Source organism: Phaenicophaeus curvirostris, chromosome 1 (assembly GCF_032191515.1).
Source record: "Phaenicophaeus curvirostris isolate KB17595 chromosome 1, BPBGC_Pcur_1.0, whole genome shotgun sequence".
Lineage (NCBI taxonomy): Eukaryota > Metazoa > Chordata > Aves > Cuculiformes > Cuculidae > Phaenicophaeus > Phaenicophaeus curvirostris.
This window is the reverse complement of record NC_091392.1, coordinates 33122969-33195057: the sequence shown is the minus strand read 5'-3', so window position 1 is coordinate 33195057 and position 72089 is coordinate 33122969. Positions and strand designations below refer to the sequence as shown.

At 39.1% G+C, this 72089-nt stretch overlaps 1 protein-coding gene across 1 annotated transcript; it reads left to right on the top strand.

The window, feature by feature from the left end:
• The first annotated feature begins 12889 nt into the window (after window positions 1-12889).
• Window positions 12890-53295, top strand: LRIG3 (leucine rich repeats and immunoglobulin like domains 3). Its single transcript, XM_069852172.1, has 19 exons — window positions 12890-13068; window positions 20428-20499; window positions 20781-20855; window positions 32290-32424; window positions 33067-33210; window positions 35779-35922; window positions 36216-36359; window positions 36775-36918; window positions 38258-38338; window positions 38993-39064; window positions 39443-39514; window positions 42072-42235; window positions 45700-46020; window positions 46563-46844; window positions 47367-47819; window positions 48030-48188; window positions 48983-49126; window positions 49207-49482; window positions 52230-53295. The coding sequence occupies exons 1-19, from the start codon at window positions 12890-12892 to the stop codon at window positions 52472-52474; spliced, it is 3306 nt and encodes a 1101-aa protein (XP_069708273.1). The 3' UTR covers window positions 52475-53295.
• The last annotated feature ends 18794 nt before the right edge of the window (window positions 53296-72089 follow it).

Below are 72089 nucleotides of genomic sequence, written 5' to 3'. Positions count from 1 at the left end.
CCCTTTAAACCTACCAGGGTCAAGTCCTTGTAGTCCTCAAGTCCAATAGGTTTTAACACGCCTCTGTTCAGTCTGTAAATGCAGTTAGTTTTATTCCATTTTGCTCTATTCCTTAAGAAGAAAAAAGGTTTTTACAAGTTTACAGTTTGTAAGAATCCTAACAGTGACAATCATCCCATTGGCTTCACCATTTTTCTTGGTGTAATTTCCTCATTCTATTTCCTTTTAATACTTTGCAATGATCCTAAATTAATGTAAACTTGAAACAGCACCTAAAGAGGATTGTTAAGAGATGTTTTTTTTCTTTCTTAGGCAATAAATTTCTTGAGGCTTTACAACAAGACTCTCATTTGTTTAGTTAAATCACATCTTTATTACCTCTTCCAGCTCCCACAAAAAGGGTGCAAAAATTTCGCCAAACTAAAAGCTTTTGGCTGCCAAGCTCAGAGGAATAAACAGACTTGAAGCTGCCAGTGATGGCCTGAAAAAGTAATTACCAAGGGGCATTCTAGAAGGATTAGTGTCCTTTAATATGCTGATTAATCAGCTTCTAAGTAGTGAAGGTCTTTGAGTAGGCCTTTCCAAGTAAAGGGAATGTCTTTCCTTGCTGGTATATTACAATGGTATTTGAGAAATCAGAAGTACTTAATCCCTGAAGTGTGTTCAATTGTACTGCTCTAATTATTTTCGGAATCGAAAAAATGCTTAGTAACACTTTCATAGTTCACTCGTACTGTCTGGCTGAACACTTTATTTAGCAGTTTTCTTAATCTCCCAAGAGCAGGCACCAAACATCCCACTGGCTCCAAGAAGAATGTGGCCGGGAGCTTGTCGCTGCCGACATCCCCCACGGATCCGCTTCGGACTCGCAATCCCTCTGCTCCAGAAAGCCCCAAGTTAGTGAGAGCGTTCAGGATGTCAAACTGCCCTGCACTTTGCAAAAATAAGTGCTAACAGGGGCGCTTTTCCCAGCTATAATTAGTGCTGTGCGTTGGAAATGGCTCCTGAAAGCTTCTTGGTGATCTTTCACTCGAAGGCAACCTCAAAGAGCAAATAAATAGCAGATAAAAACCTTTTCTAAAAGCCCAGTTATAATTATTACTCAATATAACATAGGAATGGTCTGCCTCTCTTACAAGTAAACATAATTATTGGCAGAGGCTTCTTAACTTTTAAGTGGCTTGCTACACCCACGCTTTTATAGGAATTTAATGAAAGGAAAATGTCAGATGTCCCGTTGGGTGAAACAGGATTGAGTCTTTTGTCTTTGCTGCACAGTAAACTCAAGAGTGTATTTCCCTGATCTTCCACTTATACGCCCACTTTGTGTTAATTTTCTTACCTGCTAAGTTTTCTCCTCTACTGCAGATTAAATTCCATATAGCAAATCACTATATATATTGATTTAACTTTTTATACAGTTACTCTCCTTCAGAAAACATACCCACAGCTGAGTCTTTATGTGATTTTACATACGGGAGTTGTCTGCTTGAATTAAAAGACCACTCACTTTTAAAGTTGAGCACTTGTTCACCTGTTTGCAGAACAGAGGCCTCAGTTACCTCTTGTCTCTATTTCTAGTATCTCCAGGTTACATTTATTATTTGCTGTCCTTTGATGTGTTTATATTATCTACTAAGTACAAATACACAAGCCCCCCACTTTTTGCCCATTCCCTGAGACCATGAATGAAAAAGAATACAAGCCTTGAGATCCCGCAGGACATTTCTCTTCAGTGTCTCTCCAGATCCCTTGTTGGTCTTCCCTGAAGTTTCCAGCTGACGTGACACATCAACTAATAAATAGATAAATTAGATTTCATGATGCAGCGTATTGAGTGCTCTACTTCAGTTCTGAGAATTGGACCAAATACATGCCCAAAATAATTCACCAAACCCATGGCAGCTCCAGGATTGTGTTTAAGGTTACTGTCAGACACTATAAGATAGCACTGCACTGTTAACTATAGGACAGCCAGTATCCTTCTGACCAGGTGAAGTGCCAAGCCTTTTCTTCTATGGGGAGAAATGCCAGCCTCTTCAAAGTCTTGCAATAAATCTCCCATTAGCTCCATTGTTATTCCCCTTGCTTGATGCTAATTTATTGTATGTGTGGCAATAACACATATTCCAAATTTAGCATCAAAGATACTTAAAACTGCAGTTTTATAACGCTTTGGTGAGTGCGAAAGAGTGAAGCAAAGGTTCTTTACTTGGGAACATATAACGCCTCAGCAGACTATTTCTATCAGCACTGCAAGTCACAGAATCCTGTGGGGTGCAGCAGGATTTGCAGGTTTTCCTGCCAGGCCATTGAGCCTCAGGCTGCCATAGACAAGTCTCAGTTGAAGGCTGCGCTAGCTGGAACCTACTGTACTCCCCCTGACAAAAATGCATGCAGTACATGAAATTAAATATCACTTATGCAGAAAGTTCAAGTGTATATAAAATATATTTGTTTGTATGTATGTGTGTGTGTGTATAAAATTACATGCACAATAAAAAACAAGAGGGTCTGAGCACAAACTGCACAAAATTCAAACTCAGGAAGCAGGGTAAAAAATGTGCATTAAAGAACTGTAGCACACATGCAAACTTTGTGGCTTTAGACAAGCTTCTACAGCACTGGAAATGGAAGAAGAATGTACATGCACTGATGCATGCTGTGTGGTTTGCTTTCAACTCTTCAGTTTTTGAGACACTATACATTTTTTACTGACAATATGTATGTCTATCAGGCTCATGAAAATGAGCTTGTTTTTCTCGTACTGCAGGTCCCATGAACGTTAACACCAGACCTGCACATTTACTGCAATAAATGGAAGCAGAGCCAGATCAGGTACGACTATGCAATTACATCCTGATAAAGTGGACAGTATGATGTTAAATGCTATCTTTAGTACCTTATACTAGTTTTGTTTGAGCTACAGATAGGTCAGATCTGATCCAGCATAAAGTGAAACCAGTGGAGAGAGGCAACATTTGAGCCAGCACACCTTGAAAGACAAAGATAGCCACAGGGGAAAAAAAAATAGTTAATTTGAAGAGAAGAGTGAGGTTTTCTAAATTCAAGGGACTGTGTTGTTCCTAATCTCAGACTCAGTGCTCAGACACTGCATTTACCTCCACATTAAATGACATACTTCAAGACACATTTCTTTAATGAAGTTTTCATTGGTACCAACAGCTTAAGGTGCACCCAGGACCCCTAATCTCTGACCACTTGTTCCCTGGTCCATATCAGGGCATCTGGTATAATTTGTAGAGGCAGATGACAAACCAAACAAACGAAAAAAGCCAGGGTAAAAAGAAACAAATAATCATGGTCTGTCTTCCTGCAAGGCACCACAAGCAGCTGTGTTCACACCTTGGAAAGGGTGGAAGAGGCAGGTCTGAGCAGGCAGCGCGCTGGATGGGAAAATCTGCAGCCACCACTGCTTGAGAAAATGGTGTGAGGAACCATTCACAGGGATGCTCTGTCTGCACTGCACTCCCTCACCCTCCCCACTTGAAAAGTTGTCCATAGGTATGTTAATGTACTCAGGCCACAGGGTAAAGGCTATTCAGGCACATCTGATCTGCTAAAGGTTTAGTGCTAGAGACGGCTATGGGCTGCTCTCGCGGTTACCAAACACTTGCAGCTTATGAAGGGATCCTGGTCAGGAAGGGTTCTCACCATCCACCCCACCAGGCTTTCCCTTTTGTGTCCAAACATTCTTCTTAAGACACGCTGAGTGCTCTTCTGAATCAGGGCTTTTTACAATGGTCTATAACAGCTCTGGAGACCGGTGGATGCCACTAAATGAGGACGGAAACAAAGGGTTGTTTGCACTTGCAAAGCAGTCAGTAAGTGGCTTCTTTGGTAGAATTATTCCTTTGTGTGAACTGCTCTAATATTTTATAATTAAATACATACTTAATTTAAGAAAATAAATTAGAGAATGAAGTATTGGAAAGCATTAGAGTAAGTTTAAGAGACTTAAAATGCAAAATAAGTCATGCTGCTATACTTAAAATTTAAAAAAAAAAATCCTACCACTTCATATTTAACTGTTACCATTTTTTAGACAATGACATACGTTCAAAACGCATGTCAAAGTTTATGGTTCCAGCTTTAACTCTGAATGCCCTTTTCTTGTTGATCTTATTTCAACATACTTTATGATTTATTTTTTATGACACACAACCATGTATATGTGTAAAAAGCACATTTATTTATAATTTAAGATATTAATTTATATGCTAACTGAAGTACACACAAGACTAAGTTTCTTGGCTAGATCTCTTTTGATACTATTTTTAAATTGTATGATTTCTTACAAGATGCAAATCCAAGGTTTTAACATTGCCCTGGGAGAATTACAGTCTCTGAGGAACACATTGCTCACAGCTGCAGTGAAATATCCATCACTGAAAATTTCAGCACTTTTAATTCCATCTCAGTGACATCAGTGGGATAACTGAAATGTTACTCACATGTGGGAATTGGTGAGTGTTTATATGATTTTATCAAAGTTCTAGGAAAGCAATTTTGTGTTTATAATTAGCAGGTTTTGTTCTAACAAAAATTAAAATGAAAAGTATTAGTCTGGACAATGAGGTGTATTAGTGGTGGATGTTTTTCTCACTGTGATTAAAATAAGATGCACGTTTAAAATGATCAGCATACTTCTTCCTGTTTACTTTAGTTTTCAGCTTTTTTTGTCCATTCCCCATCCCCCCCCCCCAAAAAAAAAGGAAATTTATAGTGTAGAAGAAGCTTAGCCAACGATATGGAAACTTTTCTTATTATAAATCACTTTAAAGGATAACTTAGTTACTGAGTGTCTGCAATTTCACGAAAGCCATGGTTCCTTAATCACAGTTGCCAGACTTGTGCCTGGCCCAAACAGGACTGCTTCGATTTTGACACTGTACAGGTGGGACAAGGTATCAAACAACTCACATTGTGGTCTTATGTCTTCTTATCCACCTAGGATGTGATGGGATGCTGACAACGTTGCTGGTGTCTCTCTAGAATATTGCATTTTCTACTAAAGTCAGTACAGTCCAGAGCTATTTGCCATGTAGCATTGCAACATTTTAAACTGTTTATTTCCTCTCCATAAGTTGCAACAGCTATAGAAAACACAAGTGTAAGGAGAGTCCCTGAACCAGAAGTTTCTGGTTTAGAGATGATAGCACACAACCAGAAAAGTATTTCATGATTAGACATGTCTAAATCTCCACGCTGCTAAATATTTCCTTTGATAGACTGGAGACTGTAGGGAGGCCTGTGAGAGACAGCAGTGACGGAGAGGAGATGACTAGGCTGCCAACCTGGGAGGTAAAACAAATACGTAAAAACTTCACAACAAAACATTCATGGAAATGTGTACTGATGGTTGTCTTAGCTTACCCTTGCAGAAAACCCACTTGAGAAAGTCACTGAGGGCCAAGAGAAGTGTCATGACCATTAAGAAATGGATAAATCTTAGTCTCTAAGTGTTAGCGGGCAGCTAGCAAAACTATTTGGAAGGTGACATCTGCATTTCAGAGGCTTCCCAAACCACGTGTCCTGAATGTGAGAGATGTAAAAGAGGCCATAGAAAGGTTTGCTTGTATAAGATTTCCCCAAAGTGTCAGAGCTATGAACGGGATTCATACCTGTACCCCTTGCAGTTTCTCCTATTCCGTATTAACCAGATCAATACAAAGAGAATGTTGCAAACCATTGTTCATGGGTCTGGCCAGCTGGCGCCCAGTGCTAGTGCTTGCTGCAGCTCCTGCTGGGCCATAGCTGGTGCTCAGCCCATCCAGACCAGGAGGCTGCTTGCTGCCCTCTGATCCAGTGTGTTCTTTGATGCCATAGCTCAGAAAGCCAGACTTCATTGGCAAACATGGCTATTGCAAGCAACCAGTTGAGCAGCTGTGGAGTGGTGCAATGTGTGTTTGGCCAACTCTTTACTGGGACAGTGAGTACTTATTTTGTTTTATATAATAATTTGGTAAGCAACAGGCAGCAGAAAGAGGGGAGCAAGTCCAGACGACACTGCAGTCTGCTATGACTCACTGGTTTCCCAGCGATGGCAATGGGACAGCTTTCTGCAAAATCTTCAGTGCTGCTTGCTGCACTGTGACACTTAGTATTCATTCTGTGAGAGCTGTAAACTGTCCTCCTGAGCCTGTTACCAGTTTTCTGTAGATCTCATCACTCCATTTCTCTCCATTCCTCATCTGTTATACCTGACCTCCAAATGTGATGTAAACCTTCATCTCAGTGCTCAAGAGAACATTATTTCTTTCTCTCACATATAAAACTCTGATACACCCCAAAACGCTTTATTTGATATTTCATTATTGACACAGACTTATTTAGTTTGTGATACGCTACTAGGTCATTTACCATAGGGTCCTCATTTTGTGTTTGTACATGATATTTCACTTAAGCCTAGCACTTCCCTTTTGTTTTACTAAATCTTATAAGATTTAATCTGTTAATAAATCTCTAATACAATTTGTTACATCAGCAGACAATAAAGCAAGCTATTACAGGGATACAATAAAATTTAAAACTACAATTCACATTTGTGGGAAATTTTGCTTATTTCTATTACAACAACATTTATGGTACTGGTCATTGAAAAAGTTTGAGAAATATGTATATGAATTAGTCTGTTTGGCGACTTTATGTGTATTTGAAGGCACAGGGTGGGAATCATCTAAAAATCCAGGGTCTAGTCTAAACTCGTTATAAGGTTCTTTCTGGTCAATGGAAAAGAAGAAAAACCTCTAGAAGCTTATTCATTCCAAATGCCTTATTTTAGAAAGGTAATAATCACTGTCTGAACGTATCTCTCTCCTCTGACTACATGAGAATCCAAGAACACCGCTTTTGAATAGATACCAAACTTCCAAATTGCTAAAATTATACAAGATGAGTCCTAGCTGCAGCTCATTCGCCCCTTGGAACAGACAATTTGACCTAAATTCTTCAAAGATTTAGGCCCTAACTCCCATCGATTTCTTACTGTGAAATTCTTTTAGCCATTGACTTAAATGAGAGTTAAACACCTAAACATGATGAATATTTGGGGGGGGTGGGAAGACTCAAAACACTGATAAAAATCTTATCAAGTCCGCCTGTGAAGATTTAAGCAAATACAGCCATCACGCACCCACGCTTCTCCTCTGGCAGCAGTTTCTATCCCTGTTGCAGAAGGGAACATATATTTGTGCTTCAGGTGCAGTAACCCTACAACGCAAGAAAGGGGAGGCTGGAAGAAGCCTCTGTTAGATTTGACACAGCAATTCTTTTGTATTGCCTTTTTAGCCCCTTCTTGATCTTTCTCACCAAAAAACGTTTACCTATTTTAAAACATTATTGAAAAAAAAAAAGCCCAACAAACTAAAACAATGAGTAGAACCGACCTGGAAGGTGTTTTATTAGCACCATCCTGAAATTACATCTACTTATTTTTATTCAAATTTCCAACATTTCAGCTTGAGTGTTCGCTAATGACATAAAACTAACTCTTCTTTTTTCCTCTTTGAAGTTACCTCATTGTGGATGTTGATTGTTTAATTGTCCTTCCAATCATGCACTTGACTTCCCACTTAGCCCCATGCAGGACATGACTTGAAGACATTAAAAGTCGTCACTAATGTGGATTGCCTTGGGATGTTTATTTGTGGTGGAGGCAAACACTCAGTGTTTGGATGAATTCTATAAAAGCTGAACATTTTATGCTCTAGGCAAAGTGTTCAGAAAGAGTACATATGGTTTTTCTGGTTGTAATCAGTGCATTCAAATTATGCGTAATTTGGTTTTCATGGTTTCACTGTTGGATCACATGAAGTCAAGTATAATTACTACAAAATATAAATTTCTGTATGTGCATTGTGATGTTCACCATGGACTTATGACACACTAGTAGGAGATACACAATTATTAGGACATTATTAAGAACATTTTCCTCAAATGCAAGCGAAATTGCAATGGTTAATCACAGGAATTGAAATAAATAGTCATTAAGTCTTAGTGTTATTATAAAATTAGAAGTATTGCTATACCAAATGGGCAGAACAAAAGGAGGGTGGGAAACCTTTGCATTTAGAGTAATTTCCATGAAAAATGTTCTATGATATTGGATGAGATTCTTGTTTAAACTCACAAAGCAAAGAAACAGCAACAGTTTTCTGCCTCCAATAGGGAAGTTTTCATGGAACTCTCTATTTCCAGATAGATGCCTAAGGCAAAACCTTGCCTATTGCAAGCTATTTTGTGTACACAAGCAGTCTCCAAAAAAAATGCACATTCAGTTCCACTTTTGTTTTTTAAGCAGGATGGGTCTCACTGGTTCATCTCTCTCTCCCCAGCTGTGGCTTTAGAAAAAGTTTTGCTAGCCTTAAGAATTCTTTACTGGATTAAATTGAGTAACCTGCAATAGTTACGATCTTGAGTGGATGAACTCTTCATTTCCTTCTTCAAAACAGTCTTAAACATCTCTTTGAACTAGAAATAAAAAGGAATTGGGAGGTCTTAAGAATAGATAAACAGGACATTAATTCTGCTAATACTCCAACAGGACCATTTACTGATAGGAAGGTGGATAGATGGGCAGGTGATTTCTATCTCGCTTTATCAGAACTGAGATATGTCAGAGCATAAGCAATGTTGTTCTGCTTTGCTTCTGCTTTTTGCTGCCAAGCACTACCTAAATCATTTTATTCATCCATGAAAAGTAGAAAATTTGAAATGAGTACTTGACACAGATTTGGATTACCTGGCAATCCAGGAGTGCATGAGGAGACTCTTAATTCCCAGGATGGCCTTAATGGACATAATAATTTAGCAGATGTAACTGTTCACTCCTTTATGCTTTCTGACATGAATCCTGCAAATTTAACTATACAGAACTACATACAATGATATGGAATTGCCTCTTGTAGTGGCTGGAGACTCATTTGAAAACTATCAAAACCACCTGAATTTAGGTTACTCAAGCTGTTGAAATTACTAAAGTTATAAAAAAAGTTCTAAATGTAACTCAGAACAGAAAATGTACAGTGTCTTAATTTGGTTTTGCTTAACTTAGCAATAGGTAAATTACTTTTAGTAATCTGCTAAAACCAGCCTGATTTGAGGTTGACCTTTCCTGAAGGTAGTTTACTTGAAAGCAGTGCCTGATTTCAATGCCTTAATGATATGTAAAAAAATCATACTTAGACAGCTTCTGGGTGTGTCTTTTGCCTGAAGTGAATGCATATTTTAAACATGTTTAGACTTGAATCTGTAAACTCGTGTTTGATTTAAAATAATCTGGGACTGAAAAAGACACCATTACAATCAACACATAACATCCCAATGAAGGGGCTACGGTTCACTATGCAACCTCTTTTCCTCCATTCCTGACTCAGACTACTGTGTTTGGGAGTCTTGTGGAGGAAACTATATTTACTAGCCAAAGAGAGAGCTTGAGGGTGTAGTTTTACAAGAATTTTTGTCTGCAGCTTGCTTTCCTCTCCTCAACATCATCCCCTCAGGCTGACCTATATTCAGGCTTCCATTGAAAGGGCCTGTCTTTGCGCAACCACGAATAAGCCCTCTTCCTTGTGCAGCTACATGGAAAACGGGACGGGGGAATTATCCCAACTCAGAACTAAAGCAGGAGGGAGTGGTGTTATTATTTTTGATGGGGTTTCAGTCAAATCAGTCCCTCACTTCTGTTGAATATCCATTTACACTGATGCCAAACAAGGGTCTCCAGAAATCTCTTGCTACATGTGGAGATAAAGGAGAGAGGAATGTGAGACCCCACATTTTGCTATAAGCTTACGTAGGGTACTTACTATAGTCCAGCCAGACATGTGAAGGAGATATTTGCATTCGCTATATACAGTCATGACGCGCTCTCAGCCTAAAACCCATGATGAAGAGTCCCTGGAGGGGCTTGGAGGTTGCCAGCACTTGCAGCATTCATTTCAGGTGCAGAATTGGTCCCCGAAACTTCTGAAGAGAGCAAATATCCCTCTGGCAAGAAAGGCTTTCTGTCCTGGGCTCAGAAGTACCACATATAAGCATTTTAGAATTCATAATACAATCAGTTCTAAAGTGTTTTATTGAGTATTTTGAGAAAAGAAGCTGCAAAGACAAATGGATTAATTTTCTGAATTGATTTACCTTGCTTAATTTAAAACAGCTTCATGTATTATTGCCACTAAATATTCATTAGTTTTTTCTAAGGGCACAGTATTCCATGACTGCATGAGTGGTTTTCAAAATTACAAAACCAGAAGGTTCTTGCCCTTTTCAACACTTTCTTTTTTTTTTCTGCTTTCTTTTCTCAAATTCTCTCTTATTCCATAATTCACATACGTACTGTATATATTATTGACTGTTACGATAAAAGAAGTTCAAAATGCTTTGTTTCTATTTTTCCTTTCCCGTGGATGTTAAAACTGACAGCTTCATGACTCTGTTGCTACTTAACCAGTAAATCACTGCCCTTGCAAACACTCAAGATAAGACAAGCTCACTTTTCCTAAATAAGAGGGCCTTTTCTGTGCACTCTGGGAACTGTAGTACAAGGCATAATTATTTTAAATCTATTTCAATTTTAGTGAGTTGCTCAATAATTCTCTGGGGCAGCATAAACATGAAGGTCTTCCTCTTGAATTTTTGATTACTTTGCCAAAGTAGCAAGCATTTTACCTAAATATGAACGTAACACATACAAGTGCCCCTGAATCTTAAGATAATGGTGTGAAACAACTGGCCAGCTCAAACAAATGCTGGTGCTTTTGAAACAGAAGGAAGGTTTCTGGTGGCTTCAATGGGAACAGGTTACAGGCTAATGACAGATGGCTTTGAAAATCTGAATTTGGCATGGTGTCCCACTGGCTACCTAAAACACCTCAGTGTTTCACGAGGTTTGTTGATCTAATGCCATCCTAAGGTTTCGGAAAGAGGGCTGCAAAGAGGCTGAACAGCGACAACATGTCAACGCTGCCAAGGCATTTACAACAAATAAATGCAAGCAACTTGTAAACACATACGTATTAACTTATATACTGTATTTTTTTTCTTCACTTGCTTGCACCTCTGCGTAGAACTAACGCGTATTCCTGTAGCATTCGTTTTCCTACAGTCATTTCCTTAAGGAATACTGGCAGTCAACAGAGCAGGAGCTGATGACATTCCGCACCGGAGCACAGACCCTGTGCACTCAAAACTGTCGGGTTGACAGTGGCACATGGACATTTGTAGTTCCTTGGGACTTGCCTGCTTGGCTTGCAAATTTGTGATTCCCAACTAAAAATAAAATGCAGTTTCATTTCATTAACATCACCAGTGTCCTGAGATACACGTGGCAACAATAAAGACAGGGACAATAAAGACGGGTCCTGCACTTGGGGCACAACAACCCTGTGCAGTGCTACAGACTAGGAGAAGTCTGTCTAGAAAGCTGCCTGGAGGAGAGGGACCTGGGGGTGTTGGTTGACAGCGACTGAACATGAGCCAGCAGTGTGCCCAGGTGGCCAAGAAGGCCAATGGCATCTTGGCTTGGATCAGAAATGGCGTGACCAGCAGGTCCAGGGAGGTTATTCTCCCTCTGTACTCGGCACTGGTGAGATCGCTCCTTGAATCCTGTGTTCAGTTCTGGGCCCCTCACCACAAGAAGGATGTTGAGGCTCTGGAGTGAGTCCAGAGAAGAGCAACAAAGCTGGTGAGGGGGCTGGAAAGCAGGTCTTATGAGGAACAGCTGAGAGAGCTGGGGGTGTTTAGCCTGGAGAAGAGGAGGCTGAGGGGAGACCTCATTGCTCTCTACAGAAGGTAGAAGATGCCAGCACCCTCCTCTCTACAACTACCTGAAAGGAGGTTGTAGAGAGGAGGGTGCTGGCATCTTCTCCCAAGTGACAGGGGACAGGACAAGAGGGAATGGTCTCAAGCTCCACCAGGGGAGGTTTAGGCTGGACATTAGGAAAAAAATCTTCACAGAAAGGGTCATTGGGCACTGGAACAGGCTGCCCAGGGAGGTGGTTGAGTCACCTTCCCTGGAGGTGTTTAAGGCACGGGTGGACGAGGTGCTAAGGGGCATGGTTTAGTGTTTGATAGGAACGGTTGGACTCGATGATCCGGTGGGTCTCTTCCAACCTGGTTATTCTATGATTCTATGATTCTATGACAAAGTTTCAACCTTCCAAATCTTGATATCGGAGCCGTCAGGCTTTTGAGGGTCCCAGCGCCCGAGATGTCTAGACTTTCAGGTGACACGTATGGATTTAGAGGTGGGAGAGAAGGAACGGCGTGTGTGAGCGGTTCGACGTCTGCTGCCGCGGTAATTGAATCCATCGCAGGGTCTGGGCTCACATATGGAACTCGAACAATAGGTATTTACTTAAATTACACCGATTACCTCAGAGATGTGGAATCCGTACGCCCTGCCCACATCCCTGAACCTCTGGAGCTGGGATCCTGCGGGGAACATAATGGGCTTAATTACGGCGTCTGGAGCAGCCGCGCAGGACCCGGAAGGCAGGAGTTAACCTCACCTCACCTTTTACATGCGAGTGACCCCCAGCTCGGCCGGGAACCCGTCGGGGCGACTGGGATGGGAAGGGAGCGGCGCGGGACGGGACGGGGGGCGCTCGGCTCACCCCGCGGCGGCAGCAGCGCCCGGGGCCGCCCCCGCGGCAGGGGGAGGGGGCAGCGAGGGGCGGAGGAATGCGGCCGCAGGACCCTCCCCTCCCGCTCTCTCCCATTACTTTTTTTTTATTTGATTTTTTTTTTTTTTTCCCCTCCTATCCGCCCTCCCCGTACTCCCCGCCGCCTTCCCCCCTCGGCGGCGGCTCCGGGGCACCCGCGCTGCGAAGGCGGGAGGCGGCGGTGCGGGCAGCCTGGAGCCGCCATGCCCCGCGCGGCGCCCGCCGCCCTCCTGGCGCTGCTGCTGCTGCTACCGCCGCTGCTCGGCGCGGCCGCTGGAACCCGCTGCCCCGCGCCCTGTCGCTGCCACGGCCGCCTCGTCGCCTGCCGCCGCCTGGAGCCCGGCCGCCTGCCCGAGCGGCTGCCGCCGGGGGCGGCGCAGCTGTGAGTAACCGGCCCGGGACGCCGAGCCGGCGGGGACCCGCGGAGCCGGCACCGGGGGTGCTGCTGTGGGGGGGATGGGGAGGGGTCAGGGTCCCGGTGTCTGGCCTGGGGACCGTGCGCTCATCAGCGGGTTAATGGGAGTTTGCGTGGCGGGGAAACTGGCCTCGGGTTTGTTTGTGCAGCGCACGGTGAGCGTGGTGAGGCGCAGGTTGCCCAGGGAAGCTGTGGCTGCCCCGTCCCTGGAGGTGTTCGAGGCCAGGTTGGATGGGATCTTGGGCAGCCTGACCTGGTGGGATGTCCCTGCTCACCGCAGGGGGTTGGAACTGGGTGATCCTTAAAAATCCCGTCCAACCCCAGTTATTCTATGGATGCCGCATCCCTGGAGGTGTTCGAGGCCAGGTTGGATGGGGCCTTGGGCAGCCTGGGCTGGTGGGAGGTGTCTCTGCCCATTGCAGGGGCTGGAACTGCGTGATCCTTAAGATCCCGTCCAACCTCAACTATTCGCTGATTCTATGGATGCCCGCTCCGTGGAGGTGTTCAAAGCCAGGTTGGATGGGGCCTTGGGCAGCCTGATCTGGTGGGATGTCCCTGCCCATGGCAGGGGGTTGGAACTCGATGGTTGGTCCCTTCCAACCCAAACTATTCTATGATTCTTCATTCCCCGGTAGTTTTGGGTTTAATGGTGAACACCAGAGCTTGCCCCTCTTGGGCCGGTGTCACCAAGTCTCCGAGCCCGCAGTAACACGTCCCGAAATGCCACCTGGAGAAAATTTACTTCCAGTGACAAACTTTTTATAGGCAAAGCGTAAATTATGGGAGCTTTCTAAAATCCTGAAAATACCTGAGGGACTGTTCACGGTTGTCTTTAATCTCTTGTCACTCAAAGATTCTCTATTAGTCGTATTAATTTTCTATTACATTTCCAAAGCAGATTGAGATAAGGACTTTAAAGTAAACAGGAAGACTTTCAATTAGTTGTGGCTAATTCCGTTCAATTGCCTCGTCTGGAGGTCATGCTGCTTTACTTATGAAATGTGGATGGCTGTATTGACACCATATGGAACTGAACACAGGAATGGCTCTGGGAGGTGAATATTTCCAGGAGAGGCATAGGAAAGTGTAAGGGGAATGAAACTTTTTTTTTTTTTCCGCTTTTGGATTACGTGATTGAGGCCTAGGAATCAAATGCTGGATCTGCTTTACATTCAATAAATGGCTTTGCCTCCAATTAAATTTCATCCCGCCTGTTCTTTTTAACTGTTTCAGTGAGCTAACGTAAGTTTTCTTGTGAAACTTTTTTGATACTAAGCTAGGCTTCATAGCTTAGTTTCTTAGCTTACCTTTCTTTAGCGTTTTTAAGTTAAAAGTCAGGTACGACAGCACGCTAAACCAAAGAACAAGGGGGGGGAATCGCATAAATCTGTTTTTTGGAGTTGCTTTAAAAAACGGTTTGCATTAGCAGCAGTAATCCAAATTTGTCTTTTCCACTTATGTTACTGAGGGACAATGAAACACATTGTAGGGCTTTTTTTTGGTAGCCCAAGAGAGGCTTTTCTAATTAGAATTCCCTTGGTAGTGTAAATTGTCCTTATGTAAGTTCACATTCCTTTAAAAGTGTGAGAAAATAAGTTCCACTTGAATAAATAAGCTTTGGTATGTTGTAAGAAACCCTGCTGTGATTACTCATTGGACAGCTGTGTCACTCGCCCTTAAACTCACAGGAGTACATCTTTGTAGGTGTCACCAAACCATGTGGTCTGGTCGCTTTGTGTAAATATTTCTTTTGTTTGTGTCAAATGCCTTAGAAGTGCCCTGCTCTTTCTTCCTTCCCCTCTTCTTTAGTCAGAGAGCAAGGAAGAGTGTAGTGTTGTCTGTTACCTCCCCGTGCTCCAGTACTTGGAGCTGGGATTGTGTAATGTTTAAGATTATAAGGCATTTCAGTTTTACACGCACGAGAAAGTTTTGAATAGTCTGGATTATTGTTGCAACAAACTTTGCATTTACAAATTGTAAAAGACTGTTTATGAATTTTATTGGTATATGTTTACTGTGTTTTCCATGGAAGTCCATGGTGGATGTAGCTATAGGCTAGTAGTTTAATTGCAGGCTTTCCAGTCCTCTTTTGGAAAACAACAGCTATTACACCACATTCTCAACATATGCAGGCGAGATCTCCCAAGCAGGAGAGGGAAAGCTCTTGTGCCTAAGAATGTCTAGGCTTTACACCTTCCTCTGCCAGTCTGTGTACTCTCCCAGGTGGAGGGTGGGTTGGATGATGTTGGCTTTCTGAAGCACCATTGGACTCTTTCATTCCTTTTGTGTTCACATACCCCGGTGAAGTAAAATGAGAGTGTCTAATGTGGGAAGGCGGTGTGAGCTCAGAGTGGACAAGGAGGGAAATAAGAAAATGATCTTAAATATGGAGTTGTTGCCGTTTTCGTGGTGGCAAGTGTGAGGCTCCTGCTTTGTACGGAAATGGCTTCACAAAATGAGGTGTAAGTAGTGTATACAGAGTATACAGTCCACTGAGGACTGATAAACATCTGTTATGGTTTTGGGTACAAATAATTCTGAAGTTAGATTTTGATTTGCTTCCAGGATTTGTGTTCTGAGATTGCAAGAATGTGGCTTTGTTAAAGCTGGTATGGCAGAACCAGAGGCGGAGGGAGGAAAGGAGAGTGGTAAAGTGTTGAGCATTGGCCAGTGTCCTCCTCCATGTGTGCAGACTCCCGGTGGCATTGCTGTACCCCTCACCAGGTTCACTGAGGAATGCTAAAACTGTCGGTGGAGCAGGAGGGAAGGTCTGAAAGGTGGCTTTCACTTGTGTTTGTGTTACATCTTTAATACTTACATTTTAAAAATCCTCTAGTTCTCTACTAGAATTGGCAGAAAAAAAGGGCCGTATGGTTTTCACAGCTGTTTTTCAATATTTTCCAGACTAAAACTTGAACATAGCAAGCTGATTTATGAGTCACTTTGGATCAGTGTCTTAAAACAGCTACAGCCTGGCTTTTTGTTTTTCAGCTCTCCTGATTTCTGCTGAATTAGCAGCTCTATAGGCCCCAGTGGGACTGATTAAGAAGCTGTTGCTGGATTTGCATTTTAAAATTTGACTTGGGGCTCAGGTTTCAGAGTTCTCTAAGGAAGAAGATTATAATTGTGACTAAGTGTTGTAAATTAAGTTAGAGTTTAAAAGTTACATTTATGAAATGCGTGAAGAAATGCTCGCTGTCTATGCATTTGCCCTTTGTATAAATTTTTTTATCACATGCACACTGATGTTCAGAGTTACGTTTCAGCTTCCTAATGCAGGGACTTGTGAGTTAAAAAAGATGGCCATACAAACATAATGGAACATAGAAGGTAGTTTTTTTCATAAAGTAGGTTCTTAAAGGGCCTTGAAACCAATGGCATGCTTTTTCAAGGGGAGGCAGTTCTACTGAAACGTTCAATCACTTCTATTAGAAATCTGAGGTGAAGAACAGTTATATATTTATTGTTATAAAGTATTTCTTAATATAAAAATGATTTCTAAAATTTCTGAGTGCATTCACTGTTCTATCTTTCACAGCTTTTGAAATTCCAGTAGCAAAATGGGAGATTTTATCCCCACTTGTAATGTAGTTTTGACAAGGAAAATTCAGAAATGGAAAATGCATAGTAATGGTCTTAGTGTTTTAATGTTGTTGATTCCATTTCTGTGAAGGAAAAATACTGATTAATTTTTAAACCTTTCCTTACTTGTTTTAAGATACATTTAGAAGTGTATTGGACTGAAGTGTATTGGACTGAAGTGTATTGGACTGAAGTGTATGTGTAGCTTTGTGACAGGGATGATAGATTTTTGTAGGTAACAAATGCCCCTGATCCAGTGATTCCAAGTTTCAGAAACTTCTGTAGGCTTAAGTTTCACTTAGAATATTAGTAAGAGAAATATTTTAACTCTTGGTTCACTTCCAGCCACTCTGATTTAACTTAAAAATGTAACTTGCCAGCCTTTTTTTGTGAAGCTTCTCGTGACAGTAGCACCGAAGTAGTGTTTAATAAAATATTTATCATGCATATTTTATCCAGAAGTAGACAAGCATGCATATATTCACGTGAAACAGGCAATTCAGTAGTGTCTGGGAAGGGTGTGGTTGTTGGTTTGCTTTGGGTATCTTGCAGCTTGTGTTTGACAACCTGCTGTAAGTAAAGCAGGAATGAGGATTTTTGTATGCATATGTATTTTTAAAGTAGGTGCTACGTGGGAAATCTGAGGGTATCTTTAGCGTTAAAAAACAAACACCAAAAAAATAGTTTGAAACGGAGTGTAAGTTGTTACGCTCACGGTTGCCTTGATAGACTCCAGATGGATGTGAGCTTGAGCTATGAGTGAAAGTGTCTGGCTCCAGTGTGGTGATCATGCACAGCAGTGGTTGTAATTGCAGGATTTTTATAGTTTAAGCACTCTGCCAGACTTTTTTTTTTTTTTTCCTAACATGTTATAACTCCAGCAGAACAAATCTGCTCTCGTCTGTTACTGTCTGGTAGGTCCTTTAGGCAAACATATTTTAAATAAACCTCTTGCAGGGTTTTTAGATGAAATGAAGAAATGCAGGTTTTTAGCACTAATGTTGAAAGCTCTTTGTTGAAATAATTACTGATTCCCAAGTCTTGTCTGAAGCATGAAGTACAGTAACATATTAGGCGCTAACAGCCATAACTTCACTGAATTTTGGCTGTTTATTTGCATAGTTCTTATAATCCCTACAGGCTAAAGCCAAATATTGAATTAAGTTTAAGGGTAAAAACTGTCTCTGCTGTCTGCTTTAGAGGACCAAGGTTGATTCCCATCAAGTTCTTTGTAACAGCATACTTTTTCAGTCTTTACATTTAAGAATGCAGTATGAGAATTTCAAATCTATGTAGCTAATGGGTCCAGGTGTTAAACAAAGGGATTTCTCTCTAGTCTGTGGCCAGACAAATGTTTGCACTAGATTTTTAAGCAGTGAGTGATGTAGTCTACTAACTCATCTAGTTAACCTCATTTACAGGAGAACTCAAAATCATAATGGCAAAACTTAAAATTTATGGGTTTTTGAAAATGTCAACACTGTATTGTTTTTTTTATCTTTAAGAGGAAAATCAGTAGGGGTTTAGACACCTGGAAGAAGGCGTGGATATGTATTAGGTGCTTGAGTCCAGAGCTGAGTCTTGGAAAACATCCTCTCTGTGGCCAACTGAAGATGGTGGAAGGCATCCTGTACCTTCTTTTCTAAGTGGCTCCCTACCACCCCCACAGCACTTGCCTCCTTTTTTTTTGGGTTTTTTTTTCTTTGTACTGGCAAATACCTTTCACACTTGCAGGTCTGTCCTGTGCATACTCCTGTGCAGCCCTGGCTTGGGAAATGTAACACGCATCTCTTAGCTGCCTGTGGCCCTGAACCAGGTGCCAGTGCCACTGCTCTGCAGCCTGTTGGGCCTGATGCAGTTGGTGTCCAGAGCATGACTCATAAACTCCTAGCTGTGGTACCCTCCATAATGTCTGTATGCGCCTGAGATTATTTTTAATGTTTGGTTTTTTGGTTGTTTTTGGTTTTTTTTTTAACCACTATGGGGGAGGTCAAAAGGGATGGAGGAATTGTCGTGGCAATGTTGAACAAGTACTGCATAAAGCAGCAAACAGTTGGGGGAGCCTAAAATGTAGTTTCACCATCTGCTGTTGAAGGAGCCTGGGTGCCTGGCTGGGTTGCAGCATTACACTTGTGTCTGAGGATGTGCAACAGTAGGTGCAGAGAAACCGGAGTTCTCTGGATTCACAGTTGTTCACAGCTTAGTCACAGAGAACACCAAGCACAGCCCCTGACCTTGGCTTGATTAAAACCAGTTCTGATCTGTGTGCAGCAAGGATCATCGAGTTTCTTCACTTCTGGAACTGTAGATGGAGAGTCAGGCCTGTGTTTGGCATGCTCAGTATATGTGACTATACTATCTCAAGAGTTTCCTCAGGTTCAATTTGAAATACACTTGATGCCCACATGGCTTGATGAGAATCCCAGGCGTGCTGGATGATTGTTCAGTGCTTAATTAGCACAGGGAAAAGTGTCATGACAGGTGAGAAATTTCTTTGCCTTTGCCAGATCTTATAACAGCTCACTATTGAAGAGTGCTGATGCCGTTCTTTGTGTCTGCATTGCAAAGTATCACTGGAGTGAGTTTAAGAACTTTAAAATACTGCAGTTTATGTTTGCTGACTTGGATAAACCAAATAATGTCTGGCAAGCACTTTGCAGGTGGCTGAATTGATGCCGGTGAGGTAGCACCAGGCTGTAGTTTGGGAGCAGGAGGGTGCACCTTGTGAATGAGTGACTAAGAAGGGGAGGTCTTGAACAAGGCCGGCTAGGATTTCAAAATCAGTTGTGAATCTGTTCCACTTATGTAGATCCCTATAGATGTGCAAGTTTGAGTTTCTTTAATTAGCTTCTCTGCTTTCTGTTATGTGGGCCCTCTTCAATTTCTGTGGTGTTTCCAGTACTTCTGAGTCTGGAAAAAGTTTCTTAGGACTGTGTTTTATAGTGGTGTTAAGTCTTGAAGAGGAGGACATATGGTAAAGGCCTGCTCTCTCTAGGGAAAATAATTTCTCAACACTGGTCAAGAAAAGGTGTTGCATTCTTAGTACCCTGGCTTGTTTTGTAGCCAGCGCTGCAAAGACATTAGCAAGGTTTCTTATAAACTGCATCAATATATATTTGCAATCTTTGGTACAGAGTAGCACATACCAAGTGCTCTAGCTGCTCCTTCAAGTGTGATTAAATGCAATATTGATGTATGTAGATGTCTTAAAACTCAGAATAGAATTAGGCCTTCATATGTCTGTTTTCTTCTGATATCACTTGTTTAAGATCCCCACGAATTTTCATTGTGAAGGAGTGGAGTTGTGATTTAGAGTGAAATCATGAAAATACAATTCAGATTTATGGGCAGCCCTTATTGTGTACTTGAGATCTGTGTATTGCTTTAGAGAAGCAATGAATGATACAAAAGCTACAATTGAGTGAAGGAATGAGAATGCTGTGGGTCTTGGCTTATGAATTTTCTTTCATGGGCTAAAGCAGAGGTTGCTTCCCAATGAACAGTTGTAAATTGTTCAGAGGTATAGAAAATTCTTTGACATTTCTGGCAGTGATCAAGGTACTTACACTTACTTATACCCTGAATACTCAAATTATTTTCTATTCTAAGTTTACCAATATTAAAGAAAACCCCTTTTTATGTAGTTGGAAACAAACGATAGCATGGTTTGGACTGAAATTCTATTGCTTTACCCTGTATTTCATGGCAAAGCTGACAGGCTGTTTATTTTTTGTAACTTTATAGGGACTTAAGTCACAACAAATTGTCTTCAATCAAGGCCAGTCTCTTGGATCACCTTCATAATCTTCGGGAAGTGTAAGTTAATTTGTCTTAATTTAAAAAAAAAAAAAAATTCCACCCTAAAAAAACCTAACTAAACCCCACCAGCCGATGTTTGCGTGTGCTAAATGTATAGTTGTTTCTCTAGGGGTAATTTGTTGAACAACAAAGATGTTTGCTGTTCTAATATTTCACATTAAGTGAGGCTGGAATTATTTTTTTAGTTTTGGGGTGACCCTGTTGAACAACTTGGCAAATCCAGTGTATGTACTTCTGATTAACATCAAAGTTGACTTTTGGTTTTCTAACGTTAATAGGAAATTGAACAACAACGAGCTGGAGATCATTCCAGATCTGGGGCCAGTCTCTGCAAATCTAACTCTTCTGTCTTTGTAAGTAGATCTTACTCTTTTCCTTAGTTAGTGGAACTAACTCAACAGGGTGCATGGAAAAACGTGCATTACAGAGATTAAAGTGAAATAATTGGAAATAGAGCAGCTTGTGGTTAGGAAGTTGATTATGTCATATTATTTAGTAGGTTGTTTAAAATGTCTATAATTGAGCTTAATCCATGTAGTTTTTATGCTTCCCTTGGATACAAAGACTGCATTAAGATTAATTTATGTTGTGGTAGTGCCCAGGAGCCTCAGCCCAGTTGTGCTAGGCACTGCACAAACATTAGTTAACGTTATACAAACTTGTACGGTGCATACTTTAAAGCAAGAGTTATACTCTATCGTTACGCATCTTGGCTGAAGTCACACTTGTGTTAATTAATGGAATTCTGCCATGATTTTCAGTGGGCAACATGGGGAAGTCCATTCAAGACACAGTTTCAGGACAAGTATTTAAGTTAGATCATAGATCCTTGGAATATTTTAATGTGTGGCACAATTTTTTTTTATGATTGCAGTTAATATATATAATTGTGACACACAATTATGTCTGCGTTTGCTGTTTTGTTTGAAAGAAATAAGTAGTTTACTTGATGTGGCATCTGTTATATGGGTACAAAGTTGTAAAGGGCAAATAGGGCCTATAACCAAAACAGTTGATTTTAAAGGCAATTTTATTCCTGAGGGTTTCACTTCAAATTGATTTGATTTTTTTTCCTGTGATGTAGTTTCTTGAAAATACTCAAGGAGCTACTAACTAAAATAATTACTATCATACTATTAATTGGAAAAGAAGAAAAGACACATTTTTTATTTGTGGGATTTAGTTTTATCAATGGGAATCTATAAAGTGTCTAAAGCGGGTAGCACATAGCCCTCTGGCCAATTCCTGCCCTTGAATATGAACTGCAAGTTACCTTTCTTGAAGAAGCCTGAAGGGTTAAAACAATACAGTAAACTTTGGAAAGCTGTTCAGTTAATTAAATTGATCACTATTCAATTGCTTACATCTGGTGATTTATAGAGGTTTGTTTTTACTCTAGGCCCAGGTCAGCTAAGTCAGCTGGTGCAGCCGCTGTGTCTGGACTGCTCTGTTTGAATAAGAACTAAGTGACATTTGATACTGATGTGGTTTCTTACAGGTCAGAATCAGAAAAGAATGAAAGAAAAAGCAGATGTTGTATGGTGAATAATTGTTAAATTTAAGCAAATTTTCTATTTTGCATTAGTGTTGATGTTATTTCTACACTGGTACAGCTTTCTGTAGTTTAAGCATTTAATTGATCTAAAGAATGTGCAAAGGTTCTTTTTAACACAGGGTTGGAAGTACTGACCTTACTTTTGATTAATATAAATTTGAGAATTTGTCTTATATCTCCTCTAGTCCTTCTCACGGAAACGTAACAAGTTTAGAAAAACCTAAAATTACCCTTCTGCAGCTGTGTAAAGATTTTTGCATTCCTTTGAGAGAATACATGGAAAGCGGTCACTGCTGGATTGGTTGTTCCGTATCCTTAGGTCACTAGCTTGGTTCGTTTACTCAGGTGGTCAAACATGGAAAAACCTTTGTTGAATTGGTGCTCTGCACTATATATACTGATGCTTAAAAGGGAAAAAAATATATCTAGAAGCTGTTTTCATAGTATCAATGAATTTAAAGTTGGTCTGGTCGGGTGCTGGCGTGTTCTTGTTCTAATTTCCATTACTTCTGTGTGGTGTTGGGAGTTTACTGACTGTAAGTGTGCTCCACCTGAGATTTAATACCTACTCTATGACCACAGCGGAGATTTCTTGAGATTAGTATGGTAGAAATAGTTCATTAAGTAATTTAAAGGTTTTATGTTATCTTACGAATGTCAATGTGTAATAGTTAAGACAATTTTCTTCCGTATCAATATGGATGTACACAGAACGTAGAGAGTGGTATTGCATTATTCAGAAAAAAAAACCAAAAACGAACATCTAGTCTGTTTTACAAAGGCTTATCTTTAAAGTATCTCACAAATTGGAAGGTATTTATGTAAAGATATTGAATCTCATTTTACACAGAAGAATATAAATAAAAAGGAATAAACGTACAGCAGTTGTCTAGCATAAAATAAGTGTAATAGAATGATATTGTAGGTAGACAAATACTCTAATGATACTTTTTTAGAAGTGAAAAAAATTTCACTTTTTTCCCCTGTTTGATGTCACTTGGAGGGATTGAATTAAGCCGAGTTAATATGATACCTAAATCATGTAAGGAGATCACATATGGCACAGTTATTCTCAATTTTAGAACCACTCTTCAAAGAAAAGCTGTACTTAAAACATCTGATTACTTTCTTCAGGATTTAAAACTTTTATGTGAAAGGAGTTTGTAGAGCCTTTCCAAATAAACCACTGTTTCCTTGTTGAGTCTTTGTTCTGAATTTCAAATAACAGCAGAAGAGGGTGCTAGTCTTCTGAAGTTTGATTTGATTTCTTAAGAGATACTTAAGTTTTGGTTCATTACTGTCAGTTGAAAAGCCAGTTGTGTTTTCCAAGGAGTCTTAAAGTAATACTGCACAAATGGTGTCTTCCTTTCTTGCCAAAATCTTCATTGTTGTCTCCCAACACTTTTTGCAAGACTTTTTTTTTTTTTTCCCCTCTTAGTACTTGTCACTCAGCTGTAGAACCTTAGAATTCTACCTGTTCTGCCAGAATTTTCTTTCTCTGCAAAGGAAATTACACTGTTGGTACATATACAGTGAATAACAGAGCTGGTAGCTCTGTACAGCACTGCATGTCTGAATTCTTCAAGCAGTATAAACAAACTTGGATGGATTATCATGTTAGTGGAGTTTCCATTTCTGGAGCTACCTCATTTCTAGCTATCTAATTGATATTTATCTAGCTTAGTTGTTTGCATACTGTTAAATAATGCAGGGTAAACATACCCAGAGCAGTAGATGTTCCCAGTCTCACGGTCATGGTCTGTCTGTAACATGGAACAACAATGCCAATATTTTGGTTTTACGGATGTCAGTTGAGAGTTAAACGCTGTGGGGGGAAAATTATGAGACAGGCACTCGCCCCCTATACCCCTTGAAAGTCTTTATGTCTGTGTGAAGGAGTATGCAAATACAAGCAGGAACAATCTCATTTCATGGCTGGAGATGCATCTATGATTTTAATCATGTAATGAGTATGTATCTTCTCACATGGCATAGGAGAGCTTCTGAGTCTCCTGGGAATCTGGAAACTGCTGTGAACTTAATGGGTGGGACTTTGGGCTAAATCTGGTCAAGAGGCCTTAGGCTGTGAAGGTGCGATCACTTGTGTGACATTAACAGATATAATGTGTTCCAGACAGAGCAAAGAGAAGGATTAATCTCCCCTACCCAAAATTCTTGCAAGCTTGACATTTTAAGTATGAGTTACCAACTGTAGATCTAAAACTGTTCCAGTCTAAAGCTAGGAGGGTTTCTTTGTGATCCCTTGTTTACCAGAGCTTGCCAGCTCTTCTTCAGTTAGCACAGCAGCTATAGCCAGGAGGCCAGGTCACACCAAGTGCTTGATGACATACTGGGAGCCCAGTAGCTCGGTTTTAGCTGCTGAAATTGGCTGGGCTGGGGCTAAACTATGACAAAAACTCTTCAGAAAATATAAAGCACTAATCACACTAAAAATACTTATTATGGGAGAAAGACACTGATATGGAAATGCTGCGTTATTTAAGATTTTGTTTAAGGATATAGTTTAAATAAGAAACCTATACTAATTTACTTGCAGAATTTTTAAAAATTAAAAACTGTAGACACTATCCAGTCTCACCAGTGCATAGTGTCCTTTAGTACTGTGGAAAATGGAAGGTAGCAGTGACTTCAGAGAGACAGAACAACTTTGAATATTAAAATATCCTCCCTCTCCAACTAAATATTGTTGTTCTTAACAAAATGTATATGTAGAACTAGAATTAATATTTAAAAACCCTGTTTCTTATTACCCACATTCAGGACATATTATACAATAACCACCTTGCTGTCTATAGGGACTAGAAAAGCTATACATGCCAGAGTCTCTAGCGCGTATAGTGAAATTCTGATACTAGACAAGCTTTAAATGATGGAGTGTTTTAAATAAATTTGTGATTTTACATTTTATTGAGTGGAATTTATTTTTTTAAAAAAATACTAGTACTTATGACAGGTGATTTAGATGGAAATGCCCTTGTAGGTTTTTGTAAAGACGGATCATGTTAGTCTCGAACACAAACAAATATTCAGTCTTAGTAAAGCCAGAGTGTAAAACACAGAGTTCATGATACAAAAATAAAAGGTGCATGGGTGATTCACAATTCAGTAATGTTTTTCAAGTTTTGCATTAATATGTGGTATTGGGTTCCCACTTTCGGAATGCAAAATTTTTTCATAAGAGACACACAGCGTGACACAGGTTTTCCTTTGCTACCCTGAGGGAATACTCCAGCCCCATCTGCTCAGGAAGTTTTTTAACACAGTTGAATCAGGGAATTGCACATCCCTTCAGTTTTGAGTTGAGATGATGGAAAGTGTTGCCAGTATTGAGGATGTTTATCAATATGTGCCCACTTGTTTGTTAGGTGCTGGACTGAATCCACAAGTTGCTTTTCTGAAGGCTTTCTACTGCCTTTGGTTTGCAACGTCTTTCTGTTGGTATATGCTGAGTTTAAATGCATTAGGTTTGAAGACATGCAGCTTGTGTCCTGCATGTTTAAAAAGGTAAATGAACAAAAAATATGAACAACAAATATTAACAAAAAGTGTCCTGGTGTGTTTTTTTTTTCACCTGGCCAAGAGGTGGGAAAGTAGCCAGTCTTAACTGACTGCAGGGGTTGCAAGTTCTCACGGTAAGCAAAATTGTTCCAGCTTTAAATGTAGCTTTCTGATCAGCCGCTCTAAAATTACTCTGATTACTTCCATTATTCATCAGGGGCCTTTGGTATTCAATGAGCACTTCTCAGAAGCAGACAGAAAAGTTAAAAGTTAATTGCTGTACTGAAAGTGCAAAGTCTGATGTGATACAAACTTCTAGTAGGTGGAGCTTATGATGCTGCAGTGTCTTATAGGGTTTTTGAAGTGAATGGAATTGTTCATGGTACCTAACTTACATAGATAGTCTGGATAAGGATTTTTCTTTATAGTTCTTAAAACTAAGTAAACTAACTCTTAAGTTGAAGTGGCTTCTCATAGATCTTTGCTAAACAAGGTGCTGAGTTTATGATTAAAGATTTGTAAATTCATCTGTATCTTAGACATGTTAATGCTTGTTTCCATTCTCCTTACCAGGAAGAAGATAATAATCTCACCTTCTTCACTTTGAGGAGGAATAACCGAGCATATACTGGTTACTGATTTTCATTATTGGGAAAGAGTCTCTGTTGCCAAAAATACACTTTTCCAAGATTTTACTGTGTAGTATCGCATCCTGGCTTTGATTAATCATACAACTTCAATGCCTATCAAACTTCATGTGCATACGCGATTAGTGAAGGAAACTGGTGATTAATCCCTTATACTATTTAGAACGGATTTTGGTTTAGTGTTGTGTATCCATTTCTGTTGAAGATGTGGAAAAGTGTATCTAAATATGTTTTGTGATAATGGGCATCCCAGATCATACTTCAGATAGTCATCTTGAGAAGTAAAATTCCATTAATTGAAGCAGATATGCGAAATAGGTTATACATTTGCCCCAGCTGGCAATGAGGAAATACAAATGGTAGTTTGCACTTTGTTTGTTTCCTTCACACACGCAAAGGGCATTCTGCAAAGGTAGAACCTTTTTTTTTTTTTTTTTAAATAATCTTTGTTTGCAAGGTTGTTTGGAATAGGGATAGGTATGAGAAATTTGCTTCTTTGTCGTCTCACAGTAGGCTGAGAGTGGAAGTTGTGTGTAAAATCAGGAAGAATGCTGTCTCGGTTCACATTTAGAGAACTACAGTCCCAAGAGAGGTTTAGATGCAACTCCAGAAAATGAAAGCCTACATTCAGTAGGAGTGGATGCCTTTTCCTTCTACATTTGCCAGAGAAAGTGCTATTGTGCATTTGTAAACCTAGAATACTAAACTGAAGTCTGGCTCCCAATAGGAAGAAAATGTTGGTCAAATATTTTACATCCTTGTCATCTCTTCAGCTACACTTTATTATGTGAAGGATTAAGATTTGGATGCTGGCTGGAAGAGTTTGTTTTGAAGAAAGATTGAAAGAAGGGATAGAGGAATGTCAGACTGGGCTTCAGGCATAAGGCAACTTGGAGAAAGTCCCAAAAAATGAGTGTGATGTTAAACCATGCGTGACTTGGGCTGAAGTTGTGAGCAAAAAGCTAGAGTGAAGAAGCTTACTGGAATTAGCTCTTGCAGTCTTTGACATTTGGTGTGGACACTGAGAGGAAGTAAATGAAAAAATTTGAAAAGGAACCTGTCTTAGTCAGACTTACAGACATGGAAAACGGATTTTTATGGCAGCAATTTAGGCTGAATGATGGGAAGGGGAAGAAGTATGTAGAAACCCAGAGTTTTTTGTAGGAAAAATATAAAGTAGTGAGAGCCTAGATGAATGCTTTAGCAATGAGAATGGAAAAGAATGCAGATTTTATGAGCTACTTGCAGTGTAAAAAAAGACAAGATTTTCTGATCAACAGTGTAAAAGAAAAATGTGAATTTTAAAGAATAATCAGAAAAACAGAGAACAGTGTTCCCGTGTGACAAAATGGAAGAATGTTAGAAAATGTTACCAAGGAGGAGGTACCAGAATGTAGGGCATAGATTACAGAGAACAACAGGACCCAGAATGAAATTAAGAGGTCAGGGCTGAGTATTGGGGTTATAACTTGGAGGACGGGTAGGTATTTCAGTGGAACAGTGAAATGTAACAACTCAGTATCTTGAGTGAAATGGAAGTGGGCAGGAGAACATCCCTAAACTTGTACTAACAGTTGAGATTATGAGTAGACCTAGAAGGGTGTGCAGTCTGAAGTGCGTTAGACTTTGGTCTACACCCTCTAAAAATGAGGGTTGGTTCTGTAACAATAAAGAGTAAATACTTAATGAATCCATACATTGGATTAGGAATACAATTTATAATATTGGAGGGCATTGTGGTGGGTTTAATCTAGGTTATATTTATGGTTTTCCAAGACTTAAGCATTAACTAAAAGTCACTGCATGCACCAAGTCTGCAATGGGTTATTAATTCCCGTTGTCAGCTCGTGCTGAAATAGCTATGCCTGTGTTTCTTGTGTTTACCTTCACTAAAATAAAGTAATAAACTTACGCATTCACTTGGCTGTTGTGTACTAAAGTAACTTGTGATTGTTTTGGAATGGCCAGAAAGTGTAATGGGAAACAGATTCTGGGGTATCAAGAAGAGAGTTTGGAAGAAACGTTTAATTAGTTACGTGTTGATACTGTGACTTGAATCAGGAAAAAAATTGCCATGAAAGTACCATGTGTTTGGAATTTTGGATTTGCCTCTGTCTTCCTTTCAATGATGAAAACATTTCTGATTGCAGAGCTGTTTCATTCTACATCTTTCTCTTCCGCTTTTCCTATATTTAGGAATGAATAAATCTTTTGGTTTGAAGTTTTGGACAAGGTGTCAGTAGCTCACAGAGTTCAGAGTTTTCATTTTCTATTCCATGCCTGTGTACCACAAAAAGCATAAAAAATAAGGACCTTCAAAAGGACAAAGAACTGCTTGCCCTGCATGTTAGATTTAGCTTTCTTTTTTTTTTTTTTTTACTGTTTACATGTCCTCTTAGTCTCTAGCAGTCTCTACTACGATTTCATTTGCCTCTTCAAGGCAAATTCAGTATATCCTGCCTCTCAGGGCTTAGTTAAGGGACAGGAGATACTTTCTTAATCTAGAATCACACAGATGTTAGAACAGTTATTTTGCAGTTAACAGTTTTGGAAAACAGGCTACACAGAGATCTCCAAAGTTGTTTTTTCTAGACAACTTGGTTTTTATTGGGTTGCTCTACTCCAGACTCCTACATGTGCTTCTTGTCAGGGTCATGGTGTAAGACTGGGCCAAGAGGTTCTCTAAGCACAGCAGATCAAGGTCCACCTGGAAGAAGGAGTTATGCTGGAGGAGGAAGTGCAAGACTATTTTTTTGTGCTGAGGTTGTGAATTGAAACAAAAGAAGACTTTTGGTCTTAACCTTTTTCCAAGTTGGGGCTTTCATGTTACAGGGTCAGCGTAAAGAAGCTTGCAGAGATATTTCTCTTGAGTAGGTAATACTGACAATCTTTATCAAGAGATACTTAGCCATGCTATCTCAGATCTTTAAAAATTGGAGGTTTCTTTCAGCACATAAGAACTACCATGTCTAAATGATATTAACTACATCCTTGAGGAAATGGATGCAGAATTTGCTGCCCTGCTTTATATTTCTCCAGAGGCAAAGGAAGTACAAGTCAATATGTAAGATATATTGTAGCTGTGGAATGAATCTTGAGGTCATGATTGATAGGGCAGTTGTAGATGTTTTGGCCTATTGGTGTGTTTAGTCATGAATGCCAAGAGGGAAAGCTATTTTTTTTTTTCATACCTGTAATGAAAATCTGATACCCTGTCTTAAGCTAGTATTCACACAATCTTATGTAAAAATAATTTAATTAGTCTGCATACGCATCTTGTTTTTTGGGGGCTTTTTTTGCTGCAAGTCAGGGTGTGGGCACTCAAATTGCAAAAGGCGTGTTCAGATTCATGCAGGTATTTTTTTGGTGGTTTTGTCTGTGTTCTTCGGTGCTCCTGCTTCTTTAGCTGTAACAGGAGAAGTTGTAAGGAAGCTGCAGTGGGTGGCTGTTCTTGCAAATTAAGAAATTATGGTCGGACTGCTGCATTCTGTGAGAACTTGATGTGCTGGTTCTCTTGTAGGGGATCTCTGGTTGCTTTGACCTCTCCTTGAGGGTCTGTGCAATGAAACCAGCGCAGTGTATGCAACTCCTTTTGTCTGAGCAGAGCAATAACAGCATTTGCTGGAAAGTGGTTTTGGGTTTTTTCTTTTTTGCGCAGTGAACAAACTTCTGTGTCTTCATGCCAACACAGCGGGTATGTTTTGGTTTTGCCTTGACACTTTGATAGGTTTGCATTTTCAAACGTGTCCTTGGCTAACTGTGAAGGTGATCTGGCAGTTAAGATGAAACCAATACATTGGTTTTGTTTTATTTAATTTACTTTAGTGGTGATTATGAAGAAAAACCAAATTAGAATTGAATTTCCTCATTTTAGCTAAAATTGTGCCTCAGAGCAAAACTCCTTGGGTATGTTCAGAAACGAATGATCTTCCAGGTGTAAATTTTGGAACTTCCATTTTTTTGGAAGACAAAACTGACTAGGAGTATGGGACAGTAAGGAGTGAAGCATTTAAATATTTTGAATTTGAGTAGCTTTTACAAATGTGAATAAGCAGGAAGGTGCAGTGAGGGCTGGTGTGATTTTCGTTGTAAGATGGACCTGTATTTCGATGCATAGCTCTGTTTCAGTGGATAAAAGTTCTCTCCACAATATGACCTTAAGTCTCCAAAATGGAAACATTCCCCAAAACAAACAAACTGGGTTTTTTGTTTGTTTTTGCTGTAACCTGGTCTGTCTCAGGTAATTTGCCAGTTAGTTTAAGTGCTAACCTGAACGCTGTATTTGGTTCCATTAGGTCCAACTAAACTTTGTAATACAGGGGCTATTATCCTGCCAGTTGTGAGGAATTTCTGTTTTAAGGAGCAGTGCTGACACAAAGACAGCACTGTGTAAGGCATCCCTATAACTGAACACTTTCACGCTGCAATTTAGGAGGTGTGCAGTTCAGGAAATTGCTGGCTTCTGCTGCAGCACACTTACTGCAAGGAAAATTTTATTCATCACTCAAGTAATTGGCAGTTTTAATACCTTGTTAGTAATTACCTTATAAACAAACTAATGCATAAAGGCATTATGAGCTGTTATCTAACTCACAGTGTTGTTTGGCTGATGGAACTGACACATGGTGGTGATGTTTGTTGTTGTTTTTTTTTTTTTATTAAAGTAATTTGTTTTCACTTATTATAAATACTTACAGCTAAGAGTTAAAAAAATGCAGTGTTATGTCTCCCAAACAGCCTAAGGAATGAAGCATGATACAGGCGCACTGTTGGAGGGGCTGCAAGGTCACATACTCGTTCCCATGTGTGGTCAGAAGGTCCATTAATCCAACTTCTGATTCAGTTTTTAAATAAGGGCTTTTTTTGTCTTGAGCAGTAGTCCTTCCGCACACTTTGAATATGTGAGGGTTGTCCATGCTGTCCTAAATGTGTGGTTTAATCTTAAATCCAGAGCAAGTGTTTCCAATAAAGGCAAACACCTTCCAGAATCAACGTTCTTACTGATAGTTTTACTGCAGTTGCCTTGCCTTCAATCTCTAGGAGCTGGGGAGAGCTCCTACATTTTGATCATTCATCATACTAGGTAGAGAATGTATCACAGCAAGAACTCACTTGAACTTCTCAAGATAGCAAGGATCATTTCAGGTTACAGTCATTTCATTACTTGTGGTCTGTTTTCCCCACTGTACCATTAACAGCTAAGGAATAACCCTGCTAATGTTTCTGATGTGCATGTATGATTCTGTACATTAGGTTGCTGGGTATGAATGTGAAACAAGATTGCTGGAAAAAGTACGTTTGATTGGAGGTAAAAGAAGAGGTGTTGCTTATAGTAGAGTGGGATACCCGAATCTTTAGATGGTTGCCTGTTTTTTGTTGTGGAGCTGGGTGTGATGCTTAGCTGAAGTTTAACCAGACATGAAGTCCAGAAGCTCTGTAATGAGCTATAATAAGCACAAATTTTCTTCTTTACAAACTGAAAAGTCTACAGTTGAAATTCTAGGTATAATTGCAAAGTTTAGAATGTCTTTCTGAGGGGGTGCACTACCATTTGTCTCCTCTAATCTAGCTCTGTTTTTATGGAAATTCAGTCTGACTTTCACTTTGTAGGAATTTTCAGAAAAACAAGACACAATGTCTAGCTACTACGATGTTAAATTGATTAAAATAGAGAACAACTCTTACGTGGTTTCATTATAATACTGTGACAGTGTTCAATGCAAATACTAGATATTTAAACTGTTTAGAAATAGGTGATCATATGAGTTTTATAGCTTGTTTTAAAAGCCCTGAATTGCGGTAATGGGATTATAATGCCTTTTTTTTTCCATCTTGTTTCCTGGTAATATGTTTTAAGAAGTGTTGATTAACACATTTGTTTAAAACATTCCAATTTAGGATGGCTAGAAATAAACATTATGTCTAGGGAACATACTATATTGGTTTTCTTTAACTAGAAATTCTTTTCAAGAGGTGGACTGAAGAACTAACTTTTGTCAGTCATGTGTAGTTAACAAGTGTTTACTTTGGAAATGACAGTCTTTTGACTACTGTCCTAAATTTCAGGACCAGTAACAAGATTGCCAGCATCTCATCTGAACATCTAAAGCCGTTTCAGAGTCTAGAAACTTTGGACTTGAGCAACAACAACATATCAGAGCTAAAAATATCATCATTTCCATCGTTGCCACTCAAGAATCTGTAAGTAAAACTTAATATTACTTTTTTTGCTTTCAGGTTACTTTCAAAAAACCGCTTGGAAAACTTAGATTGGCAGCTATTTGTTAAAGTGGTAAATCTGTCAGTTAGACGCACATTAAATATTTATTCCTACTTTCACCTGTTGCATTTAACATAAGCTGCTAATTTGAATACATGAGTTGTTGCAATGAGATGTTTGAATTCATAAAATGTGAAGGTCATTATTTTGAGATGAAACAAATTGGTGTGTCTCTTGAGAGAAATAATTATTTACAAAATGAATTTAAGTTTCCCATGATTGCGCTAGTCTGGAGTTATGTGGAGTTCGGGGATCTTTTTTGAATCTACCTTTATCCTTATTCAATAATACTGCAATACCAGAGCTGTACTGAGAGAGATTAAAGTAATGGGGTTGCAGCAAGCTGTGTTCTGCCAGTAATTTGCTCCTGCAGAGTAGAGCAAAATATCGGTGATGAAATACCATTTGACCATATACTGAGCTGTCAAGAACTCTAATTAATATGATAAATTAAATTCCATTTATCAAGGAGTAGGCAGCACAAGAGCTTTGTGTCTCACTACTTGGTATTAGGAATATATTAAATAACTGTAAATTTAACCTTCTAGACATTGTTTCAACAGGTACATTAACAGTAACCGAATAACCTCCATGGAGCCTGGTACCTTTGACAATTTGTCTACCACACTTCAAGTATTGAAACTGAACAGGAACAAAATTTCGGCAGTTCCTCAGAAGATGTTTAAACTCTCCCATCTGCAGCACCTGTAAGTGCAACCTTCAGTTGACTAATTGTTTTCAGGTTTTCCAAAGCACTGGCGGTGCTTGAACTTTAGCCTTTAATTTAACCAGAGGCAGAGTGAGACAGATGCAAAAAACCTATTACTACAACCCTTACTAACTGCAGCTTTGTACTGAACAAAACTAGTCTTATGTATTGATGACATGTGAATAGTCTTTGTTTGAAATTGTATTTGCTTGTTAAAATTAAAAAAAAAAAAAAAATCCTAGAGGGATGGTAATAGCAGTATTCCTGTAAGAACATTGGAAAAATACTAAGTGAAGTAAAGTTACGTAGATCACAACAGAAATCTCTTATGTATTTTGTGCTTTCGCAGTGAAATGAAGGGAAATAATTTCCTTTTAGAAAGTATGGCAATAAGCAATATGCCTGAGTAAATAGACCTCCATCAGCTTCATTCATACAATGCTGTCTGTAAATGTTTTACCTAAGAAGTAATAAAGTTATTTAATATGGAAGAGGATAGAGAAATAACTTTTTCCTTTTTATTTTATTTTTTTAAAAAAACAAAACAACTTAGAGTGCAGGAAATTGAGAAGAGATGGGCTAGAACTGCAGCTTGTCAAATCCTGAATGGTTATTTTCCATATTGGATAGTGATCCTAGTAGAATTTTTGATCTTCAAATTCAACTGAAATTTTGGAAGTTGTTGATATTCTTGCTTAAAAAAGTTTTTCTCATTCAGTGTAATTGGTTGACTGACCGAGTTAGAATCATAGAATCATAGAATAACCAGGTTGGAAAAGACCTACCAGATCATTGAGTCCAACCATTCCTATCAAACACTAAACCATGCCCCTTAGCACCTCGTCCACCCGTGCCTTAAACACCTCCAGGGAAGGTGACTCAACCACCTCCCTGGGCAGCCTCTGCCAGTGCCCAATGACCCTTTCTGTGAAAAATTTTTTCCCAATGTCCAGCCTAAATCTCCCCTGGCGGAGCTTGAGGCCATTCCTTCTTGTCCTGTCCCCTGTCACTTGGGAGAAGATGTCAGCTCCCTCCTCTCTACAACCTCCTTTCAAGTAGTTCTAGAGAGCAATGAGGTCTCCCCTCAGCCTCCTCTTCTCCAGGCTAAACAACCCCAGCTCTCTCAGCTGTTCCTCATAAGGCCTGTTCTCCAGCCCCCTCACCAGCTTTGTTGCTCTTCTCTGGATTCACTCCAGAACCTCAACATCCTTCTTGTGGTGAGGGGCCTAGAAGTGAACACAGGATTCAAGGAGCGATCTCACCAGTGCCAAGTACAGAGGGAGAGTAACCTCCCTGGTTAGGTACCAGTTAGGTAGCTAATCTGCAATGAAGGTAAAAAATTTGTGTTATCAAATGTTCAGAGGAGGAGTGTGGAAAAACTAAAGGCTGTTCTAGCTGAAAGTTCTTCACTGCTCATGCACATTTAAACACAGGAAGAGGTTTCTGTAGCATATATTTTTATTGGGTAGAGTTCATATCAGGCTACCAGAGGAAAGCTTAGTTTTTGTAAGTCTGAGACTCAAAAATAATTGGTATGATTATGGAGACAGAAGTACTTTGGCGTTTGCATCCCATGGGGAAGTAAGTTCTGGAAGAGAGGATTCTTCTTGGTTTGGTAGGATACAGGTTGATAGGTCTAACATCTTGAAGGGGCAGATGAGCTCTCTATTTGTGTGAGGTCCTTTTCTTAGTATTGTCTAATCCTGTCTCCTTATACTAGATATCAATCCTTGCTGAAAAATGTAAGTGTTGATTTAGGAAATTAGAGCTACTTTAAAATTCAGGGTTCATTTTGATTTGTGCCTGTAGAAGGCTAGACTTCCCTTTTCACGTAGCTCAGAAAGTCAGAAAGCTATTTGGATTTGGTGCAGGGTTTGGAGTTAAAGAAGACCAAAGCCAAGAAAGTTTTATGGAGAAAAGGAAAATAGAAAGTATTGAGTCCTTGGCCTCCAGCTAGTTATGCCTTAAGTCCCAGTATACGCATGGATCCCAGCTTCTGACCTACAAGGGATGTGCATAGTGGCAGAATTACCAAGACCACTTGAGAAGGAAGGAAGGACTTAGGCCAGACTAGTTGTGGAGAATGAGGGAGGAATGTGTAATGAATGCTTTTGACTCCAGATTAAGAAAGAGAAGGATCATCCAGTATAATTAATTTTGCTTGGTTATCACGACTAAAAAATTTAAATTTTTATTTCTGACTGATTATGGATTGCAATTACAAGCTAAGCTTAACAGCTCTACTGTTGGATAAATAGCAGGAATTTGATTTCACTTTTGAATTTGCAAACAAGTCTGACCATGGCATTCTAGATCTACAAAGATTCTTCAAATCTGAAAATTGGGGAACTATCATATACTTGTCCTCAGTATCAGAGAGGTAGAACAATATTAGCATCGTTAAACATAATGCATTACAGTAAAATGTTTGATTTTTATTACATCTTGTCTCTGTTCTTTTATTTGCAAGAAAAGTATTTAAGTAAGGTTTGTTTCCAGAGAGGGAAGAAAGTTTGTTGGCCTGCAGATAAACTGCTGTAACTAACTGTAAATTTTATTGATGCAGGGAACTGAATCGCAACAAAATTAAAAAAATAGATGGGCTTACTTTCCAAGGACTTCCAGCTTTGAAATCATTAAAACTACAGAGAAACGGGGTTACTAGGCTCATGGATGGTGCTTTCTGGGGCTTAACCAACATGGAAGTATTGTAAGTATCAACTTTCTGCTAGTAGATTCTGCTGGTAACACGTTAACTAGAATGAATAGAATTGCTTGGTAAAGATTTTTTTGAATTAAATTGTTGTAGTGTGGTTTGAAAAGCAGTAAGCAGTCATTAGTGAATATGTAGGACAGCACATTCTGAATGCATGTGTACAACGCTGAATGTAAATAAGAGGCTGCAGCTATCTAGCCAGTATCATGAAGTCAGATGTGGACCTGTGGTAAAGGACACATGCCAATGAGTTTCTGAACCTTATGTCTGTTTATATGTGCTTGTAGGCAGCTGGACCATAACAACTTAACAGAGGTAACCAAAGGCTGGCTTTATGGCTTGCTGACGCTGGAGCAACTCCATCTCAGCCAAAATGCCATCAGCAGGATCAGTCCTGATGCCTGGGAATTTTGCCAAAAACTCAATGAACTGTGAGTAGCTTTTATTCTATTCGAGTTTTGAAGGCCAGGTACGTGCCAAAGCATGAGCTTCTTACCACTGACCTGTGAATTTTTCATAACAAAGTTTCCAAGGTGACAACAATTTTTTTTGTACGTGAAACAGTTAGATTTTGTTGAGAAAAGTAAAAGCCAACTGTGACTGCTTTGTTTCACTGTAGCAGCTGTACTAAAACTGTAACAGTCATTTTCAAAAGAAAGAAATTAATTTTGCAGTAATCTGTGAATTATAAGAAGCAATACACAGGTGTGTGGTCAAAAATGGTGTAGTAGTGACAGTTTTAAGGGAAAAAAATTCCCCCCTCCCCCTGAAGATTCATCGGAGTTGAACTGAATAATAAGCACTGCAGCACAAACATTAAAATACATTTCCTCTTTGAATATGCAGAGACTTGACGTTCAATCACTTAGCAAGGTTAGATGATTCGAGCTTCGTTGGTTTAAGTGTGCTGGTTGGACTGTACATTGGAAACAACAAAGTGAATTACATTGCCGATTGTGCCTTCCGGGGACTTTCCAGTCTACAGACTTTGTAAGTTGACAAATTCATTTTTTAAGGTCAAAAACCTTAAGAAAAACTCCTAGTGTTTATAACTTTTTTTTAAATGAAATATACAACAACCTTTTGTTAACCTTCCTGGATCAGCATATGTTATTCTTAAAGTAGGGTTTTTTTCAGAATAGTTGGGAAAGGGATGAATTCCTCTTTCATTAAGACTGTGCACAATGGACGATGGTAATTATGATACGAACTTTCAGTAGCATTAGTATGGGAAAGGCATGCCTTCATTTGAAGGCAGCAAGCAGCACTGCTGCCCTCAGCTTTAGGGATCTGGACCATAGTTGTGTCTTAACTGAATCAACATTTTCTCTCATGGTAGAAGTAAGAAGGCAAAACTCAGAACTGCATTACTATGGATACTGATGCTTGTTTTGTGACTTATTGCTTTAAGCATTTGGGCATTTTTGAACTAGCATTTCTTAGTGGAAGAGGAAGAAAGGAGTAAACTAATCTAAATGTGTTCTGCTTCATTAAAGTTTTCCAGCTGTGTACCATTAACCCATGTGTTAGCCAGATGAATGGAATGGTTGCCTTTTGCTCTAGGCTTTGAAAAGTATGCTAACGTTTTTCTTTCAGAGTTTTGCTCATGTACTTGCTTTGAGCATCTAGCAGTACCTAAGAAAGGTGCAGTTCAGGAGGGTGTATGCTATGTATTTTAAGTATACTGAGAGATGTAGATCATAAAGAGAGGAAGTCAGAGACTTGTGGAGTGCCTATGAATTAAGTGTTAGACTTTTCCTCGTATATTTTTTTTTCCTCCTTTAGCACTACTGTGTTGATTCTTTGCTGACACACAAGTTTCTTCACAAATCCCCAATACCTTTTGCTTTACAGATAATTAAGCTAATATGGACGTTGTAGGATGTAAAAGTGATTCACTTATTATAAATCACTGTTCTCTGTGATTTCATATTATAAGTTTACGAAGATACGAGTGTATTTTGTTTCAAAGAGGCAACAATTGATCCCTTCCCTTCCCATGATGCTCCTTCTTTTATGATAGTCCTGTATCTCAGTACCCGCCTAGGGGAGTGTGGGTTTGTTTTCTAACAATTCTTAAAATTGTTGGGTTTGTGCTCTTTTTAATTATGAGTGGAAAAAGTACTAGTAGTCTTAGAAGTTTCACAGTAGTTATTGAAATGAAATAGATAATCAGGAAAAGCTTCTCTTAAACACCAAACAAACAAACCTTAAAGAAACAAAAAGCTAACTTAGAAACTGTTTTAAATAATACATGCTCTTGAAGGAATACATACCTTGTTCTTTTTAATAGCTCTTGTGATTTGATTTTCCCTGCCCCCTTAAACAGGGATCTGAAAAACAATGAAATATCATGGACTATTGAAGATATGAATGGTGCCTTCTCTGGCCTTGATAAACTTAGGAAACTGTGAGTATTGCTGCAATATTTTTATTTCAGCATTCCTTAAAAAAATAGCTTAGATTATGTGTGTTTCAAGTGGCAAGCCAAACACTTAATGATGTTGTGTTTTGTATAGTTGAGAGGTTTTTTTTCTACCTTATCATTTTGTTCTCTATAAAACGTTCCTTTTCTAGAAAAGAAATTCCAGATTTTTTTAAGTCAACCTTGATCTTAAATATTTTAAATATTACTAATATTTATGGAAACATTTTTCAGAGAATGAAGGTTTCACATAATAGGAAGTAATTAGTGTATCGTATGACAAAGGCATAGTTCCAGGGATAGTCTTTGATAAAGCAACATCCAATGGAAGTAGCTTCATTGCACTGAAATTTTCAAATGCACATCTATGAAATAAAGAGGTGCTTATGTGTGTAGATTTAGAATAATCCTTGTCACTGAAGTCTAATCATTAAACATCTTCTCAAATCATTGTATAATCTAGATGTTTGCTCAAGGGGAGTAAGTGGATATCTTTTAGAGGCGAGACGTTTTGCTGCATTGGGGCAGGTTGGATGGTGAATGTTAGTCACAGTTTAGAAATAAATGCCAAAAATGCAGTTGTTCAGCTCAAATTATGCTTCCATTTTATTGCATCTCTTTTAAACTTATATTTTTCAGGATACTCCAAGGGAACAGGATTAGATCCATTACAAAGAAAGCATTTTCTGGTTTGGATGCACTTGAACACCTGTAAGTGGTAGCATCTCACATTTAAACTGACGTTGGAAAAGTGAATTTTGATACTAATTTAAATAAAAGTAGGACTAACAAGCGTTCATATGACTTTGAATGAAGTACACTTGCCCTGGTTGCTTCTGTGATCTTGAAGTTTCTTTTATTTTGGAGTTATGCTGATACTATATGCTGATTATTAATTTTGGATTTAATGCAGGGAGTGTTATGTATTAAGCATACTATAAAAATTCTTAATCCTGTCTCTTTAGTTTTTGAGCTAGGGGATGATTTTTATATCACTAAGGTAGAAAACTATTCCTCGAGACTTAAATACATTCAGTTTAATAAATTACTCTTTCCTCCTCCAATTTTATTTTTCTGTTTTTGTCCTAGAGATCTAAGTAACAATGCAATTATGTCAGTTCAAGGAAATGTGTTTTCACAAATGAAGAAACTGAAAGAATTGTAAGTTTCTATCTAAAGACATCACTTCTGTTTTATATATAATCCATATAAATATATAAGTAAAACCCTTAAAAAATTGTTGCCTGATGCAGTGGTAAATGTCTGTTGTAGTCTTTCTGAAGTCACATAAAAAGTGTATGTCAGTGTTTTGTCTTTTTTGTTTTTGATGACTGTATTTTTGATGTGATGACTGTTTTTAAGTGAGATACTGTAGGAGAGGAGGCATTTGGCATCTTCAGTCCTTATTTTAAGTTGGCTGACCTCTAGTAAGTATTATATAAGGGAGACTTTATAATGTGCTATATGAACAGCAGTGCTATCATGGGCTAAAACTTACTGATCTGTGAAATGCAGTGCTGTAATTCTTCTGGAAAGACCTGTTTGTCAGTGCTTGCAATTGAGTCCTTGTGTCCTGTAGTAGAAAAGGGTTAGATCTTAAGAGAAGCCATGAAGTGGTCACTGTGAAGAATGTATTCTTTTAGTGCAGTTTTGATTGGGTTTTTTTGTCCTCTTATCCTCTTCTTCTGTTGATCAGTGCTGAAAAACACTGTCACTGTTCCCTGCATTTTGAGCACAGCTGATTCTTCCTCTTGCATATCTTATGTCTACTCTATTCATGTCAGACTTCTCTAGTCACATGTGTTGTCTTGAGCTTCTCTTGTGGATAATCTGTCAAGAAACTAGCGAATAGCAAAAACATGCTGCTGTCATTATAAGTAGGAACTTCCTGGGGCTTGTTTGGATCTTTTAATTTGTGCTTTCCAGACTCCCATCAAGTATTACTCCAGTGGATAGCTTCCTACCTCACCTTATGAAATTCCTTCATGTTGGGTGCTGTACAGAAAGTAACAAAGAGCCTTGCGTATTCATAGAATCATAGAACAGCTTAGGTTGCAACGTTCCTCAAAAAGTTGTCTATCCCAACCTTTTGTGGAAAAGAGAACCAAGATAAGATTATCTAGCACATTCTCCGGTCATGTCTTGAAAACCACCAGTGCTGAGGACTCCACCACATCCCTGGGGATGTTGTTCCAGTCTATAATTGTTTAGTTTGCAAAATATTTTTCTTGTATGTAGGCAGTACTTGGTTCAGTCGAGGTGCAGTTTGATGTAATCCATGTCCTGGTGTAACTGCAGCTGTTCTAGAAAGCAGTAACCATGCTTCTACCCGTAGCCAGGGATTTTCTGCCTCTCCGTTTTCTTGAGTTGAATCTGATTGTATTGCTTCATTGCTAAACTCACTCAGCTAGCTCTGGGGCAATTGCTAGATTTGGCACAAGAGAAGCAGTGGAAGCACAGTGTTGACAGTTAGGGATTGATGCAGATGATTTGAAGAGTGATCAAATGTGATGGAATGACAAACTTAACATTGCTCCAGGAGGTGTAAAATACCATAAGGTACCAGACTGTGAACACTTCAATGAAATAACTATTGAAGATTCGTTGGGATTTTTTTTCTGTACATTTCTTGACACACTTGATAGACATCCATTATTTCTGAGGAAGATGTAGACAGATGGTAGAAAGTAGTTTTCCAGAAGTACGATTACCTAGTATAAATTCTCATCTAGTGATTTTATTCTGAAGCCCCTAGAAGGTAAATCTGAAAACAATATCGCAGATACCCACTGCATTGGGCTAGCAAAAAAGGCTGTAGTTTCTCTGCCTCTTAAGAAAAACAAGAGTTGGCCCCAGAACTTCAATGAAAGATGACCCATTTCATCTCAATGTGAACCAGTGAGCTGGTATCACTAGGTTTTATCCATGCAGTGTCAGTGTGAGAAAAGAGCACAGAGATGCTCTTCCTTTTCTTCAAGAAAAAATCAAGAATTCTTATGTCTTCATTTATCTTTAAAACTGTTTCTCTCTCAAGAACAGGTAAGGTTCGAAGAAGGGAATTTTATTACTGTGTTTTTCAGTATGGGGCTTTGAGGGTGATTCTGAGTTTTCAGCCAAAACTGAAGTTTGTTCCTACTTCAACTCCTGCTTCTAGGTGCTTCATAGAATATAATTTGCTTTCTTACTCTCTTTTTCCCCTCTATGAATGTAGGTATTGACTTAGGTTAGGCAGGCAGGTAACCAGTTCTGCATTTGTTATTTCAACAGTTGGCTATTCTTCGTCTCCCTAATCCTGTTCTTAAATATCTTATCAGGATAAAATCTGACTGAAAGGGAAATGAGGGAATGAAGTTGTCTCAGATCTTTTTGATGTTAGCTTCCCAAGCACCTCCCATTCTGGACTGTTCTCCTACCTACCCATTCTGTGTGTCATACTGCTGGCTGTAGTTTTGTAGCCAAGACAGTACAGATATGCTTGCCTGACTGGCCTCGTATTCGTAGCAGAAGCCCCAGGTTCAGGTTAATATATTTGCTTTGCAGAATGTAGGAGTCATGACAATGGCATCACAACATGTGAGCTAAATAACATTGCTGTCTTATGATACATGTATTTAGCCTAAAAATTTACTTTTGTTACTGATGTGTGATCACATAGATCTGTATTACAAACAGAAAAAACCCAAGCAAACAGTCTTTCAATGTAATTGCTTTTTCTTAGGCACTTAAACACGTCAAGTCTCTTGTGTGACTGCCAGTTAAAATGGCTACCACAGTGGATGTCAGAGAACAACTTCCAGAGCTTTGTAAATGCCAGTTGTGCCCATCCTCAGCTGCTAAAAGGGAGAAGTATTTTTGCTGTCAGCCTGGATGAGTTTGTCTGTGGTGAGTATAGGCTCTCTTCCTCATGTTGCTGAATGCTTTGATTTTTGTTGTGGCCTCTTATGTTTTGATTTCTCTTATAAAATGGAGAGGATTTAATATTTGTTTACTTCCTCTACTCTGTTCCGAAACTGTGATGTAGATGCTCAGAGCTTATGGCTTTGTACAAGATGGAGAGTGATGATTCTCTGACTTTTATTTCATGTACAGCTTGCTTATATAGTACATAACGTGCAAGGGAAAGCTCAGTAGTTTGTGGTGATACGTGTATATACTTACAGATGTAAAAGATAGATATTGTTTAGGTAACCATAATTTTTGAGACGTATTTTGGCAAACTTAAAAATGAAATATTTGGTTTGGATGATTTGTAAATTATTTTCATACTTCATCAGTCTTGAGATTGTTCCAGAACTGAGAAAATTTGAAGGTAAAAGAGCCATAGTGGCCTCAGCTCTGACCTTTTTAATGCGTGCTTGTCTGTTTAAAAATTATTTGGACATGTAAGTTATTGCCTGTATGTAAACTGTATTTTGAGATATCTGATACCACAGTTATGCTACTGATACTTTTTATTTCAGTACGCCAGATAGTAAATGCTACTAAAATAATTTTACTTTAAGACTTGAGAATTAGAGGTGGTAGCATCTACCTTAAAAATGAAATTTCTCTGTGTTTAGTAACATTCATTATCACCTTCATGTTATGTTCTCTATTTAAAGCAAAGTGTAGCTTAGCATTCAGAGTAAAGATGTGTCTTAAAAAACTCTTATACATTGGTGCAAACTTTGAAATTATCAAGAAATTAAAAGCTAAGTGGATTTAATGTATTTTGTTGCATACATTCTATTTTTCTTTCTGGAGAAAATTCATACTTCACATTCTTTGGAGACAAAACACTAGCCATATTTGTGTTCTCAGTAACTTTCCTCTAATGGCAAATACAACTGCTTAATTTTTACTGTTGTTACTCAATAACCTTTTCTCGGTGGGAAGGCAACCACAGAATATAAAACGACCTACAAAGATGTTGTTTTCTCCCTTCCTATTAACAGTCTAATGTTTAGTATATTAATGTTAAGTAAAGAGTATATGATGCACAATCTAGCAACTGCTGAAAAGGAAAAATTGACATAACGCAGGAAATCACAGTTTACCAGATATCTAATGGAGTATACATGAAGACATCCTTATTTATGAGAAACTCATTTTGGCAAGAAATTAAATTGGGGGGATTTGAATATGCATCTCTTATTTTTTAAGCCATGGGGGATCATGATCTTTCTTTGAGCTGCTGAATGCCATTTTTAATGAATTAATTCTAAAACCTTTAAGATACATTAGCAAAAAGGGATGTACTGAGTTGCTACATTTAATATATAAAATAGTTGTCATACAGAAGGAAGTGGAACCTCTTAAAACAATCAGTGAGTGTTTCACTGTTTATCAGATCTTTAGTGTGCCATCACCAGACATTTGGTATACACAACTTGCCTTTTGAGTTTACAACAGGAACCTTTCCTTTCATTGAATTTTCAAGAGAAGTGTGTTAAGTCCTGTCTGAAATTAAAATAAATCATCAATTGCATATAATTTATATGAAATCCTGCTAAGTTACATTTTTGAAAACAGCTAGGATATAGGAGGGAGTAATTCTAAATTTATTTAAGGAAAGCATATGCTAGGCAAGGGTTCCATATCTGTGAAACTAAAAAAATAGAAAGTCTGCGTAACTTGGGCTTACTAAGCTCACGTCTTTCAAGCTGAAATAAATCATGAGACATTTCTGAACTAAAGATAATTATGGAAGAAAAAAATAGAATAGATACTTTTTTGACCTGTATCAATTGTTTGAAGTTAACAAAATGATGTTAAGGGTACCACCTAAGTGATGAATAGCTTGTTTTCTATTACATAGTAGTCAAGAGGCTTCTGTAAAACGAGAAATATATTTCTTGGAGTGTGTATGTCTGTGAGTATACGTGTTTATATATCTGTGTGTATATGCGCATGTGTTCTTGTGATATGTGTATTCAGATACACGCTCAAGTTACTCTGTTCTGACAAAACATATTGCCAGTCTTATCGCAGAGGGTTCTTTTGTGTTCTGTAGTATATACTTGAGTGACCTTTTCATGCCCCTCTTCCTGCCAAATAATTAAGATTTTAAAGTAGTCTGTTATTCCATTAATAGTACAATTAAACCAGAATGAATTATGTTCTCCTGTCCTTTCACACGGCTAATTTAAGTATTTACAATGTTTTACTTACTTTCACTGACTTTGCACAGGGATAGCTATCAACTCAATTTGCAAAGGTATAGTTTGTCATGGAGGACTTAGAACATGTGTATGAAGTATGAAAACCAAATGGTCAGGGAGACTCTTACAGCACATGCTTAAGGTCCCAGATGGGGGAATTCCAAGTTGCCCTGTCACTGGAGCGCGGCTCCAGAATTTCAAGTGTTCTACAGGCAGCTCAAGTTCAGGCTGTCTGCACATCTTGTTTTCTTTTGTAATGTGCATTGTAGAGGTTCTTCAATGAAATTACACTTTGACCCTGGTATGTTGTTTGCTAACGGATGAGACATAAGGAGACAAAGGTAAAACCTGACTCTGCAGTACAGGCAGGGTCTGCAGTAAGGAGTAGTTGGGGGCCAGAGCATTTACTGCAGTGCCTATGAAGTTTGGGCACGTGTCTTTGTCAGGAGGTATCTTGAAAGTCAGGAACACACTAAGGCATTTGCTTTTGAGAGACCGAGTATTTAATCGCCCACTCCTTTTGTACATGCAGTGTACATGTAATTAACGGAATCAGTACTTCAGAAAACAGCTAATTCTGTAAACTTGCAAAATTGTACCTTTAAGGTAATTTTCCAATAGTAAAGGGTCCTCCAGAAACTTATCTCTTGAAATTCCTTTGTTTTGTCCTGCTTAGGGAATTTTTAGCACTGCTGTGTTTGTAAGGTGAACCAAACAGCCACAGATCACTGGAATGACTTTTGTACACGATTGCGTTTTGTGAGTTTGAAGGAAACCCTCGACTTCTAACTTGCAGTTTCTGATGGCAGAAGAAGTATGCTTTCAATAAAGTAAAACTTACAGCAGCCTCAGGTGTTGTAAAGATGAAGGGTAGGCTTCATGACTGACATTCAGAATAGTTCTTACAAATGTCAGGGGGTAGTTACCTCCTCTTTAGTGCTGCTGTTGAACAAACTGTACACAAAGTCTGCTTTTAAATGTGCTTTCTCCTCAATAAGAGATGTCATAAATATGGCATCTTTAAGTGCCCTTAGGCTGGCAAAAGTTTAAATGAAAGTGTTGTGTATCCATTTTATAAATACTTATCTCACTTCTCTCAAAGCTGTAAAACAAGTCTTACAAACTCTTTCTAAAGAGTCCTTGGGCCTCACGTATATATATATTTTTTTTAATCTTCCTCTGTTACTTTTTCTCCTTTCTGTGCAGATGATTTTCCTAAACCACAGATCACTGTCCAGCCAGAAACACAGTCAGCAATCAAAGGTTCCAATTTGAGTTTTGTATGTTCAGCAGCCAGCAGCAGTGATTCTCCAATGACTTTTGCATGGAAGAAAGACAATGAATTATTGCAAGATGCGGAAATGGAGAATTATGCACACCTCCGGGCACAGGGCGGTGAAGTGATGGAGTACACTACTATCCTTCGACTGCGCAATGTTGAATTCAGTAATGAAGGGAAATACCAGTGTGTTATTTCAAATCATTTTGGTTCATCCTATTCTGTCAAAGCTAAACTTACAGTAAACAGTAAGTATGTTACTTTTTGCTTGTGGACTTAGAGTAGAATGATTTTAATCAAGATATGTAAACACATTTCTTTCCATTCTCATCATCTGTGTCTTTTAGAAGATCCTTTAATAAACTGAGGTTTTTTTTTAAAATGTTTCTAGTTCCAAGATCACCATTCAGTTTTATGTCTGGCCCCATTGTGCTGAACTATATTATAGGAAAAAACTAAATAACATGCCCATTTCATAGTAAATCTGACAAAAGCTATGTAACAAGATGGAAAAACATTAATCTTATCTGCAGGGGAGGAAAGTGTATACTCTGTTTCAAGGTACTACGGAAAGGTCATATAGGAGGCCTTTAGCAGAAATGAGATTTTGGTCTAGGTGGTCTCACATACTTCACAGCTTAATCCCTTTCTTTTTTGCTAGCTACTGATAAATTTAGGTTTTATGCTTCTCCCACTTCATTGGGCCCAAGAAGGGTGTTAAGAATATGCTGTGCAAAAAATGAAAAGTATGTTTCATTTATTCATTTTGGTGTCACTAACTTTTCTTTAGTGCTGCCCTCATTTACGAAGATCCCCATGGACTTAACCATTCGTGCTGGGGCAATGGCCCGTTTAGAATGTGCTGCAGTGGGGCATCCAGTCCCACAGATTGCTTGGCAGAAAGATGGTGGAACAGACTTCCCTGCAGCACGCAAGAGGCGCATGCATGTCATGCCTGAAGATGATGTATTCTTTATTGTTGATGTAAAGATTGAGGACACGGGTGTTTACAGCTGTACAGCTCAAAACAGTGCTGGGAGTATTTCAGCTAATGCAACACTAACGGTACTAGGTAAGACATTGGCAGTCCTCAGTGTCATGCTCTTGAAGAACAGAACTATTACTGAGCACTTTAAAATCACCAGCTGATCAAAAGTGGCATTGTTGTGAAAGTGCTCTATAGAAATAAAAATAATTCTGAACTAATTTGTATTGACGCATAGATTAGAAATATGTATTCCCAACCTCAAATCACTATTATAATGCAAAATAATAAGTTAGTTATGTTTCTCAGTGTGTACACAATGTCAATACACTGTTTTTTTTGTTTAGAGACAAAAGACTTTGTTTAATTTTTAATTTCCTGATATTTTGTTAACCATTTTTAAGCTAATTCTCTGCAGTTTTGGGCATGTATGGTTTGGCTTTTCTACCTTCTCAGGTAATCAAATGTCCTTTCTGAGAATGAGGTTAAGCTTCATTAGACCTTACCGATGCATTTAATTTAACTTCTCCTCCTGAAATGTGAAGGAAAGGGACACGTTGCTATTTGTGCAAGGTCATTTAAAATAAAAGGCTTATGCTTTCTTTTCAGAAACACCATCATTTTTGCGGCCTTTGCTGGATCGAACTGTAACTAAAGGTGAAACTGCAGTCTTGCAGTGTATTGCTGGTGGTAACCCTCTACCCCGACTGAACTGGACTAAGGATGACAGCCCTCTTGTTGTAACAGAAAGGCATTTCTTTGCTGCAGGAAATCAGTTACTAATTATTGTGGATACAGATGTAGAAGATGCTGGGAAATACACTTGTGAAATGTCTAATACGGCTGGAACAGAACGAGGCAACATCCGTCTTAATGTAATTCCTACTCCCACCTGTGATTCTCCTCAAAACGTTGCCCCATCACTGGATGAGGATGGGTGGGCCACAGTAGGCATTGTGATCATAGCTGTGGTTTGCTGTGTGGTGGGCACTTCCTTGGTGTGGGTGGTCATCATCTACCACACCAGAAGGAGAAATGAAGATTGCAGCATCACAAATACAGGTGTGTAAACTGAAGATTTGCCTTGAAAAAGCAAAAAAAAAATGTTTGTGGTTGCTTTGCGATGACTTTATTGTAAGAACATCTGTGTGCTTTGACTTAGTCGGAAGAGTGAATTGCTTGTTACCTTCAGCACTTTGCTGACAAGTTCCAAAATACTTCTACAAATTCTGAAGTATGCTGATGGTGTTTGTGTGTTTTGCTTCCCCACAGATGAAACAAATTTGCCTGCTGATATTCCAAGTTACCTGTCATCCCAGGGGACGCTGGCTGAAAGGCAGGATGGATATGGTTCGTCTGAAAATGGCAGTCATCATCAGTTCTTCACGTCTTCCACGGGAGGGTATTTCTTGCAGCAGAGGGACAGTAATGGTAGGTGCAAAATGTTAAGCAGATTTTCCATGTTGTTGGAGTATCTTCAGTTTGGCTATTGTCTTTGTAACTAATAGTAATAACACTGAAGAAACATCTTCACTGAAGTTTGAGAGTGTGTGGAATTTATTGCTTGGGACTGCTTTAATGAGATAATAACAGAAGTGTCCAAATGACATTATGGCTTTGCTTAAATCATGAAGTTTTTCTCTGATCTCAAGGGTAAAATTAAACTGATGCTCAAATTTCGAAAGCAAGCAGAACATATCCAGCTTGGGAGGAAGGGGTTGGGATTGAAATACAGTCAGAAGTTGAGGCAGATGGGAATGCAGCAGTGGTGAGGTAGTTCTGCAGCTGTAGGGTAACGAGAAGAGCAGCCTCTTTGTGAAGCAAGAACCACAGACCATGTCCACAGCTTTCGGGAACAACGGAGCTGAAAGTCAGTACAGCTGTTCAAGCAGCCAGTGATTCCTCTGACACTGGACTTTCTCATTAGCATGCTGCTCCAAAAAGTGGCTGTGTGATAGAGCATGAGCCTAATTTCCAGTACTTTAGAGGAGTGAAGTCGCTGGTTCTGATCCTTGTAACAGAGTTTGTTCTGTTATCCAGGGACTGTATAATGAAGCAAAGTGTGATACATTCTCTGTCGGCTAATTAATTGAACACTTGCTAGAAGTGGAGTTCTTATCAAAAGGTTAGGTTAAACCTCAACAAACTCTAAATACATCATGAAATACAGTTGAACATACGGGGTTCTTAAGACCATATGCTGATATGTCAATTTTATTTTTAAGGCATTTGCCATCTAGATAACGGCAGTGAAACAGACTTGGATGGTGGTGCAGATCCGTTTCTATCACAGTATCTGGGAACTTCAGGGACTTTGTATTTAAAAGGAAACACATATGTCTCTGAGGCCTTTGAAGCATACAGTGCAAGTAAGTTGGAGGGGCAGGAAGTCTTAGTTCTAATTTGATTTGTGGTGAATCTCTGTAAAAACAATTTTTCTTTTTCTTAGACTGCAGCCCTGACCAAAGAACAGCATGCCTGGACCCTTATGAGCCTGGATATCCAAAGAGAAAGGAATGCTATCCATATTCACCTCCACTGGAAGATCCCTTTGATCCATGTGTTGGGGTAACTGGGATGCAGACTACGAGTGGCAAGTTGACTGACTCCATTTATACTCAAAATGAAGGACCTGGACTGAAAAGCAGAAGTCTAAACTCGGACACGTTTGATTTGAACAGAAGTTTGGACCCCTCATCTATTATCAGTCACAGCACTTTCATGAGTATGTTCTACCTCTAGCTTTTTATTCAAGCTGCTGATATCCTTGCTGTCTCATTTCCTACTTCCAACACTAAGCAAAACCGATTTCCCAGCTTTTTCTTTCCCACTCCTACAACAGGTACTTCTGGAGTAGTGTTTGGATGCGCGTATAACAAGCATTGTGAAAAAGCTAGTTTTGTGCAATTCTGTGTGGGCTTCTCTTTGCAGACGTCTCTGAATTTAGTAAAATATTACAGCATGTGGAATATAAATACTTTAGAAAGGAGAGACAGGAAATAGCTGAGGAAAGGCAGTTCGAGAGTTGTCCTTGACATTTTGCGTGTGTTCTTCTCTTTTTGTTTTCTTCCTCCACACTTCCTCCCTGAGTAACGTGGAATGCTGCAGTATCTATTTTTTTGGGTCTTGCACAACTGTACTGTATACGTGAGTTTGCTCTCACTCCCCTGCGATGCGTGAGGACAGTTGGATGCCCTGGAATTCAGGGTGGCCTCTGGATCCTACCAGGAGTTAGCCCGGAGATAGGTCCTACCTTATATTACAAAGGGTGCAGCTTGGGACTTGGTCAGAAGCAGAACTGACATGTATCAAAGGAGTCTACAGATCAAACGTGGTAGTTCAGTGAGGTGATTTACTTCTTGGTGTAACTGTGAGACAGTAACTTCTCAGTGTAACACAGTGAGATAGAACCCTTCAAAGTAAGGCATTGTGGAAAATGCCCACTCTACCCCTCCTTTATCTTCTTTTCTCATAATGTGTATGACAAAAGAGTTTCTGAAACTTAATTCAGCATTTATGATTTTAATCCAGATTGCAGGGAGAGGTGGGGGGAAGGAGAAAAGTGTCTCTTGGCCTTTGAAGCTCCCTAAATTTTGGGTGTTGGTTTGGTTGGTTGGTTTAAAACACATGTAAATCCACATACTGCTTTGATCCCTGTGGTATCTGAACGTCAAGTACAGCCCAGGTACTATGGATTGTCTCCCAGCTGGTGTGTCAGCATGGTTCATCAACGCCTGGACTGCTGGCTCTGTGAGGGGACTTGGAAGAATGTGCATCACCGAACTCTTTGTTCTTAGGGGTGGGGAGGGAGGTACAAGCTCTGAAGTTTTCCCCCTTTGAAAGCCAGATGTTTGGACTGTAAAACTTTGCAGATGCCATGACATCTGGTAGAAGCCTTGGGACTACACACATTCTCCTGGCTGCCTGCCACTATTGCTGTGGTAGGACTGTGCAGATAGGGTTTTGTCATATATCTCCTGCAGAAAGTAGTTCTACTTTATGTGAGTATGCCCAGGAATTAATGCAACCTCAAGCGCTCATATTCCCCTTTCTGCCCTAAAAATCTATGTAGAGCTACTTATTTCTTTGACCTACTACCCCACCCAAGGTGCATCATCATTGCCTTGGACACTTCGTAATTATTAACCCTCTTCATTTAAAAAGCTTATGGTTAGATTTTGGAGGTAGTGGCTGTGGGAGAAGTCTTGATAGATTTCTTGTCTTTAGTTGTGGGTTTGCTTCTTCAGCATCATTGTCTTCAAATTCAACCCCCGTTTTGCCTCTACCATCACAGTGAAGGCAACAGCTGGCGTTAAGATCACTGTTTGTGCATAAGCCAGAAAGTTCACACCTTGGATTTATTTATTTTTTTTTTTAAACAGGATTCATTTGTAGCTTTGGTGCTGTAAGGCATATCCTTTCATATTGCGTTAGGAGCAAAATTGCTCTGCGGGTCACTGATGCAGATATGGACCTTGCCCAAATCCATTTTTAGTAACTTCTCAGATTACAGTTTTACTTGAAACCTTTGCTTCTGGCAACTAAGCAAACCAAGAAGTACAGCTTTCTGGGTGCAAAATTTATTAGTGACTGTAGTGATAAATTATTAATAAAAACTGAGCTCTTAAAAATCAGCCTGTGGCACGTTGTCCTCTGACAGTAAGACTTTCGATTGTCACTTACAGACAGTATGATGACCAAATCTTTCCTCAGTGAAAAAAGGGAAGACCATTCTTGCAGAGGGTCTGATGCTAACGCCATCTCAGGGGTGAAGGGTGACAGGCACACTAATTATTTTCTGGCTAGTGAATCTAGATAATTATTAATAACGATTCAACTGAAATGCCGAATTCTCTTTGGGCTACATCTGTTCTAGCCAATTGTGGGCAAAGAGCGCTGTGAGTGGAGAATTTGGCTGGCGGGGCCTTTATTATTAATAGGAAATGCTAGCCAGAAAAATTATTTTTTTAGCATTTAGATTGCACAGTGGGAGGATGTTGTATAACCCTATACATGTTGGGGTTTTCTTTTTCTTTTTTTTTTTTTTTTTCCTGAACTGCATGACATTTCATGTGCCATTCATTCACTGAAGAGCAAAACAAGGAGCCTGTTCTGACTTCTGCATTAGAAAGTGTCGTGTGGTATGTTTACAGTTTGGTCTGTGTGCCCACCTCCCCCCTACCCAAAGAAAAATGGGCTTGGGAGTATTCATGAAAACAAAAAGTAATGAAGTTGCATGTTGCTACACATATACTTTGGAAATGTTTGCAATGTCTCAGGTGGCAGAAATCCTGCCTTATGCTTGTGATCACATGGATATTTTCTTTTAAGGGGTAAAATAACAGTTCAGTAATATCTAACTGGTGAACTTTTGCTGTGTTGATCCTTGGCTTGCATTCTAGTGTATAGCCCTTAGTGAGAAACAAAACTGTTAGTATTTCTGTACTTACTTACTCAATTACTGTCTTTTAGGAACATTTGGAAAGCCTTTATGGAGGACTCAGCTGGACTCCCTTTCAAGTTGTAGACAGCCAGCAAATGACCGACCAAAAACCTCCCATAATAATCCTCACGCTTCACTGGACTTCTATGCAGAGGTGGACGAAGATGGAAAGGAAAGAACAGTTTCTAGTGGAGAAAATAGCATATATACTTACAAACAGTCCTTTGAAAACTTTAGGACTTCTACTTTCCAGTCCTGTGATTTGGATACATAGCTCCTTTTGTACCTGCCATTGACTTCTGGAACCAAAGAAATACTTTGACATACTACTACCTCAATGTGGAATTCTATTTAAGAAGGGAATAAGGAAAGGAAGAAGAGAAGAAAGAAACCATGTGATGCGATGAATTCAGAACAAATAAATGCATTTTTAATCAAATAAAGCCTAATTGCCAAAATGCTCTATGTTTTGTACAGGGAAAACGTTCCTTATAAAAATACTATATTTCTAATTATTTTATAGCTTTGTTTTATGCAAATAATATCTTTTGTAAATTAACGGTGTAAATAATATGTATTTCTACATCAGACTTTGTTTTGTTGAAATGAGTAGTGGTCATTATAATTTTGTACTGTTACCTGTACCTTTTTACAAATGGAAACTCCATGCTATTTGCAGGTATCATGCATCTTATTTGCACATTACTTTTAATAAAATATGCTGCAATGTGGTCTCTGACCCATGTTAGTGTGTGAAGATTGAAAAGTGTACGTTATGTTTGCAGATAGAGGAACGTTGCGTATTTAGATGCCTTCTTTTACATGTCTGCACCTTTATTTGACTAAAAGCTGTGTCTCTGGATTTGCTGTGTTAAATATGCTCAGCTTCTATGAGCAGGTGTGGTCCTGCCACAGCTACTATTGGCTAGTAAGGAGGGTTAAAGCTATTCGTGCCAAAGTAAGTATGCAAACCTTCCACTTCAGGGATTCCCACTATCAGATATGTTTGCACACGTTCTCAGTTTTCATGTGTGCAAGGCTGTGGTACCAACAATCTGCATATGCCTGTGTGCAAATAGTGTGCAAGCATCTGGTGGAGGATATGCACAGGAGATAGAAAATGTGGTGCTGCCAGACAGGCATCCAGTGCCCTTCTTCACTAAAAATCTTGATATAGATCTGTGTAAGTGGCTTAGTTTTAAGTGTTTGCCAAATATGCAGTGCATGTCTGAGTCTTTGCTTTCCCATACCCTTTTCTCCCTCTTTTTCTTCTGCAAGCACGTCGATGTTCAACACGAGAAGGTAATCCAAAAGCAAGATAATGTTTTCTTTAGTTTAACTCATGCTTCTGTTCCTTATTCAGCTGTGCTTTTCTGGTTATAGATGAGGTCTGTGCTTTATTCAGTTGCTCATTCAAGTTGAGCAATTATATATTCTTGCTGGATTGAATTTGCAGTAATGAACTCAATGCCTTTATATGAAGTCAGAGAAAAAGGATTTCTTACTATTAAATGTTAATTAAAACTAAGTAGGAACATTTTTTTGGTTTTCTATGTACATATGCCTACTATTTTAAAAAGCTGTGAATCCTGTTGTCATCACTGCACTAAAACAGCAAGACTCCAAAATGGTTAATGTTACAGGACATTGGCTTTTTCCATATGTCTACTTTGAAGGTGCAAACTTACAGGGTTGCCAAATTGCTTCTTTTAAAGTAAATTAAAAGCAGCTGTTAGAGTAGGCATCACAGACATCATGGCTTAAGCTAGATTAAAGGTTTTGCTGCCTGGTGTAGCTGAGCTAAGGGCTTTTTGTTGTTTGTAGGCAGAAACCTGGTACCCAGATTGCAATGCAATTTCCCTTTAATTTAGGCACCAGTATTAGAGACAGGAAGTTAATCCTTCCTTAGTCACTGGTGGTCTAAGGATAGAGAATGGATTTTGCGTGCTTTAGTTGATAGTATTGCCAGATTTTCTGACTCTTATGTTAATTTGTCTTCATTGCTGCCAGATGTGCTGATGTGGTGGCAGGCATTGATATGGATATTTGATTATAATTAAGTGCACTTTGAAAGAGATTATTTTTTCCCAAGTTAAGCACATACTATAAGTCAATAAGGTAAGAAATCTTAAATTGGATTAACCGAATAATTTTTTTTCATGTGTTGTGTCCCCCTGTCGTTCCCCCCCAGTAGCTTTTTTAGGGGAAGGAGAGCTGGGGGCCCTTATAGCTTGTGTTTGTGACCAGACATTGCTTTTTACCTAAGAAAACAAAAGAAAAGTTGAAAACAGTAAGTACATCTTCCATTCTGGAATTAATGTTTATGCTTAAGACTGCATGTTAAAGGTCCATCATGAAAAAACAGCTTTAAATTTGTTTTCTGTAGCAGGGGGAGTTCGGGAATGGTGGCAGTGTAATTTCATTCCGTTTTAATCTTCTCCCTTAAATATATTTTTTTGGACTCTCTGTTGGAGAGCATAAAGATCCTAATCTCCCAAGGACATGGATCTCTATACCTAAATAAACATTTCAGGGTCAATGACTGAGTGTTACATGCTTCCCATCAAGTTTCATTTAGCATCCTAAAAATACAAATGAGGAGAATTTTATTTGATTACTTAAATGCCCAGAAATGGATGTAAATGCTCCCGAGCACTCTTTTCCTACCAGTATGAGTTTTCATGTTTAGTAAGTTGTTTGTACTTAAATACAGCAGCAATCTGTAAATTGCAAGATACTTAGAGTGTCTTAATAGGTCTTAAGACCACTGATATAACCAATTATCTTTTTTAAAGGAGTGCAAATGTTTCCTTCATCCTCTCTCATTTTTTATTTTTTCTTTTAATTTATTTTCTTTTTTATTTTTTTTCCTTTGCCCCTCTGAAGATCCAGGCATTAGGGAGCTGGTAGTTTGATATTTACAGAGCTGAAAGCTAAATCGCAAGTTGATGTGATGAGGAAATAAATTGTGTCCAAGACTGAAAAAAGCTTACACTGCATCTTGGAGTCCTAGAATGAGAAAAAGGCATTGCTGAGTGTCACAGGGTTTTTACAGCTAGCAGCAACCCGAATTTTGCCTTGAGCTCACTTAAAACCTGTAAAAAGTTCAGTATCCTCTTAATGCTTTAAACAACAAAATGTTTTACCCAATGAACTAATATGTAATAATGAGGTATAGTTTCTGCAAGCCCTGAAAAAAAAATACTAATGATTTGAAACAGATAAATGGAGTTACATGTTTACCACAGTCTCTATGGAACAAACAGCTGAATGGTGTGTCCAAGGTAATGCTGAGGGATACCTGTGGAGTTTCTTAACTGAAGGGTGTATGTTGCTGTTTAAAACACAAAGCCTTAAGAAATGTTACAGTACTTCAGGACCACATACTTTAATTTAGAATTAATTTTTCTTGTGTTAAGTGTAAGCGTATCTTGACAGTGCAATAATTATGGAGTTGGGCCCAAACTTGCCGCTGAAGAATATTCCTGCTTTTCCAGCTAAGGACTCTTTAGTGTCACCAAATATTTCTTATTTCAGTCTTGAGGACCTTTTGAACATTTGGGTCTTATTCCATGTACTACTTCAATGAAGCTTAGAACTAAGTTTCAAGATCTGTTTAACACTTGTGAATATTTATCCTGCAAACAATTGTGTTCTGCCAACCTTACAAACCAGAACTATAATTGGGGACTGTTGGTTTTTTTTTTTCCAAGTGTAAATGTAGGCAAAAATTTTTACTTGTGGCTAGCAAGACTTCTTGTTGCAGATGTAACATATCTCAGAATTCTTTTGTCTTGGTGAAGTCTTCTCCCTTTTTTCCTAGCTTTGTGTATTGCTGTATTTTCATGGACAAGGTGTCTGACTAGTTGAATGTCTAGCAGCTTTCTGAAATTCCTTTATTAGGAAAGTAAAGGAGAGGGGAGAGACTCGGCCTGTTTAATGACGTGGGGAAACCTACGTATGACAAGGTGCAATTCTTGTGCACGTGTTTTTACTCAGATGAGCTCACCGGTTACCTTCCTTTATTATACTTTAGGGAAATGTTATGGCAGAGAATAAAAGCCATAGTGTCTTTGCTCGCTTACCTGTGGCGAAAAGTGCTTCTCACGGTTTTTGTTCCCAAGTATTAAGGTTCAGTAGCTCCACTAAAACAATGTCTGTCCACATTCTATCCCATACTGAAAGGCACAGGAGCCCTCTCCTGTTTCCCATGCAGCTTTTTCTCTCATAGCTCAATACTGCTCCTGTGTCCTTTGGGAACCCTCTTGTTTCCAGTTTCTTCGCTTGCCGTGTCCTTGTGGTTACAGTCTAGAACAAATGTATTCAGCTTACGGTGCACAGTGTTGAATGCTGGAGGAGGAGAGGGGAAGTGTGGGGAGAGAGGCTAGCCACAACTTTAGGAGGCTCTTGGTGTGAATATGCAGTACATGTGTAATTGAGAAGACAAATATAAAATATTTATAATACAATACATGCATTCCTGTTCTCTTCACAATACTAACTCTGCTTATCCTCTGTTCTCTAAAATGCCAAAGTCGGCTATGCACCTAAGAAGTTGTCATCCAGAGAATTATGTCTTACTGCATCTAAAATCTCCTTTTCTGGTAGGCAAGAAACTAGATTCATTTGTTATTCCGTGTTTGTGTTCAAGACTAAATATTGCTGGTGCAATGCCTAGTTTCCCAGAGTTGTGTGGTCCATGAGGTCCTTGTGTCAGAATGCCTGTGATCAATACAACTTAAGAATGCCATGGGTCAACAGGATCCAAAAGTGAAGTTGGTAGTAGCTTAAGTTCACTCTTTGTAAAACAAATTTAGGCTTTGTGACTCAAGTTCAGGATTTTGTTTCCCACCCAACAGAAAACATAACCTAGGGTAATACATAGTTAGGGAACTACTGATAGTATTTCAGCATGATCACTTTTCTGCAGCCATCTGCAAGTGCTTTCATGTTATATCCATTCAGTTTGACTGTTGACCATGGACTGTTCACCAACAAATGCAGTGCAGGAGTTTGCTATCTGAGCACCTAAGTACACAGTGCTCTCAAATAAATGGTGATAAATTTTAAACCCTGTGAATTTCAAATATGATGGCACTGGAAATTAAGATTTTATTTACTTGGCAGAATAATAAGATCCTTCTGAATAGAAGACAGGCTTTGACAATTTTTTTAGGCCTTTACTTTGAAAGACTTGTGTACAGCATGTGCATCCTACTTATTTTCTGCACTCCTTTTGTAGGTGTGTATGGAGAAGCTATGACTTATGATTTGGGCCCACTGCTGGAAAATGAAAATTCAGATATTGATTATACAACCATTTGAAATAATATCTTAAACAGTGAAGCTTCAGTCTCTTTTATGGCAAAATGATGCAAAACCAAATAAACTTCTGCCCAGTTAAAGGAACTGCCGTTGGCACTAATCCTAGTGTCCAGCCTGCGTATTTTAGAAATCTACAGAAAAAGACTGTAATGGGGAAGTTTACATTGATACACTTATGTTTTGTTTATGCCTCCGTCTTCTATTTTGCATTGGTGTAGCAGGGAAAATTGGGGTTTTTGACCTCCATTCCTCAAGAAATGGTGAGGTTTCATGCCGATTTTCTTAGACGGGCCAGCACTTGACAGCTGTATTTAATCCTGTTCTGCTGCTAACTTGCTGGCACACCACGTTTAAGACAAGTAGTCAAAGCTAATGTAAGTCAGAGCTACAGAGATACTGTAAAATGAATGCAGGGGAGGAAGGCTGAGTTCCTGTCATATGATTCCTGCACTTGGGGCACAACAAGCCTATGCAGTGCTACAAACTGGGAGAAGTCTGTCTAGAAAGCTGCCTGGAGGAGAGGGACCTGGGGGTGTTTGTTGACAGCGACTGAACATGAGCCAGCAGTGTGCCCAGGTGGCCAAGAAGGCCAATGGCATCTTGGCTTGGATCAGAAACAGCGTGACCAGCAGGTCCAGGGAGGTTATTCTCCCTCTGTACTCGGCACTGGTGAGACCGCTCCTCGAATCCTGTGTTCAGTTCTGGGCCCCTCACCACAAGAAGGATGTTGAGGCTCTGGAGCGAGTCCAGAGAAGAGCAACAAAGCTGGTGAAGGGGCTGGAGAACAAGCCTTATGAGGAGCAGCTGTGAGAGCTGGGGTTGTTTAGCCTGGAGAAGAGGAGGCTGAGGGGAGACCTCATTGCTCTCTACAACTACCTGAAAGGAGGTTGTGGAGAGGAGGGAGCTGGCCTCTTCTCCCAAGTGACGGGGGACAGGACAAGAGGGAATGGCCTCAAGCTCCGCCAGGGGAGATTTAGGCTTGACATTAGGAAAAAATTCTTCACAGAAAGGGTCATTGGGCACTGGCAGAGGCTGCCCAGGGAGGTGGTTGATTCACCTTCCCTGGAGGTGTTTAAGGCACGGGTGGACGAGGTGCTAAGGGGCATGGTTTAGTGTTTGATAGGAATGGTTGGACTCGATGATCTGGTGGGTCTCTTCCAACCTGGTTATTCTATGATTCTGTGCTATAGTGGTTTTGAGTAATCCCCTTGTTCCAAGAGAATAACTTGTGCAGGTTTTAACATTTACTCCTAATAACAGTTCAATAATCCTATCAAGGTGTTTGAGCTGCTGCTCTATTAGTCTTTGAATGAGGCAGCTGTGCACAGTACATTGGAGCTGGAGATACTTGGTAAGATACTTGTCTGATGCTTGGTCCATATATGGCAGAGTTGTTGCTGACAAAGAGCCCTCCAGGTAAAGGAGAGAATTGCCTCTGAAGAAATAAGCATATTTTCCCCAGAAATGTTAGGGGTGTTTTGAAACTGCTTTTCAATCTCATTGTGATTCTAGACTCACAGAAGTACCCAGAAAGTCTTGGTCCTTCATTTAATCTCTCATGACCTGCCTTACTGCATGCAGATGAACTTTGCAGACTGTCAATGGAAAGAGTTGAAAACTAGAGAGCTCAAGCAAAAAAAAAACTTGATCCACTGGTACTGCGTAGTAATCACAACACTTCTCCAAATGAGGCCTTTGTTCAATAGTTTTTTAACAGCTGTGAATTACTAACACAACAACGAAGAAGATCCTCTTTGAGTAAGTGGTAGAAGACATATAAAAAAAAAAAAGCCAGCTCTTATAACTGAAGCTAGCTACTCTCCTAGCTTAAAATAAACTGTAGTGCACTGCTGCCTGCTGTGGGTTTATACGCCAACAGCATTTAGAAAGCATCAGTGCTCCAGCAGCCAACTGTCCAGAGCCTGGCTTTTGCCACTCACTGATCGTATTCTTTATTAGTGTAAACTTCTTTCTTTATTAACCTTCCCTCAGGAAAGGGGAAACATGGCCTCCATCGTAATTAGCTTACACAGCTTTCCATGTAAACTAAAGAATGGAAAGTGTCAGGGGTGCTTGCAGCAGGCTCGTAGGTAGTTGCTGTAAGCAAGGAAAAATTAATCTGCTCTCCGATTTTGGCAAGGAGACAAAAAGCTAGTGTAAAATAGTACTTTGAATGAATTAAATTTCACGTAACTGTAACCACACAGTAGGTAAAGTAGTAAAATGATGGCAGTGATGGAAAATATGACTAATCAGAAAGTTGTATTAACTTAATAAATAAAATTATGCTTTAATGTAAACTGAGGTTCTGAAGTGCCTCATTTTAAAAATGTTTATTGCTCTGCAGTTTGTAACAACTGTTGTTTCACCTACCAGCACACTCTAGCAGTTTCATCTGAAATAGCATTTTCAAAGTAATTTTTTCAAGAGGAGGATGAAATAAAAAAGCAGCTCTGTGACACAGCCATTGAACTAGTTTTATCAAATTGCTTAAATCAGAACATCAAAATTCTGAAGAAATTGGAAATTGATTTTTCACTTTGAAATTACTTGTTCCAAAATTATTTTTGTTTTTGAGTTCTTGCTTTTCCAGTGAGAACTGGAATACAGAGGGCAGAGCGCTCCAGTTTATCAGGGCAACACAGGCCACGCACAGCGGCTGGTGTGGGCAGAGTTGTTGCTTGTTTTTTCCCTGTTGTTCATCCTTCTTCCCAAATCCATTTCATCTAAGTTTGGCAAGACCCTTTAGATTGATTCTCCTCCTGATTTCTTCTTACTGGTTCTGATTCAACAATTTTCTGTAGTTGTAAAGAGTCAGGATTAATATTTTTCTGTGTGATTAGAAATGTTCTGTTCTCTGTATGCTTTGTAGGAACTGTAGGAAGCTGGTCCCTGCACTTTCTGCATAACCCAAGGTGGTTTCCTTTTGAACAAGCACCAAGTGGACTCTCCAGAGTTACCACTGAGCACTGCAGCCAGAGGAGCCGTGGTAACAGAGGTGACCCCAACCCTGGGGATGCCTTGCTCCAGCAGATCTCAAACAGCATCTCAGATTCAGGAGCTGTATGAGCACTGCCAAAATCATTACTCCTGTTAGAATAAAGTGCAAATAAAAGGCTGCACCACAAGGTCATCTCTCAGACAAGGCAGGTGAGGAAACTCATTGAAGTCTATAGTACTTGATCAACTTCATTTACTTTTGAAAACTCAACAACTTAAACAGCACTATGTTGCAGGACAATGGAAATCATATTCAGCATCCACCAATATATCAGACACCTTCCCTCATTTCTTCAGCAGCTTACTGTCTTGCAGAGAAATTGTTCGGTAAGCAAACAGAAAAGCAAGTTATTGTAGGTGCAGAAGCTGAGGAAAGGGATCTGGGAAAGGTATTCCTACCTCTTTCCTCCATGCAAAACTTTCCAGCTCTCTGATAGCGTTGGACCTCTTTTCTCCTCACAAAACATTCTTAAATGGAAAACTAGAGATTTATTCATGTAATTCATAGTAACAGCAAAGTAAGTATTATATAAATTTGGTGGGATTTTTTTTTTTTTTAAATGAGGTCTTTTACAAAGGAGTTTTGAGCTTATGTGGGCTTCCTGTTTAAGCATTATATTTTCCTAAGGGAAAAAAAAAAAGAAAATGGTCTGCTGTCTTAGGGCCAGGTGTTTTATATAGCTAAGTTAAAACATGTCTAGAAAGACTGTAGTTATTCTTTCTGAAAAGTAAAGCACTTTTTGGATCCCCCCTCCTCGCCCCCCTTTTTGTAACATTTAGCATATATCTCTTTAAACATGTTATTGTTTCTGTGTCTTATGTTTGTGAATCTCCTAACACCATTACTTTCATTGAAACACTGGGTTCAAAAGTGGACATTGATTTCCTCCTCTTCCTCAAATATTCTTACAGACATTGCTGGAAATCAATTACAGGGCTGACATAGTATTTGGCTGCCTGACAGATTCAGTTCAGTAAAATGTGGAATTTCTGAAGTACTGCTTGTAACTTTTTCAATGTTATGGTAAATCCCCAACCATATCAGCCCAGGTGGAAACCAAGTCATAAATCATTTGTGTGTGTGAATCTGTGCACATGTGTATAGAGTGTGGGAAGCAGAGGTTGGGGAGTAGAGGTTGCATGTACTTATTCTTCCTAAAGAATCACAGAATCACTAGGTTGGGAAAGACTCACAGGATCATCAAGTCCAACCATTCCCATCAATCACTAAACCATGCTCCTCAGCACCTCATCCACCCGTCTTTTAAACATGTCTAGGGATGGTGACTCAGCCAACCTCCCTGGGCAGCCTGTTCCAGTGCCCAATGACCCTTTCCGTGAAAAATTTTTTCCTGATGTCAATCCTGAACCTCTCCTGGCGGAGCTTGAGGCCATTCCCTCTTGTCCTGTCCCCTGTCACTTGGGAGAAAAGGCCAGCACCCTCCTCTCTACAACCTCCTTTCAGGTAGTTGTAGAGAGAGGTCCTTTGGTGATTCACTGCTTCCATGATTTACTGCAGCTACTTGAAGTGAATTAAGAAAAGAAATCCCTTCATTAAAATCAAAATAATATTTCTAAGAAAGTTTTAGAGATAAAATGCTTGCATGCAAATTGAAGAAGTAGGAAGCTGCTGCTGTGGGTATGAGCTGGCTCTGGTAAGCCACACCAAGCTTCACAGCAGTGCTTGAGATAATGATGAAAGAGCCTTTTCAGTTACCAGCCATAAGCTTCTGCTTCTCAGAGGGCTGAGCTGAGCTGCCCCCCTTTTGCAAGAGAAGTCAGCAGTGAGCTGGAGCACTGTGCTGATGGTTTGCAGCGCTGGGCAAGGACAGGAATGTGCATTGTCTCAACATCTTCTTTCCTGTTCCCTTGTGTGATCAGTTCAGAGAGGAAGGTATTTGGATATTTCCTTTTTGTCAGAGCTGATCAGTTTCTAATCCCAAAGTTTTTTAGGCTACTTAAAGGTAGGATCATGTTTAGGAATCCTACTGAATGACCTGTGCTGACAGGCTGACTCAGCCTGCCTGGCCATGCCAATCCTTCTGCCTCCCCTGCAGGAACTGGCTTTCACCTGAACAGGTGCTGAGCCTGACGAGGAGTTAGACCATCCTCCCCCGCCTCAAAATAAATAGTTTCTGGCTGTTCCTTTTGAATCCATGAGTTTAGGACTACTCAGGAGTTTTTACAAAAAAGCTGAGGGCAAAATATTTGAAGGTATCTTGGAGAAAATTTGATGAGCTTGTTCTGCTGAACTACCTGAGAGGAAAGTGGGACTCTGGGAACGTCACAAATTTCATCTCTTCTTACCATCAATGCTAGCACTTACGACTGCTAAACAACCAAAGAATAAGCTCAGCCTAAGAACCTCTTTCTTAGCTGTTATTTCACTTATCACTAGGCAAACATATTTTAGAACTAAATGCCAAATTATGGTACAAAACAATATTTACAGTCCCCAGGTACTGTGACTGACATCGAGCTGCACACAAAACTAGCATTAGAAGAGTATTTATTTTCACAGTTACAGACTCTAAAATCAGTAAATTAAAAATGAGCGTTTGGCCTTATCGATATCTTCATGCACTTTCTGTCTTTAGCCGCTGCTAAACAAGAAGTTTCTTAAATATGGTAATATATGTATATTGTATTTTCACTTCTTAAATTTATTTCAAATACAGTCTTCTTAATAATATGCAACAGGATCATGAACTGACAATATTATTAGACTTTAAAATTTGCAGAATAAATCAGCTAACTTAATTGGAAGACAAAACAGAAAGTATTATAATTTCTTCTGATATCTACTGTGGTTTTATGGTTATCGGTATTTATATCAGCATTTCCCAAACAGAGCACGCTTAAACCTTGGTCCTCTCATCCATCAAAGCATTTGATTTAAGGGAAAATTTATAATTCTATTCACAGCAGACTTCAAATTCAGCCTACTTTTAAAAATTATTGTTACCCTGTACACTGCAAACCTGCATATTTAAAAACTAGATCCTTTGTAACTTAAAACCAACTAGTCTTAAATGTGGCCAAAAATAATATGATTCCTTTTAATCGGTAAATTGGTAGCTCCTTGTTACTGCTACTGTTCCTGGTCCCTCTTTTGTGTCATTGGTGAGAAGCCTTACAAGACTAGCTCCCACTTGGTGAGGCTTCTGCCTTGGACCTCCAGCTTGTACAGAGAAGATTAGGGCTAAAATATAGGTGTGGCATTGTGTGGTGGCTTGTTTGGTTTTGTCAGGACATTAGGATGGGAAGACTCAGTACATGTGGAGGGTAGTAAATAAAGGAAAAGAGAAAGACAGTGGCCAGAGTGTGTGCAGGAGGAGAGGGCTGTACAGACATGCAAGGACTGTGAGGAACGTGAATGATCAGCTACTGAGAAAACCTGAACAAAACAGCAGAAAGAGTCTGACTGACTCCTGCCTGCATCTGTCCCTGTAGCCTGGAGGCTGGGAGGAAGGAGAACAGAAAATTGTACATTTGTCTTACTGCCACAAGGAGGGTCTACTCTACACCATTGGAGCTCTTCTGAAAAAATGAATTCAAACTACTCTGCCATAGATCATTATGAAAAATTGTCTTGTATTAGCACCACACACCTCACACACCTGAAAAACACTGTCATGTCTTCATGTGCACTGTGAAGAGCTCACACTGTAATGTCCATTGACTTTAGTGTAGGTTTTAACCCATACAAGTCATGAGGGCTCAGGTTCTGCCTGCTTCATTTTAGCTCTTGGAAAGCTGGGCTTCCAGCCTCTGGTAACTCTTTTGGCTTCCTCTGGACTGAGTGGATAAGCAATAGGCATCTCAGGAGATGCTTCTCTCCATTTCTTGGTAACCCATCTGAGGAGTTGCACCGCAGTTCAAGGCTGCCTACACCTCTGCTGCCTGCCTTGGACAACCAGATCAATTTAAAAGCCTAACTTTTGTACGTGTAAGGCTGGGTGATTAAATCTTTTGCTGTAGCACTATTTATTCATCACTAAGAATGAAAAAAAAGAGCACAGTTCAGACGACTGCTGAAAGCCCTAAACAGGTTTGTAAAAGTTGCAAACAAAACCCCAGATATTTAGTTGTAAACTGTTGTGCATCTGAAGCTGAGATAATTAACATGGTACTTTTTTCTGCTGACTTTAAATGCTCATAGTAGGAATGGAAGATAAGAGACAAAGAGGACTAGAGATAGTCAGAATTCAGCCCATTTTACCAAGGCTGTGACAAATGATTTATTGCAGAAAATGTTCCTCCTTAGAAGCCATCTGGTTTTTTTCTTTCTAATTTTCAGCCCAAGTTTTCTTGGGACAGGCATTTGCCCTTTGGAATAACATTTTTCAGTTGCTGAAAGTACGTGGAATCATATCCAATATTTAGAATCCAATGTTTTTATAAAGGCTAAACATTACTTCCCATCCTTTCTCTTGCTGGGCTAAAGAAGCCAAATTTCTATATTTCTCTTTGAATACAACTGGTCTTTTTCTTAATCAGTTTAGTACTCATTTTAGAATTTCTTTTTTCTAAATTTATTAATCCAACCAAACATTACTGCAAACCAACAATGACAATCATTTGAAAAATTAGCTTTATTCTGAACATTGAGATAAACATCGAGGAGATGTTTATCTAGGAGAAGAATAAAAAAGTAAATCTAGGTGTATCCTTTGTTTGATTGAAGCCCCCTTGTGGGTTCCACCAAATCTATAATATAGCTGTAACAAATTCTGCAGACCTACAAGAACTGACTGATGTAGTCAGAGGAAAAGAGATGAATTTTTGTTCAGAAGAATCACAAGAAGATGCTGGCTTGTTACATTTGGTGAAAGTTGGCCTTGTTTGAAGCCAATGGTAATATTCCCATTTACATTAAGATTTTTTTAGTGTTCTAGCAGTTAAGTGTAGGAGTACTGGTACTCATGCAATGGAACACTGGGTGTAGATATTTCTAATAAAATAATCTAATTTCTCATTAATGCAGCCAGCAATTAATTGGCACTTACAACTAATGGAAATAAATCAATTTGATCATCATTCAAAATGTATCATTTCTCAGAAACCTGAATTTTAATGAAAAGGAAGAACATGCTCTGACACTTTAGCTTGTCTCGTCTCCATTCTGTTCACATTGAATATTAGTTGTTTAAAGCCTGTGAATAACTTTAATTACACTGTACCAATTCAGCATTCTAGACTTAAACCTTAAATAATATATAAAGAAGGTGACAGCAAAAGGAAAAAAGCAAAGCCTCAACTTTGCCCAGAAAGTAACTAGCTAAGCAAATAAAGTCAAATTCAGACCACCCATGTATCCAAAGTTGCTGCTTCTCATCCAAGTTCAAGAACGCAAAAAGCATTTCAGCTAAATACTACCCAGAGCTGCAGAAACCTTTCTCTCTGTACAAGCAGTGTATTACTGGATGATATTTTTTTATCCTAATCTTGCATATAGTTTGAATTTACCTCATGATGCTTCTGTTGCCTCAAAGTAAGGCATTTGCATATCCATCTAGCCTTACCTCCATGACAATGGTGTGGAGGAACCATTGGTACTCCCCTGGGCCTTTTCTAGAACCAAAATTTCCAGATTTGGCTCATCAGTCTCTCTTCCCTTACAGGCAACTTTCATGAGCACAGGGAGTAGATATGTAATAGCTAGATGGTAAAGCTGGGTGAACAAAATCCTGAAACAAATAGTAGATGATTGAATGTGGCCTGAAGCTAGTATCTACCAGATCCGGCCTGAGAGATGCATTAATCTGAATTCTAGTTGTGTTTGGCAGGAAAGAGGGTTTTTTTCTCAATGTATTTTCACAGAGTTTAAGTCCCTTCAAACCTCATGGTCTTATTTTTCATGTGTACCTCCCTTTCGATTTCAGCTGAGATGCATACAAAAGAAACAGCTTTTTATACAAGTTTACAGTCACCTGGATTATAAACCCCAGGTGGAAGTGGTTGCCATGCTGCCATACGTGGATATTTATTAAAGATCTCTCTGTCTTTATCTGTGTCCTGACAGGAAGCTAAGGCCAAGCTGGTGAAGGCAGGTTGTTCCTTGAAAGGGTCATTCCTTCCACACGCAGAGGCAGGTTCACAGCTGCCTGCAGAGCATTTCCCAGTTCCATGTTATTTCAGTCCTCAGGTGCAGCACCAGATGCTTCTTTTTTCTCCCTTGCACTCATCATGATTTCTCAAATAGGGCAGGTGGCTTTGCTCTGCAGCTTCAGGATTAATTTGCATTAGCCCCACAGGGGTTTGATTTTTGCTTTTATGTATTTGGTGGAGGGTTTTGTCCTTATATATTGTGCAGTCAACATCATCTAAAGGGAATTAGTTACCTTATAACAGCACGCTTAGAGTTTTCTATTAATACTTACTTAACTGAAATTGTTGTTAAAACTCCTCATCTGCTGAGCACAAAAGCACATAAAGGTACAAGAAATTGTACTAACTGAGAATGAAAATGTAATTACTTTCTTTTTTATTTTATCACCCCTGACGTACTTAATGAGCACTTTAAGGGAAACATTGTCATTCTTGCCTTGCAGGGACTGGATGAGCCCATCAGGTCTAGATGAAAATGCCTGCATTTCTCTAGTGACAATGAAATGTGCATGGGGCAGACACCTAGAGAAACAATGTGGGTTAACAAGAACTGCTCCTGGCCTTTTGCTTTGTGGTTCTCTTCTCAAACATGATGAAGAAGCTGTTTTATCACTAACATACATTGGGAAATTTTGTATTCGTGTATGAGGCTTTAATAAGTAGCATTTCATTATTAAGCTGGATAGTTTGCTTTGGAAGGGACCTTGAAGATCATTTAATAACTGTATACTCTTTGTTTAAGGTCTGAAATATGAAAACAGGTACAGATTTTTTATTATACACTACCCAAAAAACTAATATATTCACTGATTATGGATCCTGAGAGGTGAGCCCAAAGAACATGAAGCAATATTGTATTTAATTTTCTCTTTTGTTATAAAATGTTCCGTTATGTATTGGTTTTGTAAGTTTGAATGGAAAAATTATGTTTTGCTGCTGGAAAACTCATAATAACTCATTATACCACCCAGATAAATACACAAAAGCTAAGGTGTTTCTTAAGATACAGAATGGAAAGAGAGATGAATAATTGTTTTTGTCCATAGAAAGTACAGTTCTCTATCAAATAAATACTGAAAATATGTTGTTCTTTCAAAATAGCTGTGTACTGAAAAAATAGTAATTTTATTTTTCTTTCTTTCCTTTTTCTCTTAAGTTTGAATCTTTCTATTTTCATTTCCCTTAGTGAAAATTTAACATGCTTCGCAAGCAGTGTCTTCAGGTTTTCAGAAATGCACAAGCATTATTAATAGTTTGTCTGATGAAACAGAATTTTCTGATGCTCTGATATATCAAAAGCCTGTCATTCATATATCAGAAAAATTCACTTCCAGCATCAGTAGACTTGCACAGCCAAATGAAGACCTTTGAAGCCTGTAGGGGTATGAGAATATCTCCATTGTCTTAATTCATCTCAGTTTCCCTGTCCGGACCTGACAGAATCATGGAATGGTTCAGGTTGGAAGGGACCTTAAAGATCACTTAGTTCCAACCCCTCTGCCATAGGCAGGGACACCTTCCAATCAATCAGGTTGCTCAAAGTCTCATCCAACCTAGCTTTGAACACCTCCAGGCACCCATGACTTCTCTGAGTACCCTGTTCCAGTGCCTAACAGCTCTCCCAGTAAAAAATTTCGTCTTAATATCTAATCTAAATGTACTCTGAATGAATCAACCAGTTCCTTCTGGAATGCAGTTAAGATGCATTTCGGGGGATGACATTCTCTGTGGCTGCTCCCAGTGATCGGCTGTGAGAGGAGTAGGGCCACTGTTCTTTCCTGCAGATTCTTCTCACATGCTTTCAAATCAAGGTCCAGGGCTTTCAACACACACCCTTGATATCATGGTATACAACCATTGGCTTGATAAGCTGTAACACAGTTCTTATGTAATTCCAGGGCATTGCGTCTGGAAAGAAAAAAGCCAAAGGGGAGGAAGCAGAGGAAGGGAAAGGAAAGAGACGGAAAAGAAAGAAAAGCCCCAGAAATAATAATGTCTTAAATTCACAGAGGTATGAAATGGATCCTAGAGGTGACCCAGGCTCACAGCTACTCCATAGGGCTGCTGACAGTGTTTTGTAGCAGTGCTTGTCCTCAACAGCATGCGCACAAGCCAGCCTGTACGACTTGATCTGGAGATAGGCACTGGTCTCTTGGGTGGATGGCTCTGTGTGGTGGGAAACAAGTACTGGCATCTTGCAAGTGCAATTAAGATCTTTGGCTGGATGAATTCTCAGCCTGATCTGCATTAAAAGCATTAACAGCATTAGTCTCCTTATGCAGGCAGGGGAGAAGGAGGAATAGCTCTGAGCATCCATCAGTTTTGGATTATTTGGGGTGTGTTTGTATCTGTTTGTTTTCATTTATTCAAGAGGCCTCTGACGACTTTGATCTTTACTTCCATAGCAAAGACTTCTATTCATATAAGAAATGAGAAAACAGAGGGAAAGGGTTGTTAAAAAAAAGATGAAAAAATACATCTATAGAACCCAACATGTCAAGAAAGACAAAAGGAGGTTGGTTGGTTTTGAGGTTTGCTAAGAATGAGTCCAGACAGGATTGCAGCTGAAGTACTCTGAGCTGGCTTGAACTGGAATCTGAGGAGTCAATAAATCATTGGCTCAAAGGATGGATTTTTTTTCTCACTGGTGTCCTGTTCTACAGGACAATACTGTTCTACTGTACAATATTTCTACAGTATACATGCTCATGGGAAATTTTTCCATTCAGTTCCATCAGCACTGAATATCTTCTTGTACTTTGCTCTGACTGTTTGCCAAGTACGAAGAGTTAATGCTTCATATTTTAGAGAGGTGTCATGGTTTAACCCCAGTGGGCAACTGAACCCCTTCCAGTCACTCACTCACCCCCCTCAGTGAGACAGAGGTGAGAATCAGAAGGGTAAAAGTGAGAAAACTGATGGGTTGAGATAAAGACTGTTTAGCAGGTAAAGCAAAAGCTGCATGCACAAGCAAAACAAAATAAGAAATCTATTCACTGCTTCTCAGTGGCAAGCAAGTATTCAGCCATCTCCAGGATAGGTGGGCTCCATTCTGCATAATAGTTGCTTGATAGTTACTTGGGAAAATAAATGCCATAACTCGAAGCATCCCCTCTTTCTTCCCTCCTTTTATTCCTGAGCATGATGTCATAGGGTATGGGAAATTCCTTTGGACAACTGGGGCCAGCTCCCCCAGCTGTGTTCTTTCCCAAAAACTTTGACTCTGAGGAAGCACTGTTCAACATTAAGCGCTGTTCAGCATTAACTAAAACATCCGTGTGTTATCAACATTGCATCACAAATCCAAAAGAGCAATTTAAGAGCTACAATGAAGAAAATGAACCTTATCTCTGCCAAAAACAATACAGGGGAAAATGCAGTATAAGATAATAATGGGGAACATTATTAATATATTATTACCTGATGTTACCTGATAACATCTTTTTTGATTGTTTTCTAAATGCCTTTTCTGTTTGGGGATTTTTTTCATTTTTTCCTTTTCTAATTTACTTACAAGACATACAAGACAGGTCAGAATTTAAGTTAAAAGCTTTTAAGAAGAGAAACAAAAATGTATCAAAATACAGAAAAGACTTTTGCAGGAAAGCCTGTAAACCTTCTACCAAGTTCACTGGCTTTACACAACCTATACTTTATGATTTGAGAAAACAAATGCAGTAGTGTGAATATTGTTTAAAAATTTACAAGATTTTTTCCAGAAAAAAAAATATCATGGTCTCAAAATTTAGAAAACAGCCTTAAATTGTCTAATGAGTGATCTTCTGGGGAACATTTAGTCAAGAGAAAATAGATTAGATTCACTGAAATAATTTTCTTTGAGATATAATTAGACCAAATTTGCAGCTAACTTAGCATAAATTTGACAAAAAAAAGAGCAAACCAAAATCATGCCTGGGGTAGAATCTTCTTTATACTTCCTACCTGCCTTCTTAAGATGCTTACAGATAATTTTTATTGGTAGCAATTTGGTGTTAGTGGATAACCAAGAATTTATTACTAGGTTCATGCCATGTTGCTCCTCCAACTTGCAGAAACCTATTTCTTTCATGCATAATACTTTTTTAATTTATCACTTCTTGAGAGCACTTAAGTGACTGTGATTCAATTAAACCAATGTTCAATGGCTGTGCCTGTGTTTCACACTTGGCTGATAAAAGAAAAAGATGGCATACATTACAGCTATTGATTGACTATAGTTTATTTATGTTTTTAACCTATAAGTCTTTGACAATCACCTTAATTTGGTGTGTGCATGTGTGTGTGGAGAGTGCTGAGCTGATAAAAGTAGCTACAAGTACAATCCATACTGAGAAAGGAGAAGTGTGGTTTAACATTTTATTTGTTTAGCTTGTGACTTTGTCAGTTCTAGACAGAAATTTTCCCTCCTTATATGCATAACAGCGATGTCACAAGCACTAGTAGTACAATCATCCCTAAACTGGAATGTTCCCCAATGGTGTTTTAAGGGATTTTTATAGGGATTCAGTTTCTCATCCATTTCTGTAAGTTTTCCTAAGTCCTGCGACAGGCTTTCTGTCAATAATGTGGTTTCAGTTTGTGACATCAATGCATTAGAGAAAGGAAAATAATGTTTAAAAACTATAATGGTGGGGAAACTAAATCAAACAATTGCATATGGACTTATCCACAGTGATGTGGAAAGTCAGAACCAAAAAAATCCAGAGGGAAGCACGTACATTTCAGAGGCACCTAGTCCAGATAAGGGAATGAAGAACACAGAGGTACAAGAAAATCTCTTAAAATGCGAAAGGAACTCAAAATAACATGGTTGAATTATTTCCACTCTCTAATCTGCTGTATGGCACTCAGAGAGAATCTTTGAAATAAAGAGAGAAACCCAGAAAGCAAAGTGAAAGGGTAGATGGTAAAAGGCACTTGAGGTGCTTACTCTGCTGTATATTTCCCGGGTTCATCAGAATGATAGTTCTTGAGGCTGTTATTTTGCAGAGGTTCACAAGAACATGACAAAATGTCGCTTGTGTTTGGCTTATTAATTAATCTATGCAAAAAGCAGTTTTCAGGGACACTCCATCATAAGTACAGCTACCAAGATATCTCCTTAGAATCAAAACACAAAAGCTGACATAAAGAATTCTGCACGAGGCTCCTGTACTCACTGAACCCTTCTTCAAGGCCCACAGAAAAGGTTGAGTGAATTTAAAGAGTAAAAAATGTTCTTGTAAAGATAACTGTAAAATGATCACAGAAACAAGTTGGAACTGGTGGATTTTTTTCCTTTAAAATACCCTTTTTCCTTTAGAGTATTTTTAAACAAACTTTAGATTTTTTTTTTGGTCACAAAACCTGAATGTTTCTATTTTTTCCACATTATAAAAATAGGAAGTAGGTTTTTTAGGATTCCTGTTGGTTTTGGTTTTAAGGAAGAAAATTATTTTTTTCCCAACAACTTA

Excerpts from the sequence above, each read along its gene's own strand:
- LRIG3 (XM_069852172.1), top strand. The coding sequence starts at position 12,890 with ATGCCCCGCGCGGCGCCCGCCGCCCTCCTGGCGCTGCTGCTGCTGCTA. Across the intron at positions 35,923-36,215 it reads TTAACCAACATGGAAGTATT|GCAGCTGGACCATAACAACT; the intron begins GTAAGTATCAAC and ends ATGTGCTTGTAG. Across the intron at positions 36,360-36,774 it reads TGCCAAAAACTCAATGAACT|AGACTTGACGTTCAATCACT; the intron begins GTGAGTAGCTTT and ends TTGAATATGCAG.